General features: G+C 58.6%; 3 protein-coding genes across 5 annotated transcripts; 2 read left to right on the top strand and 1 right to left on the bottom strand.

Moving 5' to 3' along the window:
- Positions 1-6,011: 6,011 nt before the first annotated feature.
- On the top strand, positions 6,012-15,616 carry PTPN7 (protein tyrosine phosphatase non-receptor type 7). Of its 2 annotated transcripts, none has more exons than XM_082069150.1 (10): positions 6,012-6,602; positions 9,502-9,727; positions 10,146-10,329; positions 10,760-10,844; positions 11,567-11,643; positions 12,302-12,439; positions 12,789-12,899; positions 13,469-13,626; positions 14,463-14,576; positions 15,104-15,616. In XM_082069150.1, exons 2-10 carry the CDS (start codon positions 9,597-9,599, stop codon positions 15,195-15,197), a joined length of 1,092 nt encoding a protein of 363 aa, XP_081925276.1. In that variant the 5' UTR covers positions 6,012-6,602; positions 9,502-9,596; the 3' UTR covers positions 15,198-15,616. The 2 variants fall into 2 exon arrangements, with proteins under 2 accessions (XP_081925276.1, XP_081925275.1); XM_082069149.1 differs by lacking the exon at positions 6,012-6,602 and adding an exon at positions 7,941-8,093.
- A 2,424-nt stretch (positions 15,617-18,040) lies between these two features.
- On the top strand, positions 18,041-32,321 carry ARL8A (ARF like GTPase 8A). 2 transcript variants are annotated; one of them, XM_082069222.1, is made up of 8 exons: positions 18,061-18,182; positions 18,213-18,405; positions 25,061-25,141; positions 25,919-25,992; positions 27,863-27,956; positions 29,156-29,223; positions 30,425-30,495; positions 30,607-32,321. In XM_082069222.1, exons 2-8 carry the CDS (start codon positions 18,283-18,285, stop codon positions 30,654-30,656), a joined length of 561 nt encoding a protein of 186 aa, XP_081925348.1. In that variant the 5' UTR covers positions 18,061-18,182; positions 18,213-18,282; the 3' UTR covers positions 30,657-32,321. The 2 variants fall into 2 exon arrangements, with proteins under 2 accessions (XP_081925347.1, XP_081925348.1); XM_082069221.1 differs by having other exon boundaries at positions 18,041-18,405.
- Positions 32,322-34,075: 1,754 nt separating this feature from the next.
- Positions 34,076-38,374, bottom strand: GPR37L1 (G protein-coupled receptor 37 like 1; the record flags this gene model as incomplete). Its single annotated transcript, XM_082069230.1, has 2 exons — positions 34,076-35,225; positions 37,691-38,374. 2 exons carry the CDS (start codon positions 38,372-38,374, stop codon positions 34,413-34,415), a joined length of 1,497 nt encoding a protein of 498 aa, XP_081925356.1. The 3' UTR covers positions 34,076-34,412.
- Positions 38,375-67,487: the final 29,113 nt, after the last annotated feature.

Below are 67,487 nucleotides of genomic sequence, written 5' to 3' on the forward strand. Positions count from 1 at the left end.
GAGGGCCCTGAGCCAGCGCAGACACCCAGGCACACGCTCCGGCCCTGAACATGTCTGTGGGCTGTGATTGCTAAAGGATTTGCTGCCCCAGCCCCATCAGACCAGCCATTGTTCCAGAGTGAGAGCATCCTGGTCCAAGTCCTACATCAGGGGGAAAATCGAGAGAAGCTGCTGAGTTGGTTCAGGAGGAGCAGAGCATCTCAAGATCTTGTCCAGGATGGCGCTTGTCCTCACCCTGGTGAGTGGGTGGCAAGCTGGTCCCTGGGGCAAGGAGAGGGGTCTTCCCAGTGGGTCGGAAGGAAAGCCAGGACTATGGGAGCAGGTCCCAAGGCGCCCCCTCTCCCAGCTCAGTAGGTGCAATAGCCACAGCAGAGAGCATGAGGACTCCCGTCTCCTGCAGTCCCAGCTAGAAGCAGGGCCTAGAGCTCACATTTCTTGTCTCCATGCAAGCGGCTGGCAGGATTAGCCATGCTTAGCCCCACCTGGGACCAGCAGGTTCCCGCATCCGCTGTGTGTTGCATGGGGGGACCTTTTGCATCTGACTGTTCCTAGTCCCACGAGGGTCACACGCGATTCTGCTGCTGCTCGGGGTGTTCAGCCTTCCCACCATGGGCACCCATCCCTGCTGGTGGCTCCCCCTCACCCCACACCCTCCCCAGGACGGGCAAAGCTCTGCAGAGGAAAGGAAGAGGAGCAGCAGTGTTGGCTCAGTCCAAACCAGCCTGCTGAGCAGCAGGGAGAGAAGAAAGCCCTGGGCACTGCTGCCATGCTCAGCGCCTACATGAAAACACAGCCTCCAAATCTGCAAGGCAGCTCCGTTTCCAAATACCTCCATGAACTGAGAAGCTCACCTCGAAAATGAAACCAGCCCCAGCCCTCTGGTTCAAAGTTCCTTCTTTAAAAACAAACCGGCCAGGCGGCTGCATTTGCACACAAAAGGTTTTGTTTTCTGGAGGAAGGTTTCTTTTTTGGAGGAGTAAACACAAGTCCTGCCCATCCTCCATGCTCGCCCGTGGGAGGCCTGCCAGCAGCTCGGGCATTGTCCCATGGTGCTGCCTGGCTGCTGTCCCTCTGACAGTCCACTGTGAGCTGCCTGCAGATCGAGCTGCTGACCATCTTCTGCAAGCGCTGGACCCTGGCAGGATGCACCATCAGAGCCTTTTCACATGTCCCCATAGCTGTGACACCTCAGAGGGTCCCCAGGCGCAGGGACGGGTGCAGGATGGGGCTGTGCAAGGGCAGAGCTGGTCCTTCAGCAGAGGGATCAATGTCTGCTTGTGGCTCTCCTTGCAGCGCAGCACCCTGGGGTGCTCCCTCCCCACAGCAGAGCTGCACCCTTGGCAGCACCTACATCTGCAGCTCCTGCATCTGCAGCTCCTGCGTCTGCAGCTCCTGTGTCTGCAGCTCCTGTGTCTGCAGCTCCTCGGCTTCTCCCTGGCATCTGCCACCACGCCCAGAGCCAAACACAACAGGATCCGGTCTCTTTGGCTGTCAGCGGTTCCTGCTGCTCTCCCCATTCAGCCCCCAAAAGAAGGCAGCTCTGCTTCTTCACAGGAGCAGCTGGGGGACCCCCACCCCAGCTCTACTCCCCCAGCTCAGGTGTAGGAACCCCAAGACTGCTCTCCCCAGGCTGATGCACGTTTGGGGCTGGCAGAGCTCCAGCCCTGCTGCTCCCTGGGGCACTGCTGTAGGTGGCATTCACCCATCGCAGCGGGAGCTGCTCCTTGGGACGCCTTGGCCACGGGTGCAGGTCTCATGGCTGGCAATTGCTGAAGGCTTTGCTGGCACAAGTTTGACTTCACCAGGCGGGTCCTGCAATTCTGGAACAGGGGTGAGGCAGCTGCCGAGGGATGCAGGATCAGCCCCCCGCACTGCTGCCCACTGAGTTTTGCTCCAGATGCCTGTGAAGGGTCTGTCCCTTCAGCCACAGCCTCTGCTGCTGGGCTTGGGACCGTGGGACCATCCATTGGGTCTTGCAGAGTGGCCCAGAGCTCAACCCTGCCTGCGCAGGGCTTTGGGGGGCATGGAGGGTCTCTGGATCTTGGACACCTTCCCAGATCTCAGAGCTGGTCCCTATCCAAAGCACTGGGAAAAGCTTTTCTCAGCCCTGAGCTGGCACGCACCTGCCCTGCCTCAGTTTACCACCCATGCACGGGGAAGCAGAGGTGCTCTGCTGCTGGAGGGGAGGGAGGGAGAGCAGGTGGCAGGCTGGTAATGGGGACACATGGAGCGTCTCTGAGTGTCCTCATCCCTCCCTGGGCTGTCATTTGCAGTGAGTTTGCCATGGGGGCTGCGAAGCCACGCTGTCCTGCTTCTCCTGGGGGTGGTGCAGCCGGGCTGCAGGGTTGGGAAGGGACTGCCCCAAGGCTCAGGGGGATGAGCCAGGCTGCCGTTCGGCTTGAGACGCTTCGCTGGGAGAGCCTAAAACAACAAACACTGCAGAAGCAGGGAACTTTTCACTGCTTTTTCCTGGTCAAGTGGTTTCCTGTTTTCTAAGCAGCTCTTCCAGCACCACTGGGGCAGAGGACTTGTCTGTGCAGAGCCTGGTCCCTCAGCAGACCCTCAATGGGGAGGCAAGTTCCTGCTGCTTGACATCCCCTGCCTTATCCTGCTATCACAGACCCGGGCCCTAGCACCACATGCAGGCTCTGCATTATAGGGTGGCCCACCCTTTCTCAAAATGCACACACAGCCCAGCACCCCTTAGGTGTCCCCATAAACCAGAGGTGAGGTATGGGGGCGGAGGGTGGGCTGGTGGACCAGAAGCTGTAGCCCTGCGCAGTGACCTGCATGCGGTGGCAGACCCAGAGCCTTATTGGGGGCTGTGCACACACGGCCTGGGCGCCAGCCCTGTGCCCTCACCTGTGCGGAGGAGGCCGAGGGCGCCCGGCAGCCCTGGGTGGTGGAGGCGTCTGCTGCAGCTCATCCAGTGCTGGCAAGGCAAGGTTTTCACGGGCAAAAAGCCCGATGTCTGCGCTGCATCAGGGGCTCTCGTGCCACCATCTGCTGCTTTGATTTATCCTCCAGTGCTGAAAGCCCTGTGGCTCCTTTCTCCGCTACTTGCACTTGCTGGCAGGAAAAGTGTCCCCTGCTCCAGAGTAGCTGGTGTACCCTTTTTTGCCCCGACGACAGAAGAAAAACACACTAAAAAACTTGCAATTTCTCAGCTTTTCCTCCAGATCTGGCCCATTTGTGGCTTCCAGCACCATGTCTTGCCCACAGGGAACTGATAGTGTAATTTCTGTTACCTGGAGCCAGGATAAAACAGACCCCGTGTGCTGCGAGCTCCTCTGGCTGCGTGGCTGCAGCAAGACCAAGGGGACTCGGGAGGCATCAGTCATCAGGAGCAACGCACAGCCCAGTGTGGCAGCTTCCTGATTTTCTGAGGCCAGAAGACACCGTCCGGAACGGCTTTCGAGAGCACACAGGCCCACGTACGGCACGCGTGCCTGGCCCTGCCCCGCTGTGCGCTGTGCGCTGCGTCTCTGCATTGCTGCCCTCTGGCTGCCTCAGCGCATCCACGGCCAGTCAGCCCAGCTGGACAGACGGGTCCTGCCGCCGCTGCCACGGGGCTCTGGCTCTTGCAAGATGCACCACAACTCAAGAACCTTCTTCGGAAGCAAATAGTTTTAGTGCACAATCAGCCAAGCACGAGTGCTGGCAGCCCCGTGCCAAACCGCAGGATCAAGGACTTGAATTTAGAGAATTTGTCTCATTGGCACATCCGATGTATCTCACATGATCCCGGCTGCCTGGTTCCAGGTCCTGCTGTGCTAAGAGAGGATTGTCTTGGTGGGGTTCAGGGTGAGGATGCTCAATCTCTCTGTGCTCCAGGGGGATCTTGCAGGATGCTGTGTAATAGCGATAGGGCAGTGGATTCGTATTTGCGGGGGACGACAAAGCTTTTCTGTGGGCTTTCCCACCTTAAAAAAAAGACTTCAATAGAGTGCAGGAAAACAGCACGGAAAGCTGTGGAAAACATGGCTTTCAGGAAAAGATCCGATAGGCCAAAGCTCTATTAGTTTGCCCAAGAAAAGAGGAAGAGGCCATGGGGCTGAGTTATGCAAGTGTCTGCATGGAGAAGAGCTGCTCCTGCCCAGCGGCAGCCGACACGCCAGCAGCTGGGAACTGGGGGAGCAGAGCTCTCGAATCGGCTTCACCCTGCGCCACTGGCCTTTCCAACAACCCCAGCTCAACCCCGTCCCAGGTCGGTCCTGCCGGCGCATCCTCGCTGCCCCGCAGCAGAACAGCCCTTTGGCCCCAGGCAGCTGCATCCACAGCTCCATCCTGTGCTGGGGCCAGGTGGCACCGTCAGCATCACACGCATGGGCTGTTTTTAGTGAGGTTAAGAAACTTAGCCCCTGTGGAGTGACAAACTCAGCACCTGTTTGACTTGCTGCACCTATTTCTGCACCGGACGTTGACCGAGAGCGGGCTATTTTTAACCATCCCTGGTTTACTATTTTCTTTCTGGCTGTTATCAGGGGCTAGGAGAGGATCTGTGCGCTCTGGGTGAAAAAACTCACTGCGATCCCAGACCAGATAAGCCTGCCGAAAGCCAGCACCGCTTCCCCTGCGCCCAGTGGCGCGTGGGCGCGGGCTCTGTCACAGCTAAAATGGAAGTGACTGCTTTCTAACCGCTTCCTTTCTCGCTGGGTCTCTCTCTCTTTCCCTCCTGCCCCTCCTGACAACTTTGTTTCCTGTTATTGATAACGGCCCCTGCACCCGGTGAGAGGTCACCACGCTCAGCACCCCCACAAGAAAACAGTCCGGGGGCTGGAGACAGCAGAGATGTGCAAAATAAACCCAATCGAGCTTTGCTTGGACAGGTAGCAAGGCTCAGTCTGTGCTGCGGGGTGCTGAGGTCCCTGCTGCTACAGGGTGCTGCATGCCAAGGCACCCAGCGTATGCACAACACGATGGGTATTCAGGATTTTCAGGCCTTTTTGTGCATTTTACATAGGGAGCTTTGTCCTGTATGCTCTGGGGGTGTTCTTGATCCTGGGCACCTTCTTCCTGCCCATGCACCTTGCGGTGTTTTGCAAGCAGGAACTGTGGTCTAGAGCCTCCTGAGAAGACACGTGTGTGACTCCTGGCCTGGGGCAAGGGCTGTTTGCTGCCACCCCGCCAGGCTTCCCGCGCCAGGCAGCCAGCCAGCTCCCCGGGGAAACTGAGGCACGCAAAGGTTTCCAGGCGGCCTCTCCAAAGGCACGGTGCTCTCAGAGGCAGCTGGGAAAGCACAGGACAAGCCCAAGTGACACATGGATGAGGAAGATGCTGCTGCTGGTGCTGGAGTTGTGTGTCCTGGGTCACCAAGTAGCCCCATGGCTCTTGATGTGCCTCTATGGTTTCTCCCCTGGCATTTATTGGATAAGGAATCAAAGTCTCAGGACCTTGGAGATCTGGCCCCACATTTTGGCTTAGATCGCCTCTACCCTCTCCACTCAGTTTAGGAGCAATCCTCCATGCATGAAACAAAAATGCATAGGGAGAGCTTGTCCCCCCATGGAGGGAAGAATAAACCATGCTGTAATAAAGCATCTTCAGGCTAGGACAACACTTTTCCTGGTGCCTGTTGTGGGCACCAACTCCGCATCATTGCTAGTCCCACACAGATGGGGCTGGTGGTTCACCTGCTTTGCCTCTGCCTTTTTGTTTGCAAAGTCAGAGGAGAGCTCAGCTTGTTGGCAGAAGATGTGGGAGAATACCTAATTCCAGAAACCAAAAGTGGTGCTGCTCAGACGTCTTTCAAAGTAGAAAACAAACAAAACCCAAAACAAAATAAAACATACAACAAAAAAAACCAGCTAAGCGAAAAATCCGGGTGGTAAATCATCCTCTTGGTTCTCCTTGAGGAGAGGGACAGGAGTGCAGGGGCTGGCAAGAGTAGCGATGAATGCCTCGAAAAAATGAAATAGCAATTGCTTAATTGCTTGCAGCCCGAGCTGTGCAGCGGAGGAGCAAACTGCGCAGGCTGTCGGTGGCAGCGGGGAGGAAGGTCACACGTCTGCTATCTCCAGCTATCCTCCTCGGGATCAGCTCCATCCCAGGGGGGTGCTGGGGGTCCAGGGGGGATGCCCAGGGCTCCAGGCTCGTGTGTGGGGCTCCTCTGCGGCTCCGTGCTCCCGCAGCCCTGCCGGCACCACGTTCGCGCGCCGCGGCACAGAGACCCAGGGCTGTCCTTGGGATGCGCTCCTGCGGAGGCAGCTGGAGTGCTGAGACGCGTTCTCTGGGAAACGCTCTCTGCAGAGGCGCTCAGCTCAGCTCCTGGGTCCTGGCCGTCCCCTGGCCAGCAGGCGTGTGACATGGAGCCCCTCGATGCCCCCGACGCTGTGCCGTAAGTGGGGTGTGCGCACCCCCCGCAGCGGCTCTGCGGGACGCTCGGGCTAATTGCACAGTCCTTCTCACTCCTGCTGGGAGCTGATCAGCCGCTTTTAACAGAGTCTGCTGAATCCCGGGGCAGCCGCTTCACCTTCAAGCCCACAAGTGATGTTCAGGCAGCGAAGGGGATGGACTGATTTCCAAAACCCTGCGGGATGTACTGAGCTCTCAGTCATGTCAGCAGGAGCAACACCAGCTCTGTCTGAGCACTGGACCCAGAGGTGATGGAGGGCCTGCGAGACGAGGCTATGGTGCGGTAGGAAATCCCAGGGGAGAGAGACTGCGGGGCACCATCTCCATTTTGGGTGTTAGTTCAGTGCCTGCTTGGGCTCAGGTGACTTTGGGGCTGTTTGGAGAGGGTGAGGAGGTGCTGGGGTGTGTGGATCAGGGCAGGGTGGCTGCGAGAGGAGGCTGGAGGGCAGAGACGGGAGTAAGGGCTGCAAAGGAGAACATCCCATGGTTGGCACATCTCTGGGCACCTCACATCGGGCCATGGTAGATGGCTGATGTGGACCCTTCACATCTCCAACACATCCTCTGCTGCCCCAGCACCACTCTGGGCATCATCGTCACCTCCCAAAACACACATCCTGGGGACAGCCTGGTGACCACGATGAGCTGGGCTGAGGTGGCCTGGGGCAGGGGCTCCTCAGGGCAGCAAGGAGGAGACAGCGGGGTGGCCGGGGGGAGAAGGTGTTTGGGATGCGGGGTCCATGGTGGCTGATGGGGATGCAGTGGGAGCTGCTGCGGTGCAGCGGGGTGGAGGCAGAAGAGGAAGGAAGCGCGGAGTGTCCCTGCGCAGAGCCCGGGCAACAACAAACAGGAAGAGCAGCAGGGCCGTGGCAGCGGGCAGCGGCAGGAAGGATGTGCATTGCCCCACGAGCACACCTGTCCTACCTGAGCCAGACCCTCCAGGAACCTTCTTCCCCAATGGCAGCCCCTGTCCTGCCTGGCTGGGGAAGGGGAGCCCGTGTATCTTCCCCTGAGGTGCCCAGGAATGGTCCTGGGTGCAGAGGGGTGGCAGATGGCACCCACAGGTGATTGGTTAGGGGTGGCACGAGGACCACACTGTGCATGACCGGGCATGGAGGGCGGGAGCACCAAGCGCTGGCTCGCCCCATGGTGGGATGAGGACCAGCTGGTGCACAGCCTGGGCAAGGGGATACGGCCAGAGCGGCAGGGGCAGAGGACACATCCAGGCTCCTTCTGGGGCAGGTGAGCTCTGGTGTACTTGGTGCAGCACTTCTGCACCACATGAACCACCCCACCCAACACGACTGCCAGCAGCCCCAGCCCCAGGGCCAGGTCTTGCCCATCTCTCCGTGTCCCGTGGGCTGGCACCACCGGCCACGGCCACGGCCAGTCGCTGAGGACACCGAGCAGACCCCACCAGCCACGCCAGAGATGCCCGTGGAAGAACCCCAGGACTTTGGGGGAGGCCGGGCTGCACCCACAGGCGCAGGACAGGGGTTCTCTGGTGGGGAGCGGGGCTGGGGCTGCAGGCGGCCCGGCGGAGCTGAGCTGCGGCGATGTGGCCGGTATGTGTGTGGGCGGCAGGCAGGGTGGGGGAGAAGGAGGGAGAGGAAGCGGCAGAGGCAGCAGCTCCTTTGATAAGCAGCTTCCTGAACACTTTCAAACCGTGGCGTTAGACCGACACGCGGTGTCTGCGGGCCTGTGCCGGGACCGACGGAGCCCACGTCGTGGGGCAGCAGGTACGCAGCCCCCCAGCCTGCCTGTGCTGCCCGCCGGAGAGGGGACCCTGCCGGGCAACGCCAGGCCTGGCACCACGGGCGATGGGCACGTGCTCGCTGTGGGCAGCTCCAGGCAGGGCTGGGATGATGGGCAGGGTGATGGTGCTGGTATCCGCGGCTCTTCCCAGGGCCCTCCTGCCTGCCAGGGACTTGGCTGGAGCATCTCCCAGGTGTGTCCCGGCTGGTGTGCGAGGGACGGCTGTGGGGCTGGAGCCTGCTGCTGGCTCTGGACAGGGTCTCCGCTCGTGCTGCAGATCCTGGGGAGCCACTGCTCGTGCCCTGCCTGGCATGGGACAGCACGGCAGCACAGCCCCTAGGGCACTCTGCATAGGGCAGGGAGATGGTGTGTGTGGCAGCAGTGGCGTTGCCACCCCCAGAAATGCCATCGGGCAGCAGGCAGTCACGGAACGGCTCCTGCCTCAGCCGCGTTCCCAAACGGTGCGCTCACAGTGCGGACCTGGTTCTCTGCAGGACCTGCCTGAGCTGATGCGGTACCTGGATCCAACTCTTTGCCCATTGAGAGCTCTGACTTCACAGCATCTCCCGTCCCTTTTGGGTCCATCTCCTCCTCATGGAGCTGGGAATGAGAAGGAGCCTCATGATCCCAGGGTGCTGCCTGCTCTCTGAGGAGCTCTGCCCAGAGCTGAACTGGCATCACCCTCATCCCCCCGACCCTGCCAGAGGCTGTCCCTGGCCATGGCACCCTCCTCCAGGGATGGCTTCCCCACCACCTCTTGCTCAACCACCCAGATAAAGCAGTTTCCTCTTGACAGTTGCTGAGACCTGCGGGACGGAGGAGGCTGTCCCAGGGTCACCGTTCCCTTGCCAGAGCCAGGAGGCTGCTGAGGGTGCCTGGCCCCTTGTCTCCCAACAGCAGGAGCTGGCCAGGCTCCTTGTGGTGCATTGCAGCCCACCTTGTGTCATCTGCAAGTGCTGCTGTGCTCATGCAAGTCCCAGCTCTCCCTTCTCCCCACCACGTCCCCAGGCCAAAGAAGACTTGCCAAGGAAGGGCTGGAAATACAGGGCAACGTGTGCTTCCCATGGAGGTGGAGACCACTTTGGGCTCCCCGAGACCAGACCGTGCTCTAGCAATACATGGTGGGGGTGTTCTCTGCTCGGTGCAAGCAGAGGGCTGTTGGTGCTGTGCCCAGGGTCACCAGTGTGTGCCTGTGTGGGCTGCAGTGCCATGGGTGTCCTGGAGGGTGAAGATGCTGGGACATCTCCCTATGCCACCCACTGGGATGCAGGGACTGGGGGCCCTGGTTCCAAGGCAGCTGAGGACCTAAAACCTGTCCCTGGCTTAGGGACCATCTGTCAGGGGGTTCACTCAGAATCATGGTATCTCTCAGACCCACCTCGTCTTTTCCAGCTGCTTCTCCGATGGCTCCTTGATTGCCCAGGAGCTGAGGGCCCCCTGTGTCCACTCCCCGTGCTTCAGGACAAGGGCTTCGTGTCTGCCGCAGCATGGTACAAGCCTGCTTGGTGTGCTCCAGAGTTCATAACAGCAGCCTGACCGCCCGGGCAGCCGCGGCAGACATGGACAAGACGGACAAGCCCAGTCCCTCTGCCAAGAAGCACGTGCGTCTTCAGGAGAGGTGAGTGTGGCTGGGCTGCCCATCTCAGCCCAAACGGCGGATGCTGCTCATTCCCCGGCCTTGGGCTCCCCAAAATGTCCTCCCCCCAGCCCAGCCCTGCCAGCTGCCCACTGACTTCTGCAGACACCAGGTCTGAGCGTGGAGGCAGCCTGACCCCCGCCCCAGCCTGGCCCAGGCCAACTCCGGACACCTTCCTTCAGGGACTTTCCAGCTAAAAGGTCAAATGACCAGCTGGCTCCTTCTTCCTCACCCTCTGCCCCCATCTTATAGGGTCTCTACCTGGCCCCTTTCTCCATCCTATGTTATTCCCTGCCTGACTTTTGCTCAGTGTGGGGTGGTTTTAACTGACGTGGTGGGACAGGGTGCCCTCCCGTCCCATGGTGGCAGAGGGTCACCCAGGGACCCCTTTGCCTTGCAGGAGGGGCTCCAACGTATCGCTGATGCTGGACATGAGCTCACTGGGGAGCGTGGAGCCCATCCAACCTGTCTGCACACCACGGGACATCACGCTGAAGTTCCTGAGGACGTCCAGCCACGTGCTGAGGAGAGAGGAGCTCCAGCAGCGCGCCCAGAGCCTGACGCAGCTCCAGGAGGAGTTTTCGGTGCGATGCTCCCTCCCCTCGCCCTCCTCACATGAGGGATGGCAGGGGTTAGGGGTGGGAGGGATCAGACATCTGTGAGGGAGGCTCTGAGCCCAGCTGTGTCCCACAGCACCAGTGGCAGGGAAGGCAATGTGGGCAAACAGGGGTGAGAGGTGCCCTGGGTATTCCTGCTGCCTGCTTTCTGGTGCACACAAGTCCCTCTTGTGTCCCTGGAAAGCCTGTCCTGCCCTCCCAGGCCAAGCTTTTCTCCCAAGGTGACCTCTCTGGAAGGTGTCCCACCACATCTGGGGTAAGGACAGGCTGACATCTCAGTGATGCTGTTACACCCCAGGGTCAGCCTCTCATTTCCTGGTGGGCCAGCTCTGCAATGACGAGAGGACACAAGCAGCAGCAATGGAGCTTTACTCATAGTTCTTCTCTCCCACTGCAGAAAATCCCACCGAACTTTGTCAGTCCGGAGGAGCTGGAGATCCCTGGACACGCTCCCAAGGACAGATACAAAACCATCCTCCCCAGTACGTGCCACTGCATCCTTTGCCTCTCATTTGCCCAGGTGCCACGTGCAGGGAAAGGGGTGTGTGTGTGTGTGTGTGTGTGTGTGTGTGTGTCCATGGGGTGGGGGTGCGTGTGTGTGCACGAGTGTGTGTGCGAGGCAGAGGGGTGACTCAGAGCAGCCCTGGCACCGGGGTGGGCACTCCTGGGTGCTCTTGGTGTTCCCACTGTGTTTGTTCCTGCGCCCCACGCTGCAGGAGACAGGTGCTGCGCTGCAGGGGGTGCACACTGCGTTATGGGGCGGTACATGGAGAGCGACTCCTTGGGGTGTTTTCCCAGGGTGTGCAGCACATGACAGCCCAGATTGGGCTGCTCTCTGCTGCCGTGGGGCCTTACATGTCCCAAGGGCATGTCACTGGGGTTATAAGGTTGAGAACATTATAGGAGAGCTTGTTTCGGCTCTAGTCAGGCTGTGGGAAGGCCCTGGGGGGGTCAATGCCTGCTGAATGAGTTACCCCAAATGCTCACTGTGATACAGGCAGGTTTGGGCATGGCTGGCTGTACCTTGACATGGTAGGAGGGTGAAGTGGGGCAAGAAGGGGCCCGAGGGAGGGTGCAGACAGCTCTGAGCATGGCACAGGGCTGGGAGGACTCAGTCTGCAGGCTCTGGAACCGAGGCGGGGAGGATTGGCATGGTCAGGCTCTGGAAGACGGTCCCTGGGGTAATGCCTACCATGTCTTCCAGATCCTGAGAGCCGGGTCTGTCTCAGGAGGGCCGGAAACCAGGAAGAAGACAGCTACATTAATGCAAACTACATCACGGTGAGTGTCCTTCCGGTCTCGAGTGGTGCCCCAGGTCCTGCATCCCACAGGTTTCACAGTGCATCAGGCTGCAAACCCCTTGGTGCCGCACGCTGGGGCGCTGGCTGTCACCCGCTGTCCTGTGGCTGCCCTGGGCCAGCAGCCTGAACTTGACACCCCGTTCCAATCTGGAGAGACGCGGTTCCACGTGCGCAGGGCAGACACTCTGTCCCTTCTGCTGGGAAAACCTCATGAGGTGGTAGCAGGACTGGTGGGACCCAGCTGGGACTGCCCCAGCTCCCAGCAGGGCAGAGCATGATGACTTCTGCTTGTCCTTGGGGAAACCCCTCTGGTGAGACGTGCCCGCCCTGCATGACCTCTGGCTCACCAAGGCATCCGTCACGCTGGCTGCTGCCACATCAACAACCTGGGGATGCTTGCAAGGAGTTTGGGTACACACAGCTTGCTCCTGGCTTGTGGGACCAGCAGGGTGGCGAGGATGCCTGGTAGTTCCTGATGAGCATTTCAAGGATGGGTTTAGTAGGAAATAGTCTGTGTGGCTCAGCCTCTCACCTGTAGAGGAAGACAAGCACCACGAGAGCTGGGGCGGCCTGGAGACAGCCTCCCCTCACACATCAGGGTCCTCTCCAGCATAACTGATGGACCATGTGCTTGGTAGGGCTACGCAGGGCATCCCCGGGAGTACATTGCCACCCAGGGACCCATGCTGAACACCGTGATCGACTTCTGGGAGATGGTGTGGCAGGAGGAGGTGCCCCTCATCGTCATGATAACGGAGCTCCAGGAGCGCAAAGAGGTACCGTTGTCCCCTCTTTGTCCTGGGCACACCACCCCAGCCAGGAGCAAAGGGTGACTCTGGCAGGACAGGGACTGGCCCAGGCACAGCTCTGGGGGCTGGGGAGAGCCGTGCTGCCCATCTGAAACCCATGTGGGAGGCCATGAGAAAGGGTGCAGTGGGAGCAGCTGTGGGGAGAAGGATTTATCCTGCCCTTAGTTCCCCTCTATTGCTCCATATCCACCTTTCCCACCGCCCACAACCCCCCAAGAGATGCCTCTTCCCAAGAGCACTGAGCAAAGCCCTGTGCAAACATCCAGTGAGTGCCTTGTGCATCTCCACAGCCACCGACACTGCCTTGTTTTTTCAGAAATGTGTCCACTACTGGCCCGAGAAGGAGGGCACCTACGGCCCCTTCGCCATCTGCGTGCAGGGGGTGAGCGAGTGCGTGGAGTACGTGGTGCGGGATCTCTCCATCCAGGTGGGTCGAGCTCCATCCTGGGGTCACAGGGGGAGCCCAGCAGTGCGCCTGGCACCCCGGGCTCCCTATCGGGATGGCAACACTGTGTGACGTGAGAGCAGGGTGTCCCTGGCTCAGGGCTGGGTTTTATGAGCCCCCTGCCCAAGGAGGGTCTGCAGAGCTCCTGCCTGCCCAAGGGGGCCGAGAGGGAGCAGGATCCACTCTGGGAGAGAGGAGAGGGGTCAGCTGGGGAGACCTTCTCTACTGGCCCTTTGCTTTTTGCACTGTGCTATTTGGCTCTGCCCCATGAGCAATCTGTAGTCACTCTGGGCTGACACTAGCCAAAAGGATCCTTCTGGCTTTGCCTGGACTCTGGGGACAGCATTGGGACACCCCGTATCTGTTCCCATCTCCTGGGATGGGACCCAGGGTGTCTGGCAGAGGCTCAAGTAGGGATTGGGAGGACAGCAGATGAGGTGGTCACAGGATGCCCAGCCTCTGCCTGAGCTGGGCTCCACGCTTTCATTTGGCTCAGCCCAGCGAGTTTGTGCTCCCACATCCTGATTTCTCTTTTTTCTGTGCTGGAAAAGCGTGCAGGTGAATGCCGCCACGTCAAACACATCCTCTTTCCTTCCTGGCCGGACCAGCAGACGCCTGAGTCAGCCAAGCCTCTGCTGCACTTGGTGTGCAAGGTGGAGGAGACTCTGAAGGCTGCAGCCAGCCCAGGGCCCGTTGTTGTGCACTGCAGGTAAGAGCTTTCCCCTCACTCGAGCCCGAGTGTCCCTCACCTTGGTGTCAGCCTGCAGCCGTCAGAGAGGAAAATCACACATGTGAATGCTCAGGACCTGGTGCAGAAATCCCAGGGCACAATATCCCCATAGCACTTATTCACCCAGGAACTCCTGTCCTGGCATCAGAATGGTGGCATTAACATGATGTGTGCTGCCCTATAAAGAAATGTGTTTTTCACCTGCGCCTGCAGACAGCACGGTGGGAGCAGGAGAGCTCTGCAGGGTCAGGACGCAGCCACCAGACCCAGGGCAGATCCACGGCCCAGGCTCCTGCTTCCCCTGCCACCAGGCACGGCCCGCAGCCCAGCGGTGAAGCTGCTCTTCAGGGCAGCCCTCCTGGAGCAGGCGGCCTCTGTGTATTTTCTCTCTCTGGTAATTGCTAATTTGGCAACAGTGGAACAGAGTGCCCAGCCATCCCTGCTCAACACAGATGGTGCATGATGCTGTGGGCTGGTCCACCCCAGGGTGAACCGCTGGGTACCCAAGGAGAGCACAAGCTGGGAGCTGCAGGCACCCCCGTGCTGTGCAGGGATGGGGTCACACACGGGTTTTGTGCTCCCAGAACAGCCTCAGCTGGGCCGTGCACCACACAAGAACCCCTTGCCATGGCAGAGAGACACCAGCCCATGTCTTTTGGTGCCTGGCTAGCAAAGCCGGTCTGGCTGCTGGGACTGGAACCTCAACATCCCTCTAGGAAGAAATCATGGCAGCAAACCAATCTGGGAGTATGTCCAGCTTGGACAGAGCAAGGTCCAGGCAGTCGGCGCTCAGCACAGCTGTGTCTGTCCCACAGCGCAGGCATCGGCCGGACGGGCTGCTTCATCGCTACCAGGATCGGGTGCCAGCAGCTGAAGGACAAGGGGGAGGTGGATGTCCTGGGAATCGTGTGCCGTCTCCGCATAGACAGGTGTGTGCTCAGACCCGGCTGATCCTTGGAGGGTCCTGCTGGCTGCCAAGCCTGGGAGGAAGGATGCGGGAGGGATGCAGAGACGGGCATCACGAGGGCCTGGGGACAATTTTTGATGGAAACAGGGCTGTCAAAAGATGCAGATGTGGGGATAGAAAACGATTGCCTAGTGCCAGGCTGGCTTTGCTGTGAGGGCTATTGTAGCTCTGAGGACATGAGGAGGTCAGGGAGAGCTGAACCTGGCAGCGAGTCTGCCCCTTCCAGCTCAGCCGCTAAATTCAAGAATACTTGATTTTGCTACTTTTCAAGGAGAAGTACCAGTAAAAATTATCGCCAAATCAGTCGCTAATCTGCATTTTGAACAGCCCAGCAACGCTTCTGAGCCCAAATATTCTTTGGACAGCTCTGGTGCCTGTTTCAAACGTACTAGAAGTGGTGGGTGAAGCAGGAATATCTGTGCCCGGGTGCAGGGAGCCAGGGCTGTGGGCTTCGGCGAGGTGTCAGCAGCCCCTGCCTTTCCCTTGCAGGGGCGGGATGATCCAGACGAGCGAGCAGTACCAGTTCCTCCACCACACGCTCGCTCTCTACGCTGCCCAGCTGCCGCAGGCCGGAGGCCACTAGCGCAGGGTCGCTCCCAGCTCTCCTGCACCAGCCTCAGGGACAGCTCCGCCAAAACCCCTCCTGCCGCCTCCGAGCAGCGGGATTAGCATCCCTCCACCAGCACAGCCCAGCAAACCCTTGTGGAATGTGGTGGCCTTGCGCCCCTGGGGACAAGCAGGGTTTGGTGGGTTCACGGGAGGGATTCAGCGGTGCTTGAGGCGGCCGTTGCTGCTGGCTCAAGGCAGATTCACCCCTGGAAAGAAGCTTTGGCTTCTGAAACACGCAACATTTTATCGTCAACCAGAAGAGCAAGCCGTGCGGGAGACTGAAGCTGGGTGAGCGCCGGGAGCACGGTTTGCCTTTTAGCTGCGCAGAAATGATTAACCCGTGAGACGTGGAGCTGGTACAATTACCTTGCAAATAAACAGAGCCTCTCTCTCCTGGCTGTGTATGGTCTGCGGGCAGGGCTGGGCTTGCTCTGAACGTGCACAGTGATGCTCTTCTTGCTAAAGATACACCTTGATGATTTGGTCCAAAAGGTGCACAGATGTTTGCCTTCGTTATGTGGCTTGCTTTCCTCTCCACCCTCACCCTAACAGCCTTAAAGCAGGGGATATTCCTAAATGTGTCTGCAGTTTTGCAAGCAACATGTTCCCAATTGCCTTTTGTTACACGAGGGTGGGGGTTGTGCATTCTTGTGATTTTGCTGAAATCAGAACAAAATAATATTTGGGTGTTTTTCATTGGGAAAAAAAAAAAAAACAAAAAGGAAGAAGAAGGAGAAACATTTTAGCACAAACATGGGGATGGAAATATTCTGTGAAATATTTCAAAGCTATTCAAAACTGGCCTTGAGCTGCTGGGCACCGCACACTGACGGGCAGTGAGGACCGATGAGGGCTGGGGCTGCCCCATGCGCTTGCTGCTGGCTCGGTGGGGGAGATCCCAGAACCACAGAATCCCAGAATGTCAGGGGTTGGGAGGGCCCTGGAAAGCTCATCCAGTGCAATCCCCCCATGGAGCAGGAACACCCAGATGAGGTGACACAGGAAGGTGTCCAGGCGGGTTGGAATGTCTGCACAGAAGGAGACTCCACAACCCCCTGGGCAGCCTGGGCCAGGCTCTGCCACCCTCACCGGGAACAAGTTTCTTCTCAGATTTAAGTGGAACCTCTTGTGTTCCAGTTTGTACCCATTACCCCTTGTCCTATCACTGGTTGTCACCAGAAGAGCCTGGCTCCATCCTCCTGACACTCCCCCTTTCCATATTGATCCCCATGAATGAGTCCCCCCTCAGTGTCCTCTTGTCCAGCTCCAGAGCCCCAGCTCCCTCAGCCTTTCCTCACACGGGAGATGCTCCACTCCCTGCAGCATCTTGGTGGCTGCGCTGGACTCTCTGCAGCAGTTCCCTGTCCTGCTGGAACTGAGGGGCCACAACTGGACACAAGATTCCAGGTGTGGTCTCACCAGGGCAGAGATCCAGGGAAAAAAGGGCCAGTCCTCTTGCTGAGAGGGTCTGAGCTTGCCCCGGGTCGCACAGCATCCCCAGGTCAGGGCTGTGTGACCCTTCTCCACTGCTCTGAGAGTCCCCAAAATGCAGTTGAATGGCTGCCCAGTGGTTTTGCCCTGGTGCTGGTTGTTCAGGCCCCGTGGCTCTCCTGGGAGGAGAAATAGCTAAATAAAACAATTCATCCTTAATGTTGTCATCCTTCCCCTGTCTTGTAATCAGCCCATCAGTCCAGGAGGGGCATCCTCAGGCCTCTGTCCCCACTGTCAGTATCCCACCCTCACTGCTCCTCTCCTTGCTCCTCTCCATTTATTCTCTAAAAAAGCAGAAAGTGAGCAAGTGAATCAGTCTTGTCCAAGGATGGGTAATGAGCCAAAATCAGTTTCTTCTCCCTGGTCTCACTGGGTATAAGTAGCAAACCCAGTAGCAGACCAGGTATGTCCCACTGTGCAAAAAGACCAAATATTACAGAAATTATAATGTATTGCTGGGCCCTGGTAGTCCTTATTAGTCATTCTCATGGGTTTGCGGGCTGTGCAGGGTGTCTGGGGTGTGGGGTGCGGGGGGTGCAGGGTGTGCAGGGTGTCCAGGGTGCAAGGTGCGCGGTGTGCACGGGGTGCAGGGGGTGCAGAGTGCGTGGTGTGTGTGGTGTGCAGGCTGTCCAGGGTGCAGGGTGCAAGGTGTGGGGTCTGCAGGGGTGCAGGGTGCGCGGTGTGCAGGGTGTTGGGGTGCAGGGTGCCCGGGGTGCAGGGTGCAGGGTGTCGGGGGTGCAGGGGGTGCAGGGGGTACAGGGTGTCAGGGGTGCAGGGGGTGCAGGGTGCACGGTGTGCAGGGTGTCCGGAGTGCAGGGTGTGCGGTGTGCAGGGTGTCGGGGGTGCAGGGGGTACAGGGTGCCCAGGGTGCAGGGGGTGCAGGGTGCAGAGGGTGCAGGGGGTGCAGGGGGTGCAGGGGGTGCAGGGTGCAGGGGGTGCAGGGTGTCCGGGGTGCAGGGGGTGCAGGGTGTCCGGGGTGCAGGGTGCGCGGTGTGCAGGGTGCAGGGGGTGCAGGGGGTGCAGGGGGTGCAGGGTGTGCAGGGTGCAGGGGGTGCAGGGTGTCCGGGGTGCAGAGGGTGCAGGGGGTGCAGGGTGTCCGGGGTGCAGAGTGCACGGTGTGCAGGGTGTCCGGGGTGCAGTGTGTGCAGGGTGTCCGGGGTGCAGGGGGTGCAGGGTGTCCGGGGTGCAGGGTGCGGGATCTCCGGGGTGCAGGGTGCGGGATCTCCGGGGTGCCAGCCCGGGCCGTGCCTGCCTCGGCGGGTCCTCCCATCCGATAGGGGGCGGCAGTGGCGGCGGTCGGCGCGCGTGCCCCACCCGGCGCGCGCGGGGCGGTGCGGCAAGGGGGGCGCGCGGCGCGCGGACAATACCGGGGCGGCGGCGGCTGCTCGGCCCGACTCGGCCTCGATCGGCTCCGCCCGGCCCGGCCCCGCTCGGCCCCGCTCGTTTCGGCCCGGCCCCGCTCGGTCCCGCTCGGCTCGGCCCCGCTCGGCTCGGCTCGGCTCGGCTCGGCCCGGCCCCGCCCCGGCTGACCCCGCTCGGCTCGGCTCGGCGCGGCCCGGCCTGGCACCATGCTGGCGCTCTTCAACAAGCTGCTGGACTGGTTCCGGGCGCTGTTCTGGAAGGAGGAGATGGAGCTGACCCTGGTGGGGCTGCAGTACTCGGGCAAGACCACCTTCGTCAACGTGATCGCGGTGAGCGCGGCTGCCCCGCCCCGGGGCGCTGCGGGGCTGGGCCGTGCACCCCCGGGCTGCCCCGCGTCCTGCGGCCCCGCCGCGCCCCTCCTGCGCTGTCCCTCGCGGCTCCACAGCCCCGCACCCTCCAGGCTGCTCCCCGGAGCTGTTCCGCCCTATTGCACCCAGCCCGGAAATGCATTTGGGGAGTGGGAGGTGCGGGATGGGAGTGCGGGGTGCAGGGTGCGGGGCAGAGTGCGGGATGGGGGGTGCAGGCTGAGGGGTGCAATGCACGTTTGGGATGCGGTGCAGCTTTGGGGTGTGGTGCAGCTGGGGGGTGCAGGCTGGGGGTGCGGTGCAGGCTGGGGGTGCGGTGCAGGTTCGGGGTGCGGTGCAGGTTCGGGGTGCTGTGCAGGTTCGGGGTGCGGTGCAGGTTCGGGGTGCTGTGCAGGTTTGGGGTGCGGTGCAGGTTTGGGGTGCGGTGCAGGTTTGGGGTGCGGTGCAGGCCGCAGGCCCCACAGCACCGGGAGGGCCTGGTCCACCGCCCGCGTTTCCTCCTGCATCCCCGGTGCTGAGCGCGGTGGCTCGGGGGCCGCAGCCAGGGCAGGCCCAGGGCAGGCCCCGGGCAGGATCCAGCCCCCCTGCCCTTCCTGGCCGGCTGGGAGCTGCTGTTCCCCTCAGGATTGCCGGTGCCTGGGCCCTGGTTGCGGGGCAGCTCCCGCTCTGGTCCCTGGCGCAGCAGGCGCTTTGTCATCGCCGGGCGCCGCCGCCCCGGGGGACGTGCAGCTGGGGCCTCGGGGTGACCCTGCTGGGCTCAGTGTCACCAGGGGTTTTGCTCGGTGCCCTGTGTAGAAGATATTTGCCTTGTGACCTCGGTTCCTCCCCCAGCCAGCACCCACCAGCTGCGGTGTTTGGGGGGTGCTGGGGGCTGCTGCAGTGGCTGCTTTGCACCCCAACGGGGCAGTGACACCCTCCTTGGGGACCCTTCAACCCTGACCTCTCCCCGGCTGCGCTTCCTTGTCTATGGGGTCTCTGAATCCAGCGGGGCAGCAGGGGCTGGGGCGCTGGATCCTGAAGCCCAGGGTGTGGTTTCACCGATGGGGATGCGCAGCAGCGTCTCCACTCTTGCTTTTTGAGTTATTCTTGCCCCCTCCAGATGCAAAAGGGGCAGGTTTGGGCTGTTGTTCCCTGGGATTTCATGGGGGGAGGTGGGTGCAGATCCTCCAGCTGTCCCGGTTCCCCCGTGTGCCCCCTTGTCCATGCACGTTGCTTCACTCGGTGCCTCGGCTCCAAAGCAAAGGGAGTTATTTCTGCCCGCTCACAGCACTGGAAGCTGCTGAGCTGTCAAAGGTGATTTTGCAGCTAAATTGGAGTCTTCGTTGCGCTGCAGTCGTGCTCCTTGGGAGGGTTTCCCTTGGTGCCAGGTGCTGCAGGTATGAAAATGTCCTTTCTGAAGTGCCTGAGGTCAGAAGGAGGACACCCTAAAATCATTTTCATCCCAGAGACGACAGTGCTCCTGCTCTTGAGTTGTTTTGCTGGCTGTCACCACTTGACGTTCAGGTCTTGTGCTGGTTGCCCCAGCAGACTTATGCCAGCATGGGGGGACAGGGAGCTTTGTGGGTTGGGGAGAGTGACCATGAGCACCGATCCTTTTTTGGGGTGACTTTGTCCCTGCTGTTGCCATGGTTCTTTTATTTCAGTCCCATGTCAATGTGGGACACAATGGTGCCACGTGTGGAGTAGTCCTGCTCTGGACCTGCCATACACTGTAGCCTGTTAATAGCAACACAGGCTGCATTAAAAGTGGAAATGTAATTTGGTGCCTTTTAAATAACTGGATAAGCTTTAAAGAGTAATGGAGGTTTATCAAAAACCTGTTGGACTGTTTTGCCTTCGCGGGGCTGGAAATCGCTGGGTATGTCCTCATCCTCTTACAACTGCTCTTTTGCCAGCCCAGCTCCCCTTTTGCAGCGTGTCTGCTCCTCTCCCAGCAGTGTCTGCAGCACATGGGGCTCAGCATGGACTTCAGTGGGGTTCCCACTTCTGCAAGTAAATGCTTCATACCTGGCAGTTTTGCTGTGTGCAAGACCCTGCCTGCAAGGGGATCGAGTGCACCCTCAATAAGTTTGGAGATGACGCCAAGTTGGGTGGGAGTGTTGATCTGCTGGAGGGTGGGAAGGCCATACAGAGGGGTCCAGACCAGCCAGATCATTGTGCTGAGGCCAATTGTCTGAGGTTCAACGAGGCCAAGGGCCGGGTCCTGCACTTGGGTCACAACAACCCCATGAACGCTGCAGGCTGGGGAAGAGCAGCTGGAAAAGGACCTGGGGGTGTTGGTGACAGCGGCTGAACATGAGCCAGCGTGTGCCCAGTGGCCAAGAGGCCACCAGCATCCTGGCTGGTACCAGCACTGGTGTGGCCAGCAGGCCCAGGGCAGTGACCATCCCTGTGCTGGGACCTGGGGAGGACAAACCTGGAATCCTGGAGGCAGTTTTGGACCCCTCACACCAAGAAAGGCCTTGAGGTGCTGGAGCGAGTGGAGAGAAGGGAACGGAGCTGGTGAGGGGCTGGAGCACAAGTGTGATGGGAGCGGCTGAGGGACCTGGGGGGTTCAGCTGGAGAACAGGAGCTGAGGGGAGACCTTCTGATCTCTGAACTGCCTGAAAGGAGCTTGGAGCCAGGGGGGGTCGGGCTCTGCTCCCCAGGAACAAGCGCCAGGAGCAGAGGAAACGGCCTCAAGTTGCGCCAGGGGAGGCTGAGGTTGGATCTGGGAACAATTTCTTCCCCAGTGGGCTGTTGGGCATTGGAACAGGCTGCCCAGGGCAGTGCTGGAGTCACCATCCCTGGAGGCGTTTAAGAGGTGTTTAGATGAGGTTCTCAGGGACATGGGTTAGTGCCAGAATTGGGTTATGGTTGGACTTAATGATCTTGAGCATCTCTTCCAACCAAAATGTTTCTATGATTCAATGTGCTTGGGTGCCTGAGTCTGGGAGGGAAGTTGGCATCTCCATGTACTACAAGGTCTCCAGAGATTGCTGGGGAGGTAGAGAAGAGAAATGCTGCTGGAGCTGCTGAGGGGGAGGCAAGGAGATCTTGTTCTGAAGCATTTTGGCTGGTCTGTGTGGCACCTGCCTCTCCCAGTACCGCTGGGCCCACCGTGCGTGGGGTCTGGCAGGGCCAGGATGGCGTGGGAGGGGGACTTGGGTCCTTGCACTGTGTGGTCATTCTGCCTCCAGATGCAGAGTCTGGGCCCTCAACAGCTGATTCCATTGCACCTGAGCTTCATAACGCAGAAGGCAGCGGGGTTTTGGGGGCGTTTCTCCATGTTTCTGGAAGAGGAGACGTAGCTGGCTGGGGCATGGTCTTGCCTTGCTGCTGCAAGCTCTTCTCAGCATGAGCCAAGAAAAAATGAAGTGTTTTTTTTCCAGGATCATAGAATCACAGAATGGTTTGCATGGGGAAGGACCTACCAGCTCCCCCAGTGCCCCCCCTGCCATGAGCAGGGACATCGTCACCAGCTCAGGGTGCTCAGAGCCCCATCCAGCCTGGCCTGGGATGTCTCCAGGGATGGTTCATCCACCACCTCCCTGGCCAACCTGGGCCAGGCTCTCACCACCCTCATTGTAAAAAATATATTGAATTTCTTCTTTTCATGCGGCCCAAGATACTATTGGCCTTCTGGGCTGCAAGCCCAGACATTGCTGGTTCATGTCCCATCTCTCATTCCCAGCACCCCAAGTCCTTCTCCACAGGGCTGCTCCACATCCCTCCATCCCCAGCCTGGATGGATACTGGGGCTGCCCTGGCCCAGGTGCAGGACTTTGCACGTGACCTTGTTGAACCGCATGAGGTTCCGATGAACCCACTTCTTGTCCTGGTCCTTCTGGATGGATCCTGTCCCTCAGGCATGTCAACTGTACCATTCAGCTTGATGTCATCGCAAACTTGCTGGGGGTGCACTTGAACCCTCTGTCTGTGTCACAGATGAAGATATTAAACAGTACTGGTCCCAGGGTGGACGCTGCTCAGAGGCAAGGTGCGGAACCTGAAGTGTCACAGAGGAGAAACACCTTGGCTTTGCACCAGACTTCTTTTAGGATGTCTACAGGAACAAACATGGGAAAATAGAGGGATAAGGGAATCAAAAGGGTTGACAGGTTGCTGGTCAGTACGTTTGTCCGAATGCCCCCTGTGCTCAACCAGCACAGCCTGTCCTGTCTTACCAAACTGCATTTCTGACTGTTTCCCTGGGTCCGGGTCTCCTGTATGTGTGTTCAATAACCTGTTGAAGGGAAGCCTTGCCAAGGCTTGACCAAAGTTTGGCTTTTTCCCATCTGAATGGGATACTGGAGTCCAACATTCATCTGTGGGGCTGACTCTGCTCTGCACTAGGGCAGGGCAGTTTGGCCAGGGTGTAAAAACCTGGTCCACCCACCATAGCCACAAAATCCTGCTGGGATTTTTGTGCCTCCCGGAAGAATCACTCCAAACATCGCTTCTCACCCTGTTCCCACGTGATCAGTGCAGCTGGGCACGGAATCCGGGGTCAGCATGGATGCTGCATCCCTCATGTAAGGAAAACTTTGGGCAAGACATGTCCAGTGAAGGTTGGTGTACCTGCAGCTGGGCTGGGGGCCTCCTCTCACTCCCTGGAGGTGCTTAAGGATGTACGAGAGGTGCCTGTGTCCAGGATGGTTGGGGTGGGCAGAAGGGACGTCACGTTGCCACCATTCGAAGCTGGTAAGGCTTTTGGAGAGAAGCCGATGCAGAAGGAGCTCAGCGTTTTGCAGCGTGGGTGCCAAGACAGCAGGGACCGTGTGCAAGTCACCCTGGACCATCATGTGTCATGTTCTCAGCCCAACCTTTTCTAGGCAGCACTAGTGGTTTTGTGGCGGCCCCTTGGCCGTGGGCAGCCTGGAAGCAGGCGCTGTGCTGGGGGAAGGATTTGGGGCAGGGAGTGAGGCTGTGCTTTGCTCATGGAGACATGTTCAGTCCCATTTCTCCTGGGTGACAGCAGAGGTGACTCCTGGCTCCTGCAGCCCAGCCCTTCCTGGAAGAAGAGTGACCATCACCCATCATGTCTCAGGTGGCGTTGGCACAGCCAGCAGTTCCCATGTGGTCCGGGATCCCCCATGGAGGCACCTGCGTCTTCCGAGAGCTCTTCAGCAATTGCTCTCCACTTCTTCCGATCAAATTCCTTAACGCCTGGTCCATAAAGCAAAATTGCATGTTGAACCTCAGTCCGCAGGAGACACCCCCGTGTCGGCTGGTGGCAAAGGGATTCCTGCCCTCGTCCCCGCCGCCCCCCGTGCCCTTCCCTGCCAGTCTGCAGTGTGGTTTCTGGGTGCACAGTGACTTGGAGACCCGTTGGCTCTGCTGATGAATGCAAAGGGGAAATGAAAAGGGGAAGCAGCAGGTATTGCAGAACTGTTGGAAGAAGTCAGGAAAACCCTAGGGACTGGCTCACATGGTGGGTCTGGCGGAGCGTGGGCTCAACCAGGCACAAAATTCTGCTTATCGCAACATGGCATAAATTGCCTTCTCTTTTTGAGGTTTCTGTTGACTGAAAGAAAAAACAGAAAAGTCCTAGAGAAACCAAGATTTCAAGCCAGTAAAGAGCTGCCGGGATGAGTTTGGTCACGCTTGGTGGTTCCTGCAGGTTTCTGGCACTGTTGTTCGAAAGCCCCAGCGGCATGTTACCCTGGTTATCAAACCCTCTTCCCCGTCAGGTTCCGTGACATCCCGCAGCAGGACCTTCCACAAGGATGCATTTAAAAAGCAAAGAAGATCAACCTGTTTTGAGTCCCAGTGAGGATGCCTGCTGGGTGGGACGCTGCAAGAGCAGAGGGTGCAGGGCTGTGGCAGCTCCTGCTCTCGGCTCCATGGAGCATCCCTCTGTGCTGCTCAGCCCAGGACCATCTCACAGCGTTGGGATTTGAGCAGCAAGTGGAAGGTGGGGTGGGATTTAACAAACCAGTGCCATCTTGTCCCTCCAATGCTGTGCTGGGCACGTGAACTGGTGATCCGGCATCTCCCCGCGGCGTCAGAGGGGCTGCTCCTGCTCACCGCTCCGACAACACTAACCTAGTTTCACAGCAGCCTTGGGATGCTGCGAATCTGTGGCGATTTCACACTTCTCCCGCCTGGTGTGGCTCGGAGCTGCGCTGCTGGAGGACACGCAGTGGCAGCTCCTGGGGAGGGGAGCTGGGACCCTCTGCACCCCTCGTGTCACCCAACACGAGCACCCAGCTCTCACGCACGGGCAGGGTGCAGGGGCTGGAGGACCCGTGGGGCAGGCTGCAGACCTGCAGAAAAACAGAACTCAGTCTGGTTTGGGTTGAACTGAAAATGATCCAAAGCAGGAAACGTGCTGGAGCCTCCAGGACTTGCAGCTGAGCAGCAGCCGATGCAGGAGGTGGCTGCTGGGGCTGTACCGGGGCACCCAGGGCACCCAACACCCCATGCAGCAGCAGCATTTCCCTCCCGCAGGCATTTTATGACCTTGTCTCTAATGTTGCTCCTGGTGTGGACCAGGAGGAGGGTCGTGCTGCACCCACTGCAGAGCTGGCAGAGCGTTCGGGGTTATTTCTAGGTGGGTGTCAGGTCGCTGCCCTGCTCGGGGTTGGCTGGCGGCGTTTCTGTGCCTCCTAACGCTGTTTCACCTTGTTCCTTGCAGTCAGGACAGTTCAATGAAGACATGATCCCAACAGTGGGCTTTAACATGAGGAAGATCACCAAGGGGAACGTTACCATAAAGGTAAGGTGCAGATGTTAGGGTGGCGTGGGCTCTTGAGATGGAGGGTGGGGTGAAGGGAGACCGGTGGGCCTTCCACTGGATACTGAAGGATGCCGGCAGCCCCAGCTGCAGTTGGAAAGATCCAGCCTGTGAGGTTTCTGCAGGTACCCACCAGAGGAGATGGTGGGAAGGGATATAGGAGACCCAGACCTCTGCGGTAACAACTAGGAGGCCACAAAGCTGCAGGTTTTCTAATACCTCTGGCTTGCTGGTGGGGACTCGTGGATGTGGTCACCTTGCTGAGGGTGAGAGCACCACAAAAAACAGGTCATGGCTTGCGGTGGTGGCCTCTGCCTCGAGAGCAAAGGGAGAGGAGGTTTCTACTCCTTCTGGATCTTTCAAAAGCCCTGGCTTGGGCTGGGAAATAATGGTGGAATGGGCTTGAAAGCTAATGGAGGATTTTTGTGTGCTGCAGATAATGTGCTGAGTGTTTTGAAATGGCAAATGCACCAGTCAAAGTCCAGGAGGGGTGGTGGGCATGGGAAGGAGCCCACCGGCTTGGGCCAGGGTGTCTCTCTATGCCAGCAGAGGTTCAACACCCTCCAGCTGCCCTTCCTGACATGTCGCCTTCCTTTATCGAGTTGGGAGCGTCCTCGTTAGGTTTGAGATGAAGAGGAGGGGACGGGGTTTGATGCACGCTGGGTGCTCCGGCCGGGTGGCTGCGGGGGGAAGGGTGACAGTCAGGACAGGGGGGTCACGGTCAGTACCAGGGGGTAATGCTGCCTTGTCCCTTCACAGCTCTGGGACATCGGTGGCCAGCCGCGGTTTCGCAGCATGTGGGAGCGGTACTGCCGCGGAGTCAGTGCCATAGTGTGAGTATCCCCAGAGCCCCGTCACCCACGTGCCGCTGCTGAGCTCCGCCAGCGGGTGGGGGCACGGTCCCATCGCCCCCACACGGGTGCTGGGCAGGGCTGAGCCGGCGGAGCTGCGGTGCCTCCGCTGCCAAAGCCGGACACCTGTGTTGGGAGTTGAGGCGTTTTCCCCTGGGACTGGTGCCCCCACGGGCTTTGGCACAGGGCACCAGGTCCCCACAGCCGTGGCAGACCCTTCCCTTCCAGCATCGCTCCGCCTGGCTCTTTTCCTCCAGTCTTTCCCTTCCTTGCCCCTGTGCTTTCCATGTGCTGCCTGTTCATCGCAGGGGCTGGGCAAAGGCCATCGCTGTGGCTCAGCCCTTTCCAAGAGGCTGGTTTTATGGGCGGCCGCCAGCAGCGTCTTCCCAGGTCGTGGTGTTTATGTGCTGCTGGATGCATCTTGTGCGGAGCAAAGGAGCCTCCCTGCAATGCCCGCTGCTGACAGTCAGCATGTCTCTGAGTGTCCCTGCATGTCCCCTGCTTGCAAACGTTGCAGTAAGTGCGGTCCCAGGGAGTCCAGGCTGGGGATGACCCTGGCAAGATGCTGCTGGGAAGCAGGCTGCCTGCTCCTGAAGGCAGGAATCCACCCTAGGAGACCACATCAGTGTTGCTTAAACTCAGTTAGAAAATCAGATGTATGTGTTCTTCACCAGTTGACAGCACCCTGAGGTTTTGGAGGGCTGGGTTTCTGTACTGCCCTTCCTGCTGCAGGTCTGGCAGGTGAGGAGTGAGGGACCGCTTGTCCTGCTCCTTGGGACAGCAGTGTCTGGTCCTGCCCTTGCTGTTTGTCCCCACGTCAGGACACATCACAGTGAGCTTTGCTGGAAGTGACAAAATCCCATTTTTTTCAGTCCTTTTACTGCCTTCTTCCATAATTTCAGGATTTTCCAAAGTGATCCATCTGGTTGAACAGAAGTGAAAGGACCTGTGGCCATCCAGGCCGTGCTCCAGTCTGCCTTCCTCACTTTGAGCTGCCTCGTGTCTCTTTTCTCTGTGCCGGAGGCTCGTGGCAGCACCTGGTGCTGTTTGTCCCTTGGTACAACCATACACATTTCCCTGTGCTCAGCGCTTCCATAGCTAAAGGCCCTTTTCCTATTAATAACCCCCACAAGGCCTGATGAAGCTTGATGGTGTTTTTTCACTTCTTCTCTCCCAGCTTCTCCATCTTTAAAATAAAGGCTGCTTTCATCAGTTCTGCTCCCCAGTTTTGGCTTCACTTATGTCCTTTGCGGGATGGGTATCTGCCCATAAGAGCTAAATTTTTCCCTAAATCTCCCCCGTCTGCTCAGAGCAAACATTGCTGACTGCTGGCTTCGTGTACCCTTTGCTCTGTGCCCCATGCCAAGATTGCTCCTGTAGAGAAGAACAAGTCCTTTCCCCTGCCAGGATCTTGAGTCAAAGTCGTCTTCTCCTCACCATCATCAGCTTCTCTTGTCTCCTCCACTTGCGCTCTTATTGGTGTCTCCATAAGGAACCACCACGTGCAGACAAGCTTCACTTGGGAACAACGTGTCTTTTGCAGCTTCTTCTGCCCAGGCAGTGCCCGGGCCCCTCGCTTGCCGTGTCTCTGCTGTCGGCGGGGTGAGCCCCTGCAGGGATAGGGACAGGGAGGTCCCCTGTCCCCTGGGAGACATGAGAGGCTCACAGCCCCCCTTGCGAACAGGAGTCCTGTGGGAAGGATCCCGTTGCCCATCACCTTCACATACTGGGGAGCCGGTTGGGGCAATGCGGCTGCCGTGCGAGCAAGGTTTGGTGGTGGAGCGAATATCAGCACAGCACCGGGGTGCAGGGACCCCAGGGACTGTGCTCAGGGGTGTCCCTTCCCTTGCAGGTACATGGTGGACGCTGCCGACCAGGAGAAGATAGAGGCGTCCAAGAATGAACTGCACAACCTGCTCGACAAGCCGCAGCTCCAGGGCATCCCGGTGAGCTGGGGATCCATCCTGGACGGGTTCCCCCCACACACTTGTGCTCCCCAAGCTGGTGGCTGCCTGGCTTTGCAGCGAGGGGCTTGTGTCTTGCAGAGCAGATTTAAGGGGTGAATCCCCTTCCTAGGGGGGGTCCCCTTCCCCGCTGCATTCCTGCGGGAGCTGGAGAAGCAATGCTTTCCAACCCAGGGCTGGGAAGGGAGCTTTAGAAGAGACCAAAAAAAAGCCCCTTGATATGCAAGATCTGTCCTCTTGCATGAATTTGCATCTGATTTATGGGGGGACATAAGGTCTTGTCTCCTAGGAGCGCAGCTGCTGGGCTGTGACATTTGCGGGGTGGGCTGGGAGCAGTGGGGCACGCTGCACGTGCCGGGGCGGGATGCTTGCAGAGCATCCCAAACCAGCCTCCTTTGAAAGCAGCTAATCGAGGATCTTGCTACAGATCCCAGACTTTTGCTGCCAACTAAATTAAGCCCCTGACATAACATGCTGCATTTGCAGCCCTTCTGAGGGCTCTTTTTTGAGAGCGAGTCTCCAAATGTAAATCAGGGGATGCTGCATTTCTGTGCTGCTGCAGAGGCCCCGGCTCACCCGGGAAGGCGCCGCAGCCTCAGCGCTGTCCTTGTCAGGTGACGGTCGCGTGGTGAGCTCCGGAGCTGTGAACCAGTCCTGCCGCCTTATTTTCCCTGTGTAGTCTGAGGATGCCTTTGTGGATGGGAAAAGCTTTGAAGTAAGGACAGATCGGTGGATGGTGCAAACAGCTGTTGCTTTTTCGGGCTGGCTGCCTGCAGAGAACAGGTTCTGCAGGGTATCTACACCTTGTTCCTTCCTGATAACATCAGGTTTAGCTATTTCACTAGATTTTTTGCTCAAAGACAGCAAGAGGCTCCTGGAAGAATGTCCTAGATTGCATGGGAGATGCTGGTGCCCCTCAGGGAAGATGTGCTGTGGGGCCAGCTTCTCAGTGGGACTAGAGAATACACAGGAGATGCTGTCTATGGGCTAATTAAGGCTGTTAATTGATGCGCTCTGCCTTCTAAATGCCTGCCGAAGGGGTTTTCTCCCTTTGGGCACAACCTGGTGGAGTGGCCAGGGCTGTTGTGCATCTCAAGCAGGGTCCCCTTCTGGGTGGCAGAAGCAGGTTGCTGCCTGCTCTGGTGGCCAGGAGCTTCAGGTGTCCCCTCTCTGCCCTGCAGGTCCTAGTCCTGGGGAACAAGCGAGACCTGACCGGTGCCTTGGATGAGAAGGAGCTCATTGAGAAGATGTAAGTGTGCTGGTGGCTGTGGTGGGGCTGTGGCACAGTGTGACCCCCTGTTGCTGCTGTGTCCCCACCGGCACAGTCACCGCGCTGTGCTCTGGCAGTTACTCCTTCCTGAGCCGGGGTGACATCGCGGTGCCTGGGGTGGGCTGGCAGAGACGAGGGCTGGGGACATCCCAAGGCAGTGGCCAGCGGAGGTGACATCTCTGCACACGTGGGGATGGGGAGGGGCTGGGAGCTGTGGCCACCAGTGCCAGGGCTGGTCCCATGTGCCACACGGTGGCGTCGGGGCCCAGCACGGCACTGGAGCTGGGCACTGTGCCCGTGGGCAGCCCTGGGTGCGTGGAGCTTGGATCTGCTGGGCCCCTCAGTTCCAGCAGGACAGGGAACTGCTGGAGAGAGTCCAGCGCAGCCACCAAGATGCTGGAGGGAGTGGAGCATCTCCCGTGTGAGGAAAGGCTGAGGGAGCTGGGGCTCTGGAGCTGGACAAGAGGACACTGAGGGGGGACTCATTAATGTTTACAGATATCTAAAGGGGGAGTGTCAGGAGGATGGAGCCAGGCTCTTCTCGGTGACAACCAGTGACAGGACAAGGGGCAATGGGTTCAAACTGGAACACAGGAGGTTCCACTTAAATGTGAGAAGAAACTTGTTGGGGGTGAGGGTGGCAGAGCCTGGCCCAGGCTGCCCAGGGGGGTTGTGGAGTCTCCTTCTGTGCAGACATTCCAACCCGCCTGGACACCTTCCTGTGTAACCTCATCTGGGTGTTCCTGCTCCATGGGGGGATTGCACTGGATGGGCTTTCCAGGGCCCTTCCAATCCCTGACATTCTATGATTCTGTGCTCTGGTGTGTGACACCATCCATGTCCCTCTCCCTTATCTTGCCGTCTTTGGCCTCCTCGCAGCCATTGCTGCCTCCTGCCCCCCTGCTGCAGCCAGGGGACGGGGACACCGCGCTGACTCACAGCATCTCTACTCCCCCCCGGCCATCCCCTGGAGACCTCCCCAGTCCCACAGGCACCTACACAGCTCCTGTGCTGCCCCCGCTGCTGCTCCCCTCTGGGGAAACGTTTGCCCTACAAACTGTCCCCCGTCATGGAGCTGGGGCCCAAAGGGACCCTTCAGAAGGCTGCTCGGGGGTGTCTCCCATTGCTGCTGATTTGCAGCCCCCGGATTCTGCCGCCAAAGCTCGCTCCTCTCCCGCAGGAACCTCTCCGCCATCCAGGACCGAGAGATCTGTTGCTACTCAATCTCCTGCAAAGAAAAGGACAACATCGGTGAGTACGGGTGGCTCCGGCGCGGGGCTCAGGGTGCCCAGGCTGCTCCCCAAGTACAGGAGGGGGTAACAGCGGGATGGAGGAGCTATGAGTGTCCCCTTGCCTTCACAGACATCACCCTACAGTGGCTTATCCAGCACTCGAAGTCCAGGAGAAGCTGAGATCCCGCGGACGGCGGCTCGGATGGGGAAGATGCCATTGTACAAGCCCATGCCCCTTCTCTCTCCTGCTCTGTCCCTCCGGCTCTCTCTCTAGATGGGTATTTTTAGGGGACCCCAGACTCCACTCGCATTGAGGTGGAGCCCTTGTTTTTATTGTAAAGAAAATGTCCAACTCTTGCCTCTCTCTCCTGTCCTCTCTCTGTCTCTTCCTTCCATTTTGGCACTGTTCTGTTGTTGTCTGTGTATACAGTATATATATATATGTATATATATTTTAATTTTTTAATTTAAGCGACAGCGCTGTTACTAAACTGGGCCCCGTGGAGCGGTAGGAAGGCCGTGGGCTCCCTGAGGCTGGCTGGGGGTCAGCGCTGGGAGGAAGATGAGGGCAGAAGGCAGCCCCTTGAGGATGGGGCCATGCCAGGCTGCGGGCTGGTCCCCTGAGGCTCCCTCATCCCTCCCCTGGGTGTCCTGCCTGGACCCCTGGGCAGGGAGTATCCCAGGGGTGTCGGGAGCGCCACTTATCCCCCTCCCTTGCCCTTCCATGGGCAGAGTGTGTGGGGGAGGCGATGCCACCCCCCGGGCTCCTCACCCCTCCATGGGGACAGGGGTTACTTGTGACCCGCTGCAATCAGCCTCCCCACTCTGTTCACTGCCCCAGCCCCTCCTCACTGCCCTGGGCTGCACGTCCCCCTGCCCCACATCCCCCCGACCCCTGCGTGTGGGCCCAATCCTGCCCCACTGCCCCGTCCTGCTCTGCTGGGCTGGGGCAGCGACCCAAGGGGCTGGTGCCAGTGCAGGGGTCCAGCAGCTCCTGTGGGGAGCGGGGGGTCAGCTCCTGCCCCTGGAGGTGCCTGGGCCCCTGCAGCCCCTCGGAGCGGCCGTGCAGGCTCCTGGGTGCCGAAAGGCTCCGCTGCACCCGGCCGGGGCTGCGGGCTCTGCCCGGGCCGAGGACATCGCGCAGGGACACCAGGGAGGAGGGGACAGCTGGAGACACGTGTGGAGCCACGAGAGCCCCTGTGCAGCAGCAGAGCTGCCCCACAGAGCCGGGGGGAGCTCCAGATTCTGTTGTGCTCCCCGCGCCAGCACCCGGCTCTGCTGCCCTGGCTGGGGGGGAAATGGGGGCAGTGGGGCTCGGGGCGGCACGACTGGGTCCCTGTCAGCAGGGAGAGGGCGAGAGGAAATTTTGGGGGATGTCAGGAAGGCTTTGCCCGTCTGTGCCATGCGATGAGTTGTTTGGTCTCTGCAGGCACAGCCTGCGGGCCTGGCCGGGTTGTCTGGGGCCAGTCTGGGGGGACTCAGCGGGGCTGGGGGATGCGCTGGGGTCAGGTTGGTGGCACAGCGGGGAGGCAGCTGCCCGTCCCCAGCGCGGGGGCCGCGGGACCCCGGCGCTGCCCCTTCCCCTGCTCGGCTCCAGGGCCGTGAGGCGGCGAGTTTCTCTTCTGTTCTTGTTTTTGCAGAATTGCACAAAGAGAGGTTTCCTTTTTCTTTCTTTTTTTTTTTTAATTTAATTAATTGTAAAGTGTCGTCAACCCCACCCCCACCTTTTTGTTTTTTTTTTTTAAGAGATATTTTGGCTCAGATTTGACCTCTGTTGGGAAATGACTCTTGTAACTGTACAATTTTTTTGCCTCCTAATAATAATAAATTAACAATTTTGCGTTGCGGGTTTGGTTCTGGTCACGTTGCTTCCTTCCCGTCGCTGCCACCCGTCCCTGCTGGGGGCTGTGCCAGCCCTTGTGCCCCCCCAGGCAGCACCCATGTGGTTGTGCTCAGCTGGGAACCAGCTCTGATGGCTCTCAATGCCAACTTCTCTTAGCGAAGATGCGCTCGGAGCCCTGTGCCTGCGGCCATCGCTGCTGCTGGACCGTCCTGTGCCCCCGCGCCGTGTCCCGGCGCTGCTGCAGGACCTGGGTTTGGAGCTCCTGCCCTCTCTCCCTCCCCAGTTCTGGGTGCTGTGGCCATTGCTGGTGGGGGCACCCACCCTGTGTCCTCTGGGGGCCGGTCCCCGTCACCCCCCCGGGGTTGTGCTTTGTGCCGGATGGTACCCGACCCCAACCCAGCCCCGGGTGCTGTGCCCGCCGTGGGGCCCGTGTCGCGGTGCAGGGTGACAGTGCTGCCTGCGCCCTCCCTGCCCCCCCGGCTCTTCTCCCCACGCATCCAGCCCCGCGGGGCTGCAGGAACAAGCTCGGCTTTGTTCGTCCTTGGCCCGGGCTCAGGATGGAGCGGCACAGACTGAGCGCATGAGAGCTGCCCCCACTCTCTTCCTCCCACCGCCTCTGACCCCCCCAGGGACCCCGCTCACGCTGTGGGGATGCAAGGGGGTGACAGCGCAGTGGGCAGCCCGGGCTCTGCTCCCCCCTTCCATCCCTGAACCAGGATGAGACCCCCCCTTCTCCCCAGCTGCTCTCGTCTGTGGGACTCAATGCTGGCGGGGGGGTGGGGAGGAGAAGAAAAAATGAGTTTTGTGCTCTCAGAAGAAAACTGGGGCTTTTGTTTCCCTGGAAACGCGGCTGCGAAAGCAAAGCCCGGTGGGTGTCGATGCCGCACAAAGCCCGCAGTGAACCCCTCGCATTCACCCGGCCATGGCAACCGTCTCCCTCGCCCCGGCATTTCGGGGCTGGGGAAGCGCCAGCGGCTGGACAAGGAGCTTTAACAGCTCTGGAGGACAGGGCCAGCGTGGCCAGCCTGCCCTCAGCCCCACGGGCTGCTCCCCGAAGCTCCCCATGGGTGCAGGAGCCCTGTGCATGGGGTGGATATGAGGCTTGGAAAACCCCCTGCCCTGAAACCATCACCCTGAGACGATTTTGTCCCTCGATGAGCAGGTGGATGAAGGCCAGGAGCCCTGCGCGGCGCGGTTTGGATGAGACGCACTCATCACTTTGGCTCCCCAAGGGATGCTGGTCCCACCTGCCCCCCCAGCGCTGCACAGCAGTAGCAGGTTGGTCCTGCACGGTGCAGGTGGGAACCAGCTGCACCTCAGCCCAGTGCTGGGACCAGTTTGAGTCCCACAAACAACCCCATCCTGGTGACAGTCCCAGGGGCTCGCTTGGCGTGGGCTCACTCAGCATCACCCCAGGGGGAGCCAGGGGGGCTCAGGGCCTTTCCACATCACCATCAGGTGCTGTCTGACCTGGCACGGCTGCTTTCCCGACCTCATCCTCCCCCCCCAGCCCACCCCAGAGCCCCCAGGTTGTAGGAAAAAGCTACTCAAGCCCCAAGCACCGGCTCCTGGGGCTGCTCGGCGGTGCCGGACAGCTGCACGTGCAACATGCTCTAGGTTACTGGTTTATTGAGCTCTTACAGGGCACTGCTTGGATCCGATGGGATAGAGTCACTGGGACCTTCTCCCACGGTGGAGGGGACTGGCAGGAGGGAACAGGGACAGGACGAGGGCAGTTTGTGTTTGCTACGTCCTCTGCAAGCCACCACGGGAACCCTCTGTGGTTTCTGATGGGACCTTTCTGGCATGACTCCATCTGCAGAGCAGCAACCCCTCTGAACCTGGCCAGGCGGCCAGGACGGGCGTGTTGATGTCCTTGCCGGCCTTTGGGCAGAGGCAAGAGGCCACCAATGTAGCCACAGGGACCGGGGTTTCAAGCCCCATTTGCCCTACGCGGGGTTTGAAGCCCACGGCGCAGCCCCCTGCGCCGTCTCTTCTGTTTGCTCCACGTCCAGATCCAGGCACTAATGGCAAAACAACGTTTGGTCTTGGGAGGAGGTGGTGGATCAATCTCTACAGGTCCCCGGAGGCACTTAGCAAGGCGTGCCGAGGGCCAGGAGGGGTGGAGGGGACTCCCGGGGCTTGTCGAAGAAGATGGAGGAGGACATCTCTGTTTTGAGCTTGCTGTCGGCGCTGCCCTCGCTGGAGGCCGTGTCGGGGCTGCAGCCCTCGCAGCAGCAGCAGCAGCAGTCCATGAAGGCCTGGCCCAGGGGTCTGCAGAGGCACAGGAGCAGGACGGGCGTCACTGAGCACTTGAAGAACAGGAAGAACTGGTTGATGAGGTTGAGCAGGTCCAAGGTCTGCTTGGACATCTCAGGAGACATGTAGGCCACCACGATGTTGCAGACGTTCTCGGGGGTGGTGCAGAGCCCGTAGATGATGGTCAGCCCGATGATGGTGCAGTTCAAGTGACTCTCACACTGGCTGTCCTTGGTCCCTCGGCACTCGGTCTTCTTCTCAGTGCCACTGATCCTCCGGGTCACCAGCTGGCAGCTCACGGTGAAGAGGATGGGCAAGCAGAAGTAGCAACCGAAGTACCACCACATCCGGGCATTTTGGTAGGTGAGCACCAGCGAGTAGACAGACTCAGGCAGGTTGGACGAGGGTTTCATGGTGCAATACTCCGTCACCATGCCGGACACGGGTGACGTGTCCTGCGCCAGCTGCCAGAGCAGGATCTCTGGCACCGACAGCGTCATGGAGCCCACCCAGATGACGGCCAGCTTGGCGATGATGGACTGGCACTGCTCAATGGGCCGGGCGCTGGCCTGGGGGCTGGTGGCCGCGTGGAACCTGTCGATGCCCAGGGCGCAGAGGCTGAAGGTGGTGACTCCCAGCGATGACACCTGGTGAGAGGGGAGGCACAACCAGTGGGCCTTGCTGCAGGGACATCATGGTGGCGAAGCCCCTGGCTACCAAGACCACAGCTCAAGGCCCTTCCTCCGAGGGGTCACAAGCTGTGGCTTCATTGCCAGGGTTGGAGACACTTTTCTGTGACTCCCGAAAGGGTGGTGGATAAAACTGTCCCTTGACCCATTTGTCCATACCCAGTTCCCTTTTCTGCAGAAGGCAGAGGCTTTGCTGGATGTTTGTCTGTCTGTCCAGCCAGAGTGGGAACAGCAGCATTGTCCCTCGGGCTCTTCCTCTATTCTGGATGGCTCTTGGAGAGGGAAAGCAGGGACCATCGCACCTGCCAGCACCTTCCCAGGGTCCTCAAGGTCCCCCCAGCTGCCCCAGGCTGACTTGCCCCTGCCCTGCTCTGCAGAGCTGCCCTGGCTTCCCCAACACACTAAATGAGTTGAAGGGGCCCTTGTCACAAATCAGCTTGGGGCAATTTCCGCTGCATTGAGAACAGCAGGAAAAACATCCCGTTTGCCAAAGGGAAGAGGCCAAAGGAGGTAGAGGAAGCACGGTGGCTCCGGGAGGGCTGGCAAGGCACTGAGGGTCTCAATCAGCATTCACGGTCCCAGCCCCAAAGCTGCAGCTTTACTTGGAGCCAAGTCCCACAGTCCTCGGCCAGGAAAATGGCAGAGTCATGTGCTGGTGGCCCCTAGCCCTGTGGCCGTTCCTGGCCTCATGAAGCCATCAAATGTCACCCCGTACTGAAGGAACTTCCCAGCACTCAGGAAACCTCCCAGGGTTCTGCACGATGCCTGGGCAGCAGCTCTAAACAGGTCTGGAACAGCCCCCCTATCTCCCCTGCCCTTTCCAGTGGCACTGTGGGGTACAGGAGCACCCAGCATCACGGCTCAGTTACGCACAGCAGCATCCTCCCAGGCACAGCACCAGGGCACTAGCCCGGTATCACCATCCTGCACCCATCCCCACTGCCCAACAGCGCTGCTCATGCCCCAGCTCCTCTGCCCAGTGCCCAGAGCCACCCCCAGCACCCAGCACCATCGCTCTGCTCCGCAGCCGGTACCCAGTGCGCTTGCCCAGCTCCATGGCTGGCACCTGCAGCCCTCTCAGCACGGCTGTGCTGCTGCCTCTCCTCTGCCCTAGCCCTTCCCACAAGCTCTTCTGTCTCTCCTGGTCCCCTTGGTCCGGGTGTGTATACAGACAGGGCAGAGCATCCTTTCCCAGTGCCCTGGCAGGGATGCAGCTGGTCACCCCAGGCACAGCCCCGCACAGCAGGAGCCCGTGTAGCCAGCTCTGCTCCAAAACCCCAGCTTTGTGCCAGGAAGGACAGAAGATCTTCTCCTTACAGAGTTTATGCAGCATCCTGGGATGCTTGCATGGTCCCATATGGAAAGGTTGGACATTAACTGCTGGGTTGCAGACTGATTCCCCTCTCGTGGCTTTCTCTTTGCTGGGGGTTTAGCTCTGGCCTGGCCGTTCCTTCCTGCCCAAGCTGAAGGGTCCCAGGTGGACAGAGAAGCCCTGAAGGCCCTTTCTGCCCTTTCTCTGGGCAGCTGGGGTGGCAGAGCAGGAGTGGGCTCCTGGGTGGACAACCCCAGGACTATGCCTGTCCTTCAGCAGCACCAACATCCCATCGTCCTTCCTGCCTCCTTCAGGGACCAAGCTGCCCCAGGGCACCCTGGTGCTGCCCGCAGGGATCCGCCACAGGGACATGGCCAGGAAGCCCATGGGCAGCTCGGAAACACGCCATGGCAGACCTTCCTCAGGAAAGGGTCTGGTTTGGGACCATCACCCTTTCTTCTCATCCTCAGCTGGAGCACCCAGCCTCCCTGCCCGGGTAAATGTGGGTTCACATTCCTGCCCCTCTCTTGGTCCTTACACCTGGCTGGGATGCCGGGGGTCGGCGGTGGAGCATAGGGATGGAGCAAACAGTTCATTTAATAAAAGGCTGGGGTGGGAGACCTCCAGAAATGAGCAGCTCTTGCCTTCTGAGCAGGGATGCCATGCGGAGAGTCGGGAGCTGCCCATCCCCTCTGGCAAACATCACCTCGTTGTGATGGGCTGCAAAGTGCCGGCTTAGGGCTGTGCCTGGCAGGACACCCAGGCTGAGGGTCTGTCATCCTGGGCCTATGTCCAAAGGACCCAGTGGCATCACTGGGGTCCCGTGCTGCGAGTGTGCACAGCCAAGCCATCCATCAACGTCCAGGGACCCCTGTGTCTCTGCAGACCCTGCACAAAGGCACTGGCACCCGGGAGCTGACAGTCACAGTGGTAGTGGGGGACTGAGCACACGGCAGAGCGGGACCAGTGGTGACAGCAGTGGCCTCAGACCCGCTCACCTCACAGCCCCCACAATGCCGTGCCAGCCCAGCAGGCCCACGCTGCCCCAAAAGTAAGAGGGCAGAGAGGAGCTGAGTCCCTGAGCCCTTCAGCCCCCGGTGCAGCCCCTTACCTCCATGAAGGGCACAATGCGACAGGACACATCCCCCAGCAGCCTCTTCTTGGTGATCTCATTGAAGATGACCACAGGCAGGCAGAAGAAGAGGATGAGGAAGTCCCAGAAAGCCAGGCTGGCCAGGATGGAGTTCCAGGCACTCTTCATGTAGTAGTTGTGCCACACAATGCACATCACGGCGAGGTTTCCAATGATGCCCACTGCAAAGACAATGAGGGACAGGAACATCACGGCGTAGGCGCTGTAGGAGTTCTCCGTCACCGGGTACAAGGGGTTATGGATTTGCAACCGCTTGTCAGACACGGTGGTGAGGTTGGCTCGGGGCTCTGCCCCCTCCCCGTCCGTAGGGACCCCTTGTTGCTGCTCAGATGGGTCCGTGCTGGATGGCAGCAGGGCCTTGGTTGGGTGCAGGCTGGCAGTGTTGAGGGGCCGCGGGAACTCCACCCGCACCCCCGGCACGTACTGCTGCACCGACTTGGAGTCCTCCTCGGTGCCCCGGCGCAGTCTCTCCTTCATCACCTGCATCTCTGCACTGTCCTGGGAAATCGCCGGCAGAGTCCTACCTCCATCTGCACCATGGCTGCAGTGGGTGCTGCTTTCCAGAGCTCTGCCCTGCATCTCCGCAGCCCCCGGCGCCAGCAGCATCAGCAGCAGGAGGACAAGTGGCAGCGGAGAAGTCATGGTCCCCTCCGCACCCTCTGGAGAAAGCGTGTGGTGGGAGACAGAGCAGCCCCGAGAGCAGAGACCCCGGGGCTGCAGGCAGCCAGGGAACGGTCTGGAGGAGCAGCTGGTCTGTCCGGCTGCAGCCGCTGCTCTGGGCTCACTGAGAGCTCTGGGCACAACAAAAGCTGCGACGGGGAGCGGCAGAGCCGGGCCCTCTGCTGGTCACCCCCCTGCTCCCGGGGAGGCTGCCAAGCTCTGCGGAGACGCTCCGGCTCCCTGGTCAGGCAGCTCAGCACCCCCCAACAGCCTCCAGCATCACTCCAGCATCACTCCAGCATCATCCCAGCATTCTTCCATCTCCCCAGCATCCGCCCCGAACAAGCCAGAGAGGATGCTCATAGCTTGGCACTAGGGATGTGCTGCTGAGCTCAGCTACTCCCACCCCAGACCTCCCCTCCCAGCCCCAATGAGGTCCAGCAATGGGCACTGTGTGGCACATCTCCTGTCACATTCGGTCTGGGCTCAGGGTGCCCTTGAACAGCCAGACCATGTCCCTGGGGCTGGAGGGGTGACGGGGCTGCCCACTTTGGGAGGGCGAGAGGAAGGGCTGGCTGGCCTCAGGTGGCACTCCTTGACACAGTGAGGTGTCAGATCCTCTGTCCCAGAGATGTGTTCAGATGGATACTAGCAGAGCCAGGGCATGGACAGCCTGGCCAGCCAAGTACCGCCAGCACTTTAATTGTCTGGTTAACTGAAGGACAGATAATACGAATTTGCTCCCCAATGAACTTCCAGTGCTGATCCCAGCTCCCTCTGCCAAGGCCAGGTAGGAGAGCTGGTGGCATCAGTCCCCACAGGAGGCTCAGGGACCGATGCCATCGCGCCTGGGTGAGACTCAGAGGAAAGCCACGCTGCCTGGTGATGGAGCTGAGCAAGGACTAAGAGAGGCAAGGCAGGGCTTGGGGCAGGAGCCTGGAGGAGGACAAGGCCTGTTGTATGATTCTATGATTCTTTGATTCCCAATGCCCACATCAGCTCGGAGGAGGGAGCCCACAGCACACTCCTGGCCGCCCGCGGGACGCGGTGCTGGCGCAGGCACCCTCCGGGCCCAGCCAGGTGTTTTCCTGTAAGGAGAGGGAGATATTTTTAGTTTCATTTCATGGCCATTGCACAATGGCTGGGTGTGTCATGGAGGTTGTCTGAAGACAACAGCAGAGTTCACTGGGGCAAGGTGACTCTTTGGTGGCATGGGAGTGACCTCGGGCAAGCTCCGTCGTCCAGGGAATAGCTGCCCAAGCAGCATCTCTGAGCTGCTCCTCTTCCTTCCCTCTCTCTCTGTCCAGGAGCTCTCAGCCAGTGTGATCTTTGGCTGCCCCCACACTGAGGGCCAGACAACAGCCCCAGAGACTGTTTGGGAACCGCACATTTACCTCCTCCAGCCCGGATTCACAGACGTGTTGAGACTGTTTCTCAGGAGATGAGTGTGTGTCTGGGTTTTGCAGATGTCTCCTTGGAGGTGCTTCATCAGAGTCAGAGCTTTCCACTATGACCCGGGGGGGGTTTCTCCCTAAATCCTCTCTTCCATTCAACCCTCTGCTTTGGACAAATCTGCATAAAAACACAATGCCACGTAAGACCTGCATCTCCCTGCCCCAGGGCTCCGAGGTAGCAAGTTCAAAATCATTTGATAGAAAAGAGGCAAAAGTCAGAAGTGTTTCTGAGCCTGCATCGCACCACACAAAATGTCTTCCCCCTTTGGGGGCTATTTTAAGCTGTTCTTTTGGACCAAGACAGCTTTGTTGCAGCCAAGGGCAGTTATGAAGCCACCCAGCAACCGCTTCACCTCCCATCCACTGTCCATGTACGCACCACGGCTCTCTGGATGCTGGCGATGGTTCAGGAGGGACACAGGGGGATATAAGGGAGATGCTGTGTCTGATCTCATTGCTGGAATGTCTCTTGCTGGCCGGAGGGGCTAGTGGTGGCACCAGCACCAAGACACCAAGGTATATGAGTGGGCAGTGTCTATGACCCCCCATGTCAGTTGATGAGTCTCTCCAACTCCCTTCTTGCCTCTGCAGGAAGCCCAGGTGTCCTCCAGCACCACCCTCATGGAGGAGCCCGCTGGGGTGAGCTGTGTCCAGTCTACCTAAGATTGTTCACTAGCCTTGTGATTTCTGGGGAGGGGGATAATTGCCCCGTAACATTTGCTCTAATCCAAGCACAGGGGTCATGGCTGAGATGGAGGAAGCTTGAAAGTCTGGGCAGCCTTCAGATAGCTGTGCCTGTGAGCGTAATGCCTTGTGCTGGGTGAACGGTGGGATGTGTAGTCATCTGAGGGGACATGGGACTCTGCGCGGGATGAGGAGCAGTTTTGCTTGGAGGCGACAGCACCAGCGGTGTTGAGCTGAGCTGCAGGCAGGGTGGGAGAGGCACAGTGCCCGGCTGCCCATGCGCTGCCCCAGCACCCCCGCACTGAGCTCTCGTCCACGGGCCCGGCAGCCCCCTCCTCTCCACTCAGCCCCACTCCTGCTCTGCGCCTCCGGTTCGGCAGGTCTGTGTTACAGAGCATCCTCCCCAGGGGCTGTGCCAAAGCCATCCAACCCATCCCCTGCTCTCAGCAGGTGTGAGTCCCTCGTCAGACCCCAACAGTGAATTTAGACCCAGTGTAGCTCAGCACGTACAGAGCCCTGCAAGTGGTTGAGAGCCCCCTGTAACCACAAACGGCCTGAAGCGACTGAAAGGCGGGCAAGCTTAGACTCAATTTCACCCCTGATTTTTCTCTGTGGACAGAAACACTCTTTCCTTTAAGTCTGTATAACTGTCAGAAACCTGCTGAGGTTTCAGCCTGCCTATGGTGAGCTTCGATGGGCTGCTCGGGGTACCACAGGCTGCCTGTGACAGCACAGAGCAGAAGCGGCTGCCTTGCAGACGTGGGGGGTGACCTGCTCCAGCCCCCCGCCACCTCCTGCCCCCGCGGGTGCCCCTCACCGCACCTCACACGCTCCCTGTTGCCAGAGAGACCCAGGGCAGACGAGGCCCAAACATCCAATGAGAGGACAAAAACGGGTCCCTTTTGTTTCCACCAAACAGTCCGGGCTGCACTGGAGCAGAGCAACAACAGGGCTGGTACACGCCTGTTTGCGCTGTGCTGAGAGTGATCCGTGTGGCTTCTTGGAAAGGGGGGAGAGGGCAGGGAGGGGACATGGTAAACACGGAGCTGGTGCAGGCACAGCCAGAGCTCAGCAGTGCTGCTCTGAAACAAGGCTGTGGGCAGTGGGCACGGCGAGGAGCTCCCCCCTGCTGCTGTGACCCCTCATCCCCAATGAAGATGCTCCTGTGTGATTTTCATGCCCTGGGACAGGATGATGAAACTCCCCACTGGCCACCTTCTTTCTCCCCCCTGGTCCTGTCTTCCCCATGGTATCTGGGACCAGCCCAGCATTGGTGCCCTCCTGCATCTCAGAATTAATTCCCGTTGTGCTGGGCTGAGCCTGCCTCACTTGGTGTTTGAGGGATGCTCGGAGTTCCCGTCAGTATCCTGACGGCACTGATCCTGTGAGCTGCTGTTTCCTGCAGGGGTGGTATGCAATGGTTCATGCCAGAAATCGGGGGGTTTTGGGGGTGAAGCAGCCTGTAGCGTTTGACCAGCTGGTCCCAGCTCACCAGGGTGCCAGCCAGCTGCACACAGGAGCTATGGAAGACTGTGGTTCCCCCTTCCCTGCTCCTGCTTCCTCCCTAACCTGTTGAACAGCCTCTCCAGACCATGGCCACGCTGCACTGAGCTCGCTGCCGCCGGCACCGATGCAGCAAACACACAGCCCATGGCCTTCCCGGCTCTGCTCCCCGTGGGCAGGTTTCCCAGTAGTCACTGGTTCAAAGCACGACATGAACACTCAACCCCATTTTGCAGCGGGGAAACCAAAATGACGGTGGGATTTTCCTTGAGCCACAGCAGGAGGCGAGTTCCAGGGGCTCCTGGCCGGGGACACCGCGGGGACGCCCGGGCTCTTGTGGGCTGGTGCTGTGGCACCGGGTGCAGCCTCGTCTGTGCAGGGAAGTGTTATCTGCTCATGTGAGCAGGGGCTGCATTTCTGTTTGCAACGGGGCTGTCACATTGCGGTGAGGGGAGGAACTGAGAGCCCAAGGCAAGTTCATCTTAGGACAAAGGCAGTATTTTCCCATGGAATAAAACAAGTGATGGTCATTTGGAGAGGCCCTGAGTTCAGCCCCTCTGTTGGAGTCTACGTGGTAATTCACCCCCCAGGTCCCTATAAACACACAGGAACTCACAAATGCAAAAACGCAACTCAGAGCAAAAACATTCAAAAATTTTATGTAGAAAATAAAGCATCTTCAAGTCTGACACCTTTTTTGGGGGGCACAATGTATTTGGTTTCTCCATTTGCCTCAATTCAATCCCTCTGGCTCTCATAATACCTTCTCTGTTTTTAGCTGTTTTGGGGTAAACCTCATGCTCCTTTGCTGCCGTGTCCCCCCGCTCTGGCCGTCACACACTGTGGCTGGGGGCTTCAAGCTTTACAGAGCTTGGGTCTGGGTTCAAAGCTGCACAGGGACTATTGCAGCACCCCCTCCAAGTCCTGGGGTCATCAGCAGGAGCACTGGTGAAAACCACCAAGGTTATGGGCTTGACACTTCTTGTTTCCTAGTGTCACTTTCAGGGTGCTTCACATCCCGCACTCCTCTTAGGGAATCCCAGGTCCTGCAGTCATGGAGGTTACAACCCAGTTTGCTGTAGAGCACAGCTGGAGCTCCAGATGGGCAGAAAGGTCTTGGGGAGCTTAGAAGGCAGAAAGCCTGTGCTGGATGACTTGTGTCAGGGCTGCCATCCCCACTCGTGTCGGTAGAGGGAGAGGCAGATTGACTGACCCGTGACTGCAACCGACCTGCCTGCCAAAAAACATGGGTGCTGGGGAAACACCTGTGGAAAATAACCTGCCTGCAGAAAGACAGATGCCAAGCAGTCCTGAGCGAGGCACAAGCTCTGGCCTCCGTCCATGCTCTGCCCCAACCATTCAAGGTCTCGGAGTGAAAGTCAAGGTGATTTGTGCTTACCAGGAATATCATGGCTTATCTCTCCTGGGAAAGCTGCGAGAAGGGAGCTGGCACATGGGCAGTCTATGCTCGGATGTGCTGCTGGGGGCGATGGGCCCCCCATGCAAGGGTGATGGACCCTCCCAAAGGCTGCTGGGCTGCAAGGCTGGCAGCAGCGCGGTCCAGTGTCACAGCCCCTGTGGGAGCTGGTTTGTGCCCAGCACTGGCCACAGATGGACCCCGAGCTTTGTGAGAGGCTGCGGTGCATCCAGGGGGACCCCGTGTGCAGGCAGCCTTGCCTGCAGGGGGCTTCTCCAAGCAGCCTGGCAGGGCTGTGAATGCCTTGGGGGGACGGCAGGGGTGCCGTTCAGAGACCTCTAACCCACTCTATATCCAGACTTGGTCTCCTGAGTGGCATCTCCTGGGTCCGCCCACTAGCTTGTCTTCAAACCAGACAGCTGGTCCTCACCATCCTGACCAGATACTGCCCTTTCTGCACCTGGACACAGTGACAAGGATCTGATGCTATGAGGTGCTGCACACCCCCAGAAATGTCCATTCGTGCCAACATCTGCCACCAGGCACAGCAGAGCCAGTGCCACTGCTCGACCCTTCCTGCGGGACGAGGTGTCAGTGCCTGGGCTGGCACGGGCAGGCAGTGGGGGCTGGCCAAGCACCCACCGCACCGATTCCCAGGGACAGCCCTGCACCCCCTGGGGACGTGCTGGGGGCTGGCAGGGATGGCTTCCCTGCTTGCTGTGCACTGAACCAGCAGTGCGTGGGTGCTGGGGCAGGACAGACCCCTGGCCTTTGCCCCCTCTGGCTGCACGCAGCCCGGGCAGCACTGCTGTCACCCCGCACAGAGGGACCGGTCCCCAGCCGACCGCTGGGGACTGGGGCTCTGCAGTGACATTTGGTGGCTGCTGTGAGTGCCCCACCCTGGGTGGGGACGAAGGTCACTGTGCAGAAAGTTCAGCTTCTTGCTGATGGAAAAAAAGGGGAAATTCCCCGCTCAGCACACATGCAAATGAGGGCTGGGGCTGGGGACCCTCTGCCCAAGCCCCCCTCAACTACCCTCCAGCAGGGCTGGGGGTTCTCCCGGCTGCTCCCACCCAGGCCAACATCATGGCAGATTGCCCCCAGGAAACCTGTCCTCCACCCCAGAGATGTCCTGGTCACAGGGCACAGCTGTGTCCCCAGGGCAGCTCTCACTGCCCACAGCCCCACTGGACAGACACCCCTTCCTGACGGACCCATGCTCTGGAGCCAGGGCAGCCTGTGCTGCAGCCACATACACAAGATCCCAAGGACCAGGGGTGTCATGTGGAGCTGGTCACATCCTCCTGCTGCGGCCAAGGAAGTGGGGACAAGATTGTGCCATGGTCCTTGGGGGCAGGAGCTGTGGGAGGAGACAGGCACCTGTCTGAGCTGTTCCGTGCAGGATGGGTACCTGTGCCCACTGGTGCTGGGCACCGTGGTGCTGGGATATTGCTGATGCTGTGTGGCCAGGCCTGGCCTGACGATTGGGTGGGCAGGACCCCTCTGAGGTCCCAGGGAAGCACACGATCAGTACTGCATGCCCTGAAGATGTCTATAGACCAGGCTCAGGAGAGGACAGTACAGGAAGGGAATCTTCTAAGCCTTTGCCTTAGAAGTCCTGTTTTCCAGGGCTGTGGTACTACTTGGGATGCTTGGAGGATGATGGATGATGCAGGGAAGGAAAAACCTCCCAGCCAAGTTTGTTATCCTGCAGAGGAGGGACTGGACTCTCTGCACCTTGGGACATCCATGTTACAGCCAGGAGGACACAGCCATGAGTGGGTGAGGTGGACTCCATTGATGTCGGAGCCGCTCTCCTCCAGCACCCGCAGCATCAGCAAGGCCAGCCACAAGCACAGAGGTGCCAGCAGGAGTCCTGAGGCCACTGGCACCTTCCATCCCATGCTCCAAGCCCTGTGCCTGCAGGTCAGAGGTGTCAGCCATGGCAGCTGGCCAGCAAGAGGGAGAGGTTGTCCTCTCCCTGGTGATGCAGAAAACCCCAAGCTCCCTGTGCAGTTTTCCTTGCTCTCATTGTGACTCAGTCGCACGTGGTGAGTTGCTCAGCACTGAGACACTGACCCACACGGCCACCAGCCAGCAGCCCACGAAGGGCTGGAGCTTCTCAATGCTGCAGTAAGTGAGGAGCCAGCATCTTGCAAGATGTTATCCCTAGATTCAGGTCAGTAGCTCCAACTTCATACCGAAGCCAGTGGCCCTGAGTCACCAGGTGACACAGCCATATTGCACTGATATCTCCCAGGTGTGGCAGCTCAATGGGTGACGTGAGGCTGGCTGGCTCATGAGCACTGAGGAGGTGGTGATGCAGCAGTAATTGCAGCCCGGTGCCAGCAGCACTCGTGACTGTGGGTGGGGGATACCTTTCTGCTACTCACAGCTTTGGGCAATTGCTGAGAAGCTGGTAAGACAAACGGTTTGGTTGGCGGATGTCACAAGTCTGCCAGGATTTGGGTCATTGTCTCCTGGGAGAAGCTATCAAGCTCCATGGAACCCTTTTGGAGCTGTCTGGGGCTCACACCTGTGGCAGACTCCTCATTCCTCTGTCCCTATCAGCACGGCCATGAGCATGATCTGCTGCCTGCCTTGTCCTGATTATCACACTGGAAACTTCGCCACCTGCTCCACTGAGTCAGATGGACCACCTGGGAACAGAGCCAGGCCTGGACCCTGCATCCTTCTGAGCCTCAGAGATCTGGGGGCAACCCCAGGTCATGGCACCCTGGCACCCCCAGATTGGGGATGTACCAAAAGCAGCAGTGACATGCTGTAAGCACATCCAGGACAGGGGGAGAAAGGGTGCCAGGGATGTGCTTTGACTTCTACTGTCTGCTGGGGAGTGCTCACAGACCGGGTGGTTCCTGCTGGGTGCTGTGGGGGCAGAGGGAACTTCAGGGCTGAAGGGCAGTGTGCCACAAGCATGTGTCCCATGGGGATCCCAGCCTCTGGTTCTGGGCAGCTTTAGGCCCATTGGCCTAAATGTAGAGATGCTTTTTGTTTTCCCTAAAGCACTTGTCATCTCCATCTCGAAACTGCAGGAGAAGAGTTACACACCATGGCCTGTGGGAGGAGGACGTTGGTGTCTTGTATCACCAGCCGCCTGGGCTGCAGTTACCCCCGCACAGGAGGGGTGAAAGGCTGGACTACATGATGGAGAGCAGAGGTCCAGGACTGGCCACAACCCCAGCACACTCCTGGGGACAACTCATACTTGGGGCAGATGGTCCCTTGGAACTACAGGGGTGTCTCAGGTCTGTTGTCCTAATCGTGGCCATGTCGGTGAGCTCAGCAGCCTGGCAGGTCTCTCCCTCCTTGTTGGGACACATGGAAAATCAAACATTTTCTCTGATCTCACCATGTGGGAGCAATCCTGTGGCTGCCAGCAGAGACCAAAGGCAGAGGGGGAGAGAGAGAAAGTGGGATGCAAATGGCGATGCCCCATGAGCATCGTATGTGGCAAAGCACTGGAGGATTTCCAGCACCTCAGGACCTGACACTCCTTTTTTCTGCAGGGTGCTGAGTGAGCCCCTAAAGAAGAGGGAGATGCAGCGAGCCAGTGCCGATCAGAGCTGGGGGATCACAAATCACAGCCCAGGTGTTCCTGCCCTGCCTGCCCGGGCTCCTGCAAACTCATGGTTGTGGGCGTAGAAAACCCAAGAAACGTGGGAATATCTGGGGCCATCTCCCCACTCCCAGCACTGGCTCAGACTGTCAGATAAGCTGCCGTGGGCAGGTATCGGAGCTCTCGCCGTGCCAGGCTCCGGGCCGGCGGAGGGGCAGCCTGCCAGGCAGGTGGCAACGCTGCCAGGCGCTGCAGGGACACTCCTGCCAGCAGAGAGTGGAGTGAACTGCTCAGACACCTGTGGGAAAAGCTGCGTGTGAGGATGAACCTTTACGTGGGGCACACGGAGCTCTGTCTTCACTAGGACGGGGCAGCAGCCGATCGCACCGAGTGTGCTGGACTTAGAAATAACTCATTGATGAAAGTGTTCAGAAGATTTTAATGGCACACTTTGCAAAAGAAGCAAGGAAGGGCATTGTTCAAAATACCTTTTAACCTAGAATTGCCCTGAAAAAGGTCTTAAAACCCCACCTGGTCAAACCAGCTCCTATCTTCTTCAACTCAGACTACCAAATCTCACCTGAAGATGTTCTTTTTTCTAATTTGCTGGGCACTCACCAAACCCTTAGACTAGATCTAGCCTTTTAAAATGTGCCGCTTTTTGTGCAGAGTGGCCCTCTTCAGTCTTGCAGGAAAGAAAATGCTCCTTCATCAAATAGGAAGGCTGCTCAGATGGGTTTCAATGGATCAATTGCAGCCCTGAGATCCCAGGCTGAACCCAGAACTGCTAAACACAAAGCAAGGATCTTGGCATGATTGCAGTGTAGACTGTAACCGAAATGATAAAATTGGCTGAAGCAGGATGGAACCGTCCCAATGTGAAAGCACCTGAAAAAACACAAGGGATTGTGTGAATGGCCTGTATCAATAACCAGCAGTGGAAGGGATCACAGGCACATTGATAAACACAGATAAATGTAGTTTTCGTAATGAACCCAGGAGGCCTGAGCTCTTGTAACAGAAGGATGACACCAAGAGATGCTGTGTGTCTTCCTCCTATCCCAACACTATCGAAGTGCAGCAGCCAAAAAAGTCACCCAAAATGAGGATGAACAGCCAAAAAGCAGCAGCTCTGCCTGAGTCTCATGGAGGGTGAAGTGAGCAAGGTTTGCAGGTGAAAGATCCTGCTCCAATAACTGTTGATACCTGTCCAAAACCTGCCTAAAAACTAGTTCATCACTGCCGGTTGAGAGGATCCCAGGCAGAGAGGACTTGACGTGGCACCTCTTGTCATCTGCGTCCTGAAGACCTGGCCATACCCCTTGTGCAAACACATCAGGGTGGGGGCAGCTGTGAGGGTGAGACAGACCAGGGACTGAGCCAGTTTTGTTTAAAATAGAAATCCCCTGTCACCGAGGCCTGGCGCTGGGTTTTGTTACATGCTCAGAGGTAAGTCACTGCTTCTCCTGCATTACCGCATTTCTGCTCCCATCTCCACCAGCCCAGCTTGATCACTGCTGTGGTCCTGGTTAGGAGGTCAGTAGTTCATTGGAGATAATTCCTGCTTCAAGGCAGAGTTTCAGTCCCAGCTGGTTCCTGGCACTTGGTACAGGTCTATTTCCACTTTCCAACATGGTTTTTAGTCTATTATACCTTCCTTTGCTCATCTTGTCTCTTCTGCCACTGGCAGAGATATCTCTGGTCCCTAGCCCGAAGATATATCTGGGAATCTCTTTTTATGAACTTCATTTAAATGGCCCTCTATTTGCTGAAATGCCTTTTCTCTTTTCCCCATCACAAGTTTCTCACTTTTCTTCCTGTCCTTTATTCAAGGATGCTCAGGTTTTCTGACCTCAGCCTGGAGGATGGATGGACCCTTCTACATCCACCGGTCTTTTCCCACTCCATGACTGAAAAGTGACAAAGAGCATTAACTGCAGGATGCCAGGCAGTCAGTGTTCCTGTGCTTTCCTTGGAGTCTGCTTTGGAGAGATGCTGAGCCTGGGATGTCTGGATTGGATCGTGCTGACCAGTCACTGCGGGGGGACCAGGTGTCAATAGCCGTGTGCCCAGCCAGCCTGAGGTCACACAGTGGCACAACATCCAGAGGGTCCACAGGGCAGCATCCTGGTGGCAGATAAGCCCTGGGGGGCTGTGAGTGGGAAGAGCAGTGCCCAGACACAGAGGGGGAACCTCCTCCTCCTCCCTGAGGAGCAAGGAGCCCTACAAGGTACATCTACTCTATCTCCGAGCCTGAGCCCATGATGCTGCCCCTCTTCTCCTTCCCCATTTCCCCAGTCCCAAACACATTTCTGACCTTGGCTGGCAGAGTCTTGCCAACCCACTGTGCCAGGAGGAGGAGCTGAGCTCCTCCTGATTGCTGGGCAGGTGTAGGTGGTATCTGCAAGCCCGTGAGTCAGCTCACAGGAATGCAGTCGGGACAGGGTGGCAGGGGAAGGACAACAACCTGACGTGGTGTGGATCCCTGAGTCTGTGGGTGGTCTCTTTCTCTGCAGGGGGACATGGTCACAGGTCTTCATGCCCACACCTGCACCTTAGTCTTAGTATATCTGTTATACCAGCAAACCTAGCCCAAAATGTTATTCTGATGACCACTATGATGTCTTGGACAGGAAAACCAGCAGCAATAGTTATGTGCAAAAAGAGGGGCATCATTAAAATTAAGAAACTAAGAAAATGAGGAAATTAAGAAACAAAAATTAGCAACCAAAAGAGCAAAATGTTGGCCATTATGTGAATGTGATACTGGAGGCACAGAGTAAATGTGATTCTAGCAGTATTGTAGCAAATGTTTTTTAAAAAGCAAGTATGGGAGCCTGTTGGAAGTGATATCTTTGAATAAGCCATAGCCGTGTCCAAACAAGGCAAACAGCAAAGACTGTAAACCTGGGCAACTGAAATGTAAAACCACAGTAAAACCAGCCAATTTTTTTTTTTGAGGAACAACTTGTTAAAGGCGTAACTAACTTTCAGATGTGTTTGTTTTTTGTTTTTGGGTTTTTTTTCCTGCCAAAGTGGCTGGAGTCAACAAATGACAGAGTACAGCAGGAGCATTCACAGAAGATAAGCTGTAAGGAGAAGTGAGATTAATCCCTCGCATTGTTGTTCCCTGCAGAGGCACCCAGGGGCTTCCCGGGCTCTTTCTGCACAGTGAAGTCAGATGAGGTCCCTCAAATGGGGACGGCAGTAAAAGAAAATTTCCAGACACATTATTTTACACCAACGGAGAGTAAAAATGCCAGGACCTACACCCAGAGAAGTGCCCTCACACAGAGGCTGAGAGCAGAGTCAGAGCACTTACGGCAGTGAAATGCCGTCTGAAGACCGAGGTCACCAGATGAGTCTCAAGGGGCTGCTTTCTGGAACCAGTGCTGTTGATGGTGGTAAAAGCTACAGAAAGACCTTATGGTGACAAATAATTGCCAGTGAAGTCAATATACATGATAATGCCAAAGATGTTCTCAGGAACACTCCTGTGTGGGTATGATGGAGTAGGCAAGGACCTTTCTCTTTTCATGTGCTGTGTTGATTGATCTAGTTCCACAAAGGGACACTCAAAATGGAGGCAAGGAACAAAAGTGGTGCCTCATACCCATTTCCCCTGACTTTGTCCAGTGCCCCTGCCTACCCATGTGCTTTATGATCTGCTCCACGCTCTGCTGCACAGATGGAGCCGCTCCCTTCCACTGTTCTCCTAAGGAATTTGGGATATTGTTTAAAGCTCTCAGGACTGCAGGCAAGAAGAATTTTCCACCCGTACTGCTTTGTTTTCTCAGGCTTTGGGTCTTGGTTCGAGATCACAGAGTGGAACAGGACAGGCAGGGAGGCGATGCTTAAAACCCAGCCCTTGACCCCTGTTCCCAGCAGACAGAGATCCCGGGATGGAAGCATGGACATCCCCCGCATCCCCCAGGTGTGACACCAGCTCGGGGGTGTGTGCACCGTGTGTGAGTTTGGGGGAGGTTCTGCCCCCTCTCCACAGCTGTCCCCACAGGAGACCCCCTGCCCACCAGTGGAGCACAGGGACCAGGTAGCCCCAGCGGTGCCATCTCCACTCCCATCACCCATGGATGGGTCCCCACGAGCCAGGCACTGGGCATGGCTGTGACACCTGGTATTGTCCCAGGTGGGGACAAGTAATCAGCCATGAAACACAATAAAGCCCCAGGAGGGAACCAAGCAGCCAATCAGAGCTGAGCTCTCACCAATAAACCCTCAGGAGAGATCTAGAGAGCCAATCAGAGACTGTGTCCCACTGCCATACCTGTGGGAGTGGCAGCTGTGTTCTGATTGGCCCGAGAGCCACTTTATTCTCACTGGAGCCAATCAGAAGTGGCTTCTGATAAAGGGTCACTTGGGGATCAGAATTTCCTGTTGCCAGAAAAAAATGACATCAGAATAGCTGAAACTGAGATGACTGGCCTGCGACATACCCAGAGGGTGCCCAGGCATCTCCTCCTCCCCCGCCCGAACGTGGCTCTGGTGGAACTGCGTGGCCCTGGACACACGCAGGGATGGGGACACCTCTGGACAGGTGCCTCCAGACAGCCGTAGGGCCCCCAAAGTGGAGGCTGGAGAAGGACTGAGGTTGGAGATCACCTCAGGGCAGGGTCAGCTAGAGAAGGTCGCCCAGGACCATGCCCAGATACGTCTGCACAGCCTCTCTGGGTCACCCCTTCCAGGGTGTGGTCATGGAGGGTTTTGTGCTTGCACCGGAGACTGACTGAGACGGCACTGTTTCCAAGGAGATTATTCCTGGTTTCCATAGAAACTGGTTATTTTCTTTTTGCACCCCTCTGTCCCTCAGTGTTATGGATACAATAACTTAAATAAAAGTTTATTTCAGTTCCTGGAGCTTGCTGGAGGGATGGGTGTATCCGGGGGGTGCCACCTGCTGAGGTGCTGCTGGCCAGGTGGGTTCCTGCCACACGCTCACAGAGTGACCAGAATTGGTCAGGGGAGAACAGGTACCGAACGAGGGGCATCGCTAAACGACGACTGCGAGAAGGAGAAGGGGCTCAGGTGGGTGTCCCAGGACTCAGCTCCCAGCCCAGCACGCCCGACCACAGCCCTCTGCCTCTCAGACCACGGGGTAGGCATGGTCCACACAGCGAAGGAGCCCACCTGTCCCATGCCCTGCTCCCCTGCTGGTGCACGTCCCAATGCCACCCCAGGGTCCTGTCAGCTGGCAGTCGATAGTCACATTGTCACCTGTTCCTGCCCGCCATCCGAGGGGAGAGGCCGTAGGCAGGGAGTGTCACATGAGTGGGAAAACGGGAGCAGCAAAGGACCTGTGACTTCATTACTGATTTACAGGTGTTGCTGAGCCCTGGATGTGCCGTGCGGTACCTCCCCCACCTTCCCACACACCCTCTGATCCCGGCGATGGAGGCAACAGTTATATCTTGCAGGAGCCAGAAAGCTGCCAGGTCCCGCTGCAGTGAAGAGGGTGCAGGTCAGCCCAAGCGAGGCAGAACTGCCATGGGCTCACACTGGGAGAGGAAGGGGCAACGGGCTGGGTTGGCTGCACATTGGAGGACCCGTCTTTGAGAAGCAGCCAATGTAAAACCCGCCATGCCCATGGGCGCACACACCCTGTGGGCAGATATTCCTGGCATAGGGTGGGTGAAGACATTTCTCTTTCATGTGCGGGCCCTGCCCTCTCTGGTGTTCCTGCTGCGGAACGGGGGTGATGAAGCAGCCGGGGTGAGTGCTCGGGCACCAGCGGGGAGGAGCCGGGGGGCTGAGCCCTCCCCAGGCAGCCAGAGCAGGTACCAAGAGCAGTGCCTGGCTGTGGCATTGCACAGCTGCTTCTCACCACCCATCCCATAGCCCCGCGGTGCCAGAAGAGCCAGGTGTCCAGCAGCAGCGAGCTCTGCCCAGCTGCCTGCCTTGTCCCGCCACTGCTCCTGCCAGGCTGGGGACGCCCGTTCCTGCCTGCAACACGAGCTGCTGCCAGCCCGGACCTAGTGCGGTAACCAAGCAATAAATATCATGGGGACAATGCAATGACACAGGTCCCTTCCCAGCCGTTGGTGCTGGGAACTGACATGAATCACACAATGCAAAACAACCAACAAAGAGACCAGCAGGAGATGGGCCCACACATGGTTTTCTATGAAGGGTCCAGCCTTGCCCAGAGCCAAACTGGAATAACTGGGAATTGCGCTTTGAGGTTAGCTGATTAAACCAGTTCATTTGTGGGGCATGGTAGAAGGTCCTGGCTGGCCAGGCGTGAGCGGCGTTCAACAGATGATGGCATCACTCTGGACCTTCCCCGATGGCTCCAGGCTCTCCTGTCTGGGCATCCTCATGTGCCAACCGCTCCTGTCCGTGGCACAGCAGGCATTCCCAGTTGCAGCGGGCTGCAAGGCGACCCTTGCTGTCTTCGTCCCCAGCAGTGATGCAGCAGCAAAGCCAAGTTCACCTACAGAAGAAAGCAGGGAGATGGGCCACCACATGACACCCTCCTTTCCAGCTCATTGCAGAAAGAAATGTTGATGTTTCTGTTTCTAAAAAACATTTCCCGTCTCATACTCCACAAGAAGCTGAAATGAAATAAAACATCATTTGGATCTGTTGTCCTTGGCTTTCCTCTGTGGAAAATTTTCAGAACAGCTCATTTTGCTCTAAAACCCTCCATAAAAAAGGGACTTGCCCCACAATCTCTGTGTCCTGCCAACCTGCGACACGTAACCTGGTAGCTGGCAGAACATGGTTGGGATTGCAGTTTGCAAACGGTGTAAGGCAAGCAGGGGAATTTCTGTCTCTCTCCCTGGGATTACATCATGGGGTTACAAATGCTTCGACGTGCCTCCATCTCCCCGTGGGATGGGGCTGTGTTTTGGTGCACCTGGCCAGTTTTCAGCTGCCCTGGGAACACACTCCCGACCCTGGCGCGGTGCCTCACGCTCCCCTCGGGCAGGGGCAGCCGCCGGCAGCAGCACGGCGCAGGAGCCCAGCTCCCACCGTGAGCCAGCGAGGCTGGGGTGGGGACACGGCCACTCCTCTGCCCGGCTGAGCCTGGCGAGCAGGTTCAGGGCTGATGAGGATGGGCTGCCTGTCCTGGAAGGCACCAGGTGCCCGGGTCCTGGTAAACACATTGTGAAAGGCTGGGTTTGGCAGAGTCGGAGCCTCACCCCCCCACATCGCAGCTGAGTCATCCCATGCTCCAGGCTGCTCCTTTCGCCATCCCTGCTTGGCCAGACTGCCCTCGCCTCTGCACGGTGGCACCAACGCGGGCAATGCAGCCCAGTGCAGGGCCCTGGCTGCCTGAAGGTGGGAGTGAGTCCCAACCTCTACCTGCCTCAGTTTCCCCATCCGTGGTAAAAGGTCTCCTAGGTAGGCGTCAACTTATTCATTTACCAGCAGCCTGTGAGAGGGCAGATATGTCAGACACATCCTCTGCAGGGCCCAGCACATCACACACCACACACGTGTTGGGAGGACAGTTTCCCAGAGGGGTCTTGGAGCTGGGCACCATTTCTCCACACTGCAGAAGGTTGGCAGGACATTCCCCCCAGATACCCCCAGAATATGTATTCAGGACCAACCAAAGCTTCTAGGGGATTGAAATGCCTCTTACCATTACCAGTGCAAATGCATTTTGCAAAGCAATGCACGGAGCAAAATACGCAGGCATGCTGCTGGCTCTGCCTGGAGAGCATGGCTCTGCCTCTCTGAGCCAGCAGACACTGTCTCCCTGGTAGCTGCCCTGCAAGTCATGACTGGACCCCAGACCAGGACTGGTGCTGGGAGACCCCCAAGGCCTTCTCTACACCTTTCACTACCTCTGAGAAAAGCCACCTGTCCAAGGTCATGCGAGGGAGGACTTCAGCTGTTCTCCACACGCTCCGAAGGGACGCAGTTCCCTGGCATGGAAACCAGCCACCCCAGCAGCGTGCCAGGACGGTGCTGCTACCTGTCTGGTGCAGCAGGACACCAGGACCTGCGGCACAGGGCACCGGGCTGGCTGCAAGCACTTGGAGAGGTCCCCAAAGCTGTCCCAGCCTGGGCTGCTCCATGACCCCAGCTGCGAGTCTGGTCCCCAGCTCCCCTGGGCAGAGCATGGGCAGGGCTGGGGGCATCCCATTGCCCTCCCCAGGCTGGTGGCTGCAGAGGCAGTGCCGGGGCTCAGCCCTGCCTGTTGTGCAATGCCTCGGCCAGCAGCCCAGCTGCAGTGCGGTGCAGGCTACCAGCACCGGGCTTAGAGGGAAGGCATAAGCAGCCTTTGAGGGCAGCAGTGGGGACCAGCTCCTGGCTCACCCCAGCACCCCATGGGGCCTGGGGAGGCTGGTGCTCTGTCAGGGGAGTGGGGATACCCAGAGCTACTGGCTGACTCCTATGAGCCCAGAACTGGTCCAGGCACCAGCTCAGAGAGGCGGAGGTGATGGGCAGGCTCAGCTCCCGGCACTGCCCAACAGTTCTGTCTCAGCCAGGTAAACCCCACAGCTGTGTCCTCCTCTGCTTTACTGGTTTGCTTGCCATGGGGATCTCCCCATCCCTTGGCCAGCATACTGCAGGGTAGCTGTGGTGCGCAGCCACACGTGTATCACCCCGTGCACTCTCACCCACGGCTTTTCCCAGTGTGGGGTTGCCCTGTGGCTGCGAGCAGCCTTGCTGAGCACGAGCCATGCTGCCTGGAACCGAACAATATGCCCGTCAGCTTGGAAACTTGCTCCAGACTGGCTGCTCAGTGCTGGAAGATGCCCTGGAGCAGGCTTCCTTCATCACCCACAAGATCTAAATCTGGTCTCAACACCAAGTTGGGGTTTCCTTAAACTCCTCTCACTCAGGAGCTGGCAATACTGGAACAGCAATAACAACTGGAGAGATGGGAACACAGCAAAGGTGCCAGACCCAGCTCTGCTCCAGGTGCTCCGAGCTCCCTGCCTGTCTTTCCCTGCCATGTCCCCAGGACTCAGCACCACAGCAGAGCTCTGTCCCTCAGAGCTGCAGCCCCAGCTTAAGCCAACTCAGCCTGCCCTCAGGGACCAACACCAGCCCTGTCACCTGGGCATTTACCATTAGTCACCTGCAAAATAGCCACCAGCTGGAGGGTGCCAGGAGCTGAGAGCTGTGCTCACGCTGGCACAGCCTGGACCAGCCACCACCTGGCAGGGCCTCTTGGGCTACAGGGCCAGTGGGCAGGACCCACGGCCAAGAATAACCTGGGCCAGCAGTTCCTCAAGTCTCCTGGGATCCACCTCTCCAGGAAACAGCCAAAAATCTAAGCTGCCTGGGCAGCTTAGACTCCATCCCGCCCTTCTGCCTAGCAAAGGGCCTGGAGTACAGCATGCACCAGGTACTGCCTATAGCTCACCCTTAGTGTCCTCCAGCAACACCTGCATGATCTCCTGTCATGCTTCAAGGTTGCCTGCCTCTTTTCTTCTTTGGACCACTACGGCCTGAGCACAGGGTGCGTACGGGCTGGGAGCAGCTGCTGGGAGCCCGTGCACATCTGGCCAGACTGCAGCTGTGAGTGGAAGATGCTGCAGGGAGCATGGTGGACCTTTTACCATCCTGAAGATAATGCAGGGATCCAGTCTGATTCACCTCAGCACTGCTTAGGAGTGGCAAAGAGCTGCTGAGAAGACTCCCACCTGAAGTGGATTCTATACATTGTGACTTCTGTTTCACTGCAGCAACTGGGAGCATCCTTGCCACAGGGGCTTCTGGAGGGAGGTGCAATCAAAGTGCAAGAGGAGTTGGGCAGCAGGGTTGAAATAGAGTGAGTTGCCCTCCAGCTTGCTTGTGGCATAAAGCAGCTCTCAGGCAGCAAGGACTCATGTGGAGGCAGCAGAGCAAGAGTTTGGGCACCACAGAGCCTCTTGGCTTCTTGCCCCATTGGGTGCCAATGATGCCTACACAGTGGTGGATCCTTGGGGTGCTGGGACTGGGTCAGGAGGCCAGTGCCGGGCTGGGCATTGCTTTCTGGAGAGTAGGAAAGGGTTAGCATTCCTGGCAATGCCTGCATCCTGGTATGCAAGGTATGTACCGGCACCAGCACACCAGGCTCAGCAGGGGAGGGACGCTCCTTCTCTCTGGTGCGTTGCCTGGACACAGCTCTGCTGGAGCGTGGTGGGGAGAGGGGGGAGTGGGTGTGGAAATGGGCACCCACATCCCACACGCTGCTGACGACAACAGCTTGGTGGGGTCAGGCTGAGGGGTTGGCTGCTGGCCCTGGCTCATGCTCTGCTCCGTGGGGAATTTACCTGGCAAATGAGCAAGTGTTCCCACTCCACCATCCCCGCACAGCTGGGATTTGCTTTGCAAAACCAGAAGGTGACATCCAGCACAATGAGAGGGCAACAGACGCACCCAGAAACTGCACACAAGAACACTGCCGGCTCTGTTCGTATTATCCTTTAATCGATCAACCAGTCAGGCACTATGACCACAGTCTCCACAGCAGCTGCTGCTGTAGGATCTGCACTCCGGCTTCAGCACGCCCCATCCCACAGGGGATGGGCAGGTGAGTACAGGTGAGCTGGTGTACGACAGTGGAGCCAGTTGCTGCTGGAACATGGAAGACAGCGGCTAATGCTTCTGGCTTCCCCAGGGACAACTTGTGTTGTTCCTCAGGCTGAGAACAGCCACGGGATACTTGGCTGCATTGTGGTGTAAGTATCACCCAAGCACAGCCCGAAGGCCTCAATCTGGACCCAGACGTGTCCCCAGTGCGTGTCCCAGAGCACTTGTGGGGACACCCCATTCCCCAGGGACCAGACTCATATCCCAGGAAAAACTGACTGCCTCAACCAAGGGAACATGTCTGTTGTTGGAGAATGTGTTCTTTTGACAAAGGCAAATGCTAACCACAGCCTTCAGCAGCACCATGCCAAACTGGGACCCACAGAAGGGACGAGGTGCAGACCCCAGGGCAGGCAAGGCAGCTGGGTGGGCTGCAGCAGGGAGAAGGGGAGATGAAGATGCCCCTGTATCTTCCCAGGCTGGGGACAGCTGCGGAGCTGGACGAGGCATAGAGACAGACCACGTAGATCATAAAGATGTTGTTTTCTTCAGGTGCTCTTTTTCCAGTTCAGATAAAGTCCCAAAGGGGAACAAGGACAAACAGGTGTTGAGGGGCTTCTCCTCCTCAAGTCCTTCTCTGTTCTTGGGCTTGTCCCCAGGTGACCAGCTCCCAGGCTCCGTAGCTGGGCTGTCTAACCAGCAAAGTCCACGTTGCCCTGAGAAAGACAGGCTTAGGGCTTTCTCTTGCTGTCCGGGCACTGGCAGAGTGCAGGGGTCTGAGTGTGTGCTGTCTGGAGAAGCAAGGGGCCGCAGGACAGGGCCTGGGGAGCTGCTGTTTCAGGGGCAATGCCAGAAAGCTTCCTCTCTGAGAGCAGCACAGAGCGGAGGAGCACACCCTGCCATGCCCTAGCTCAGGAACCTGCTCCAGGAGCCCTGGCTTGCCCTGCTCCCCACGGGGCTTGCTGAGTGTGATGCACTGGAAGGCACAGACACCCCCCATGTGCAGAAACCCTCATGTGCAGAACCTCTCTGTGTGCCTGTTTGGCCCATCCCAGAGGCTGCACTTCAGGTTAACCGCTGGGCCTGGGGATGTGCAGGGGCTTCCCCAACAGAGAAGAAAGGTTTTGTGGTACATCCTGGGGCTATGCATTGGGGGAGTTTGACCTCCTGGCACTAAAAGCTTTCCATTTCCCACGGGGAACAAGGACACTGAGCTGGGTGTGCGCCTCACACTGCTGTCCCTCACTGTCTCCCCCACCCGGAGAAGGAACCGACCTCTATGAGGGCCTGTACTGTGGCGCATCCTCCCCGCAGGCTGGTCCGCTCGGCACAGGGAGGGTCCAGCACTCACGGTAGAATAAAGATCTCATTGTTCCCAGATGGAAATGATCATCCTGGTGACCTGGAAACACAGAGCAGCTCTGTCAGCAAAGCTATAGGGTTTCAAAGGCTGAGATCAAAGGGCTCCCTGGGGTCGGACTCTGCCAGGCCTTCAGAGACACCTGTAATAAAAGGCACCTCCTTCTAATTATTCTCATTTTGCCTGTGACAGCCACGGGGGCTGTGGGGCTCAGTGTTTGCTCAGGGAGTAGCGGCAGGGACATCATCCCAGCTGTGACAGGCACTGGGAAAGGGCATTGTGCAGGGTAGGGTGGGCAAGAGGAGCTTTGGCAGATAAGCATTTGCCTCATCCTGCCTGCTGTGGGTCCTGGCCGTGCCCCTTGCCCTCTCCCACCATCCCCAGCCAGGCACCACTGGTCCCAGCGTATCTCCTGGTGATGTCCCCTGTCCCATCTCTGGGACTGCACAGCTGAGCAGGGTGGAGGCAGCAGAAGCCGTGCTGGACCGGTGGCCGGTGGGGACCTGACCTCTCCTGGCAGCCCCAGCACTGTGCGCTGGGAACCTGCTCTGCTCCCTCTGCGGGACCCTGACATCTTTCCTGGCACAGATCCCCAGGCTGCTTTCCCCAGCCTCTTATCTCCTGGACTTCAGACCCCACCGTCATTATCTGCAGACACACCTCATGCATGCAGCTATCAGCCTGCGAACACCGTATTTCTCTGTCTGCTTTAAATTGGCAGAGGTGACCCTGGAAATGCCACTGCTCTTATGCAACCAGGGTACACTCCCCAGGGCCACATCCCTGGGTCAACTCAGCTCCTGGCATGGCTGGGACGCTGAGTCCCCTTGGCTGGTACCTACAGGTTAGATCAGGGAGAGGTGGGAATATATCGTGGGCTCCCTTTTAAGAGGTGTAAATGGCTTCCAAAGTGCAAGGCCAGGCACCTGCCTGCCCCCGGGTCCGGCGGAGAGGAAGGCCCGCTGCGACACACAGGCGATGAGTGGGATGTGTTCTCAGCAGGGCAGGCTCAGCAGGTGTTAGGAGAAGAACTAGGACTGTCTCTGACCTGGGACATCATCTGAGAAATTAGCACAGCTTCCCAGCAAATTGTTGTGCTAATTATAGGAGGAGGAGGTGATTTATTTTGGCTCAGAGGCTCCTACAGCCAAGGATCGGTGCAGGGTCAGCTCTGACCATGCGCTGCAGGCTCCTGAAGAGCCAAGTGTACATAGTCCAAGCATGGTCCTTTTTTGGGTCAAATGGGTACCTTGTCTCCCCCAGGTGCTGCTGCCTTGGTGGAGGCAGCCCTGCCAGGCACATGTCAATCTCAGATGGGGACATGAGACCCCACCACTGTCACTCCTGGTTTGAACCAGCTCATCCTTCCCCAGGAAGGATGGGAGACACACTTCAGCCTTTCCCTTCCCTGCCCTCCATCGGGACAGCCAAAGGGAGCTGAGAGCGGAGCGGGCCAGGGGTGGAGAGGTGACACCAGCACAGGACGTGCCTGGGGCTCAGAGAGAAGGGCAGGACACTGCATGCAGGGTGTGGGGACACTGCTGGTGGGGCACATGGTCGCTCCCCACAGCAAGACCAACTGATCCAGGTTCTGCTCTTCGGGACAGCTCACAAAGATGGCAAATTTAGCATGATGGCATCAAGCACCCTCCCACTGGGGACTGTCCCTCTGTCCTCGGGAGTCACCAGTCTCTCTGGCACCGGGAGCTGGGTCTCCCTGGCTCACATGGCAGTTTTAAGTCTGCACTCTGTGACCATAGCTTGGGGCTGAGCAGGAGAACACTGCTGGGGCTGAGTCTCCCGTGCCATGGGACGTGCAGCTCTCCTCTTGGGACAAGAGACCCTTAAATGTTGATTCCTGTGCTCTGAGCTGCCTCAGGGAAGAGGTGGGTGGCTCTCAGGGCTCTGGGGTGCCATTGGCCCTGCCTGCGCCCTGGAACCCCCCAAACACCACTCACAACAGCAGGAGGCAGCAGGACTGTGCCAGCCTCCATTTGCCCTCGTTTCTGCTCCTTCTGGCACAGCCGTGCTTGCCTTCACATGGCACCCGGCGCTGAGCAAACAGTGCATGGGGACAGACGAGCAGCTGGCAGGGAGGGCCAGCACTGGCCGTGTCCCCAGTGCCGCCTCCCCGTGCTCTCTGTGTGCAGGCTTTGCAATAAAAACGCGGATCCAGTTTGAGCTGGGAGCCCACAGGGCAGGGGCACCTGGGGAGAGGTTCCCCGGCCTTACTTTCAGGGGCAAACAGATCTGCTTTACGCTGCACTTGCTGTCACCCCTGTGTGATGGTGGTGGTGATGACACAAGAATTTCTACATGGGAAATGCAACTTGCCACGACAGGGTGGGTGGCAGGAGGGGGTGTGCACCTTGGGTCTGTGTCAGTCTAGCCATCAGTCCTGAACCTGCACCATCACACCCTGCCCACTGCCCCCAGCCCCAGGAGCAGAGGGATGCTGGGAGACATGGCACCAGGTGCCATGTGAACTGTTTTGCTGCAGCCCAGGGTTATCTTTATTATGTTCATGAGCCAAAGGCAGGGAGGAGCTGCCCACCGTGGGCGCAGCACTCCACGGGCTGGTCCAGATGTGGGATGAACTCACGTCAGGGCTAGGGCAGATCCAGACGAGCCCTGAAGGGCTGGATGTGGTGTCTGTGTTGGGTCCTGGCCACAGGACAGCACTGCATGGACCATGGGCTCAGGGCTTTTACCACCCTTCACTTCTCCTTGCTGCAGTCCCACCCTTCCCAAACAGCCTGTGGGGGGGCTGGGGGCCACCAGCTCTGTGCTGCGGAGGGGGTGACACCTGGGTGCTCTGAGCCCTTCCCACGCTCCCAGGGTTGGGACATGGTGTGGAGTACCTGGGTTTGGCCGTGTCAGGGGTGTGGGCACAGGGGAGGAACAGCAGGGCCCTGAGGTGCACATTTTCCTTTCAAACAAGCTGTTAACATTCACCTCCATAAATAAATAAATACCGGGAGCCTGGCACTCGCCTGCTCCCAGCTATGACAAAGAAACCACTGTTCGCAGCCAGGCTCCTCCTCTGGTGCTGTCAGGACTTGCTCATCCCTGGGGCCACCGGGGTTCTGCAAAGTCAGGACACGGGTGCAGGACCCGCTAGGCGTGCAGGATGGCTGGGGACAGAGCCTTGAGATGCCGGGCTGCCGAAGTGGAAGAGGTCCTGGGGATGGGAGGGACATGGGGAATTTCCACAGCCAGGTGGCCGGCAGCCAAGCCAGCTTCTTGGGAAGCCCAATGGCACAGGGAGACACGGTGGCCAACCCAAGGTTGGGCCATGAGTCAGCAGCGCAGGTAGCACAGTGTGGGACTGGGGCCAAACCTACCAACCCCGTGGCATGTGTAGCAACATCAGGCAAAGCCTGCAAGGCTGTAGGGCTCCTGCCCAAGGGTACCGTATGAACCACCCTGCTCCCGAGAATGCAGCAGTGAAGTTCAGAGGGTCCTCCAGCCCTTCCCTTCCCTGCAGGGCTTTCAAAATTGGGTTTGGTTTGGGGTCTCCACTGCTACTCTCAGTGCTGCTTTTCATTTCTATGAGCAAAAGATTTGCAGGCAAATTAGTTTCAGGAACAGTACATGTCTGAAAATAAACAAAGCTCCCCAGATGCTGCAGCCCCAGCCTCCCAGCTGTGCTGCTGGCAGGTGGCTGCTGCAGCTCTGCAGGTCCTAACCCTGCATCAGACCTGAGCCACAGCCGGCACAGAGCCATCTCTGCCCCCTGAATGTCCTCTGCAGCTGAGAGACCTCCCAGAGCCGCTGGAGGACTGGGGTTTTGGCTGGGCTGGCACATCCCCACAGGGGGAGAGGCTGGGTCATGTCTGGCCTCCTGTGTGCATCGCTGCTGTCCATCGCTCTTGTCCGTCGCTCCTGCTCAGGCTGACAAAGCGGCCTGGCCTGGGGTCTTTCTGTGCTGTGCCCCGATGTGCCCCGCTGCAAGACAGCTGGAGTGGGAAGGCAGAATAGCAGAGCGGGCTCCCCAGGAACTGCAGCCATGGGCTGTGGCGAGGGCAGGGAGAGAGCTATGCTCCTGGAGCCGGGCAGACAGGGCCACCTCAGCAGGATACCCAGCCCCTGGCTTTTGCTGTCGCATCAAGGAACAAAGGCTTGGGACCACTGTGGCTAAGCTGAGCTGAAAGCCTGGCCACCCTCAGCAGCCCTGGGACACCCAGGGAGATTTCAAGATCTCCAGCTGCTCTGGAGATCTGGGTGGGTGCCAGAAGGCGATGAACCCCAGGTCCTTGTGGCCATTACCAGGGGAGGCAAACAGGAATGAAGTCCCAGCTGTTGCAAACCCGCCAGGCACATGACTGGGGGAATCCTCAGTCCCAAAACGTTTCAGTTTCACAGGAGCTGGTGGTGTTCTTTATTTGTCCCAGGGCAAAGGGTTTTACTGTGTCCTCCCACCCACCCCTTGTGCCCCACTGCTGCTCTGTTCTCCCCGGGTGACCTGGATGAGGGAGGTGTCGATCAGCCTGGGCGCTGGCAGAACCCACATCTGCCCTCTGTGTAGTTCATGACCTCATGTCTGTTTGCAAAATGAATGTCTGGGCGGTGCCGCACCCCTGGCTGACATGACGTCCTCGCTCAGCTCCGTGCTTGGGGGCCCTGCCCACACGTACACGTGCACACGCACACACACACACCTCCCTCAACACAAACAGCGCTTGGGTTACATGGGCCCCGGATCAGCCGCGGTGGTGTGAGGCTGCAGGTGGGTCCCTGCGCCCACCAGGCCGGGCAGGGAGGGACCCAGGGACTGGCTCTGGCTCCACGGGCCATCCCACAGCTCAGCTGTGCCTGGCTGTGCCCCTGGGAGAGGGTTGGCTCTGCAGATCTCCCGAACCCCCTCTTCTTCACACTGCTGGTGCCCTGCAGGGTCTCTGTGTGGGGTCACCACTCCCCAGGCCATCCCCTTGCCCCCAAGCAGGACAGGTGCCTCAGGCTCTGCTCTCCCCCCATCCCCGGATCCTGGGATCTGGGTACAGCCCTGCCTGAGGGACTCATACAGGCTTACAGGAGTGGGGGACAGCTCTTTGGCTATGGGCAAAGGTCACACAAGAAGTGAATACGCAACAGTGTCTGTGCCCATATTTCAGCTAGAAAAAAATTCCGACGAAGCATCATCAGGACAGGAAGGAGCTGCAATCATTTCCCAGGCAAGCAGCAGGAGAAGGGACCAGATATGGTGCTAAGGCAATGCTTGACCTGTCCATGGGAAGGCGAACCCGTGGGGTCCCTCGGCCCCCGGGGACAGATGTCACTGCCCAGGGTGGTGGGTCCAGCTGTGTGCTGGCAGCAGGGCTGGCTCAGGGTCGGCGGACCCTGGGAGTATCCTCAGCTCTCACAGTGCTTCCCCAGCCCATCCTCTGTTTTCTGGAGGCCTTGGACAAGGCCAGATCTCTGTACACACCACATGTGGTACCAGATTTCTAGCCCTCTAGGTCAGCAGCCAAGACCCATCCCAATACCCAAACCAACCAGCCCAAGGGCTAGGGCAGGGAGGGACATGGATGGTGGGGGGCAGTGTGTTTCTTCCCTCTCTTTCCCTTATGTTTTGTTTCCAGAGAAGAGCCTCAGGCTTACTGAAACCTCCAGACATATGCTTCGAGCTACCCTGCCTAGGGTAGTTCACACTTCGTGGGGATAAGACAGGTGTTTGCAGGTTCCCTGTGTTTATGGGATACCAAAAGTAAAAAGGGGAGAAGAATCAGACAGTCCTGGGGCTGGCGCATTGTGTGTGCACACAAAAGATGAGTGCAAGGATGGGGAGTGTGAGCGTGCAGGGCTGGGTGTGCGTGAGGAGGGCGGGGGGTTTGCATGGGCAGGGGGATGTACGGTGCAGGGGAAGAGGGGGCAGCACCGCAGGCTCCCCAGTGGCACGGGGGGTGTGAACGGGGTGCACAGGTGGTGTGGCCGTGGCACAACCCAGCGGGAAGAGCAACCTTTGGAGAGGAAGAGGAGAAACAGGCACTCGGGGGCAGCAGACCAGAGGGGCTGATGTGCCTGGTCCCAGTGTCTTGCAGTGGTTGTCCTGCCAAAAGGAGTTTGCTCAGTTCGGTGATCAGCCTGGGGAGGACAGGAGGGGGCTCCTGGGGCTGTGGAAAATGTTCTGGTCCATCTGGGGACATTCAATACACTGGTTCTCAGGCTGGGAAGATGACAGTGAGGGACACACTGACTACACAGGGAAGTTTTCATGCTGCACAACCCATCACAGGGGGTTTCTGTTGATGCCATCCAGGTCAGGTCTCCTGATCTGACCCAAATGTGACCCGTCCTGACCCCAACCCGCCTTTTCCGGCCTGCATGATAATTATGCCCTGCAGCCTGTTCAGTCTCGCTGCCGCACCTTGTAGGCGGGGGCAAAGTCTCCCGCTCCCCCCATCCGTGCCCCGCAGCTAATACCGCAGTGCCTGGTGCTGGCCTCCCGAGCACCCACCTCCCCAGAGCTCCCATGGCAAGAGGAGGGGGCTGCACCCTGCCTGACTGCCCTGCTCCGCACCCCCGGACACCCCCAGCTCCCACACTCACCCGCGCTTTCCCCGGGCCCTGCAGACCTTGAATAACCTGTTCCCACTCCTCGTCTTGCCTCATGACAAAGCACCTGGCATGCAGCAAGGAGGGTAACCGCAGCAAAATGAGCTCATTGCCACCCCAGGGACAGTGTGGGACAATCGCGGGGTCATGGGAGCTGCAGCCAAAGGCCATTTCCCCATCCAGCTTTCTCTGTGGCACACCCTGTGTTAGGTACCGGTTTCCTCAGGATAAAGGGGATTTGCTCTCAGTGTTTGGGGATGGGGTGGCATCAAGCTAGATCCTGTTGTAGGCTCTGCATCTGGATTCCCAAAGTGCTGTTGTAGATCCAGGGTGAGCATCTGATCTCCCCACCGCCCTGTGCACCAGCAGTTCAGCCTGGGTGTCTGCGTGGTGCCAAGTCACTTCTTGCTAAGCTGCACCCTCAGCCTTCCTCACCTCCCAGCTGCAGTCATTTGCTTTGAACCCTGGCCAGGTGTCTGCCTCACAGTAGACTTGGTTGCTGCTTTCATCCGAGTGAGCCCCATCACCCCACCCCTGCTTTCTGGGACCCATGTGTCCTGCTCACCCCACAGCCCTAAGGGTGCTTGGTGGTCTTTGCCTGGGCAAACTGAGATAAATACGAGCCAGTTGGTCTGGTGTGTGAACAACCCACCACGGTTGGCTTGCTGGGGCAGAGGGGTGCCCACCTACCTCTCTGCCTGGCATCTACATGGCACTGTCACCCTGGCCTATGGGGCACCCGGGGAGCTGGAACAGCTTTGTCAGCACTGCACGGGCAGGAGAGGAGCAGTGTTGGTATGTCAATCAGGGGCCCCATGGGATCTTTAGGTTGCACCTCACAGGCAAGAGCAGCAAGAGGACACAGGACCCTCCTTCTGCCTGGAGGAGAGAGGCACAGCCCGCACCTCTGCTTTGTTTGCAAGGGGGTCGAGATGTCTGCAGCCAGTCTGGGAGACCTTGAGCTGTTTGGCTTGTTTGCAAGTGGCTGGGCAAGATGCTGAGGCTTGTCACCTGAGGCTGGAGTGATACAACTGGATCCTGGAGGGTTTGTGTCCCTCAGGTAGCTGCTCAGATGCTGTAAATGCTGGAGGTCTCTGACCCTAGACAGGTCTGTCCCTGCAGCTGTGAGTTCAGGTCACCAGTATGTACCTGGGGACTGAAACTAGGAAAATAAACAGTGTGCGATCACACAGTCCTGGGACACTGCCCAACCTTGCCCCAACGGGCCCTTGCGGTCCCTGCTGGGCACAGTCTGGGTGGACAGGTGCCAGAGCAGGCAGGGTGCTGGCCAACACTCCACGTACAGGTCTGGCATTGCCAAAATAACGGGGATGTGTGAGAGTCCACCCATGGTCCACTTGCACCTTCACCAGACAGGGATGGGGCTCAGCTCCTGACTGCTGGGGGATCCTGCTGCCCCAACACAGGGAACACTCACCCTGTGTCCCCAGGTGCCCTTGCCGGTTTCCTCCAGCCGGGCCAGGGCTGGAACAGGACATGGCACGCCACCGGGATTCCTGGGGCCCATTAGCTCTCTGCAGGGGTTTCTGACCATTCCAAAGCCTGTCCCAACCCAGGGATCTGGGAGCAGGAGACAGGCTGGGAAGTGAGCAACCAGCCACAGCAGGGACAAGGACACTCGGACATCTGCGGGTGGAGGGAATGGGACGTGGGGTTCCACCTGGCTGGGGGCAACCTGTGTGAGGGTGTGTGTGTGCCCACGGCGGAGGAGTTGTGTGGGGTCTGTGTGAGTAACTGCGTGCAAGTAACCATGTGTGTAACTGCTTATATGCCCGAGTAATGCAGTGTGTAACTGCCTGGGTCCATCTGTAACTCTGTGCATGCCTGTGTGTAATTCTGTGTGTAAATATGCGTGTGTTTGTGTGTAACTCTGCATGTGTCCATGTGTAACTCTGCATGTGTCCGTGTGTACCTGCATGTCTGTGTATAACTCTGCATGTGTCCGTGTGTACCTGCGTGTCTGTGTGCACTCCTGCAACTCACACACTGTGCGTGTACCTGTGTGCGTGCGACACGCTGTGTAACTCAGT

Source organism: Streptopelia decaocto, assembly GCF_964273445.1.
Source record: "Streptopelia decaocto genome assembly, chromosome: 19".
NCBI classification, from domain to species: Eukaryota; Metazoa; Chordata; class Aves; order Columbiformes; family Columbidae; genus Streptopelia; species Streptopelia decaocto.

What these genes read in the sequence shown, in the direction of transcription:
- PTPN7 (XM_082069150.1), top strand. Translation starts at nt 9,597, where the DNA reads ATGGTACAAGCCTGCTTGGTGTGCTCCAGAGTTCATAACAGCAGCCTG. An exon ending in TTAATGCAAACTACATCACG is followed by an intron (nt 11,644 to 12,301) that starts GTGAGTGTCCTT and finishes TGTGCTTGGTAG; the next exon opens with GGCTACGCAGGGCATCCCCG. An exon ending in CCCGTTGTTGTGCACTGCAG is followed by an intron (nt 13,627 to 14,462) that starts GTAAGAGCTTTC and finishes TCTGTCCCACAG; the next exon opens with CGCAGGCATCGGCCGGACGG.
- ARL8A (XM_082069221.1), top strand. Translation starts at nt 18,283, where the DNA reads ATGCTGGCGCTCTTCAACAAGCTGCTGGACTGGTTCCGGGCGCTGTTC. An exon ending in CGCAGCTCCAGGGCATCCCG is followed by an intron (nt 27,957 to 29,155) that starts GTGAGCTGGGGA and finishes TCTGCCCTGCAG; the next exon opens with GTCCTAGTCCTGGGGAACAA. An exon ending in AAGGAGCTCATTGAGAAGAT is followed by an intron (nt 29,224 to 30,424) that starts GTAAGTGTGCTG and finishes CCTCTCCCGCAG; the next exon opens with GAACCTCTCCGCCATCCAGG.